At 62.4% G+C, this 66,431-nt stretch overlaps 4 protein-coding genes across 5 annotated transcripts; 2 read left to right on the top strand and 2 right to left on the bottom strand.

The window, feature by feature from the left end:
* The first annotated feature begins 312 nt into the window (after nt 1–312).
* ADCY1 (adenylate cyclase 1) lies at nt 313–32,359 on the top strand. Of its 2 annotated transcripts, XM_081146490.1 has the most exons (20): nt 313–802; nt 5,124–5,273; nt 10,167–10,285; nt 10,499–10,610; nt 14,303–14,430; nt 15,713–15,871; nt 16,638–16,779; nt 17,184–17,336; nt 19,189–19,383; nt 19,493–19,590; nt 19,996–20,080; nt 21,228–21,317; nt 21,650–21,906; nt 22,154–22,280; nt 26,857–26,973; nt 27,613–27,759; nt 28,647–28,745; nt 30,204–30,318; nt 31,365–31,489; nt 31,757–32,359. In XM_081146490.1, the coding sequence occupies exons 2-20, from the start codon at nt 5,160–5,162 to the stop codon at nt 32,093–32,095; spliced, it is 2,721 nt and encodes a 906-aa protein (XP_081002616.1). In that variant the 5' UTR covers nt 313–802; nt 5,124–5,159; the 3' UTR covers nt 32,096–32,359. The 2 variants fall into 2 exon arrangements, with proteins under 2 accessions (XP_081002616.1, XP_081002615.1); XM_081146489.1 differs by lacking the exons at nt 26,857–26,973; nt 27,613–27,759; nt 28,647–28,745; ... (1 more) ...; nt 31,365–31,489; nt 31,757–32,359 and having other exon boundaries at nt 737–802; nt 19,194–19,383; nt 22,154–23,584.
* Nucleotides 32,360–39,056: 6,697 nt separating this feature from the next.
* Nucleotides 39,057–44,801, bottom strand: CCDC201 (coiled-coil domain containing 201). Its single transcript, XM_081146514.1, has 3 exons — nt 44,644–44,801; nt 40,836–41,297; nt 39,057–39,356 (listed from the first exon to the last, which is right to left on the bottom strand). Exons 1-3 carry the CDS (start codon nt 44,722–44,724, stop codon nt 39,270–39,272), a joined length of 630 nt encoding a protein of 209 aa, XP_081002640.1. The 5' UTR covers nt 44,725–44,801; the 3' UTR covers nt 39,057–39,269.
* Nucleotides 44,802–51,358: 6,557 nt separating this feature from the next.
* IGFBP1 (insulin like growth factor binding protein 1) lies at nt 51,359–55,000 on the top strand. The gene is made up of 4 exons (XM_081146513.1): nt 51,359–51,727; nt 52,815–52,918; nt 53,825–53,956; nt 54,738–55,000. The coding sequence occupies exons 1-4, from the start codon at nt 51,373–51,375 to the stop codon at nt 54,864–54,866; spliced, it is 720 nt and encodes a 239-aa protein (XP_081002639.1). The 5' UTR covers nt 51,359–51,372; the 3' UTR covers nt 54,867–55,000.
* A 2,621-nt stretch (nt 55,001–57,621) lies between these two features.
* On the bottom strand, nt 57,622–64,939 carry IGFBP3 (insulin like growth factor binding protein 3). Its single transcript, XM_081146512.1, has 5 exons — nt 64,386–64,939; nt 61,289–61,515; nt 60,712–60,831; nt 59,520–59,654; nt 57,622–58,857 (listed from the first exon to the last, which is right to left on the bottom strand). The coding sequence occupies exons 1-4, from the start codon at nt 64,786–64,788 to the stop codon at nt 59,529–59,531; spliced, it is 876 nt and encodes a 291-aa protein (XP_081002638.1). The 5' UTR covers nt 64,789–64,939; the 3' UTR covers nt 57,622–58,857; nt 59,520–59,528.
* Nucleotides 64,940–66,431: the final 1,492 nt, after the last annotated feature.

Raw genomic sequence — 66,431 nt, 5'->3', positions numbered from 1 at the left:
GCGGCGCCAGTGCGCAGGCGCGCCGGGGAGGGGACGCGCTCGGGGCGCGCGCGCGGGGCAGCCGGCGCCCCAAGTCGGCCCGCCCGCCCGGCGCCTCGCCGCCCGCCCGCCCCGGCGCCCCGGCCGGCGAGGGGCGCGCCCGCTGCATGGCGCTGGGATGGCGGGGGCGCCGCGCGGCCGAGGCGGAGGCGGAGGCGGAGGCGGAGGCGGAGGCGGAGGCGGCGGCGCGGGCGAGCCCGGGGGCGCGGAGCGGGCGGCGGAGCCGGGCGGCCGGCGCGGGCCGCGGTCGTGCGCCCAGGAGTTCGCGTGCCCCGAGCTGGAGGCGCTGTTCCGCGGCTACACGCTGCGGCTGGAGCAGGCGGCCGCGCTGAAGGCGCTGTCGGTGCTCAGCCTGCTGGCGGGCGCGCTGGCGCTGGCCGAGCTGCTGGGCGCGCCGGGGCCCGGGTCCGGCCTGGCGCGCGGCTCGCTCCCCGTGCACTTCGTGCTGTTCCTGGCGCTGCTCGTGGTCACCAACGTCCGCGCGCTGCGGGTGCGGCAGCTGCAGCAGGTCGGGCGGCTGGCGCTGCTCCTCAGCTTCACCTTCGCGCTGCTCTGCTGCCCCTTCGCGCCCGGCGGCGCCGGCTTCCCCGCGGCGGCCGCGGACCAGGGCGTCTGGCAGCTCCTGCTGGTCACCTTCGTGTCCTACGCCCTGCTGCCGGTGCGCAGCCCGCTGGCCGTCGGCTTCGGGGTCGCGGTGGCCGCCTCGCACCTGCTGGTCACGGCCACCTTGGTCCCCGCCAAGCGCCCACGTCTCTGGAGGACGGTAGGTGCCCGGCGCGGAACGCACCTGCCCGGGCGGGGCCGAGGCGCGGCTGCCTCCTGGGCGGGCGGGGAAACTGAGGCCTCGACTGTGGGGAGCGTTCAAGGTCACTCAGCAAGCCGGGGGCGAGTGGGCTGGCCCCCCGGGGCTGGGCGCTCTTCGGGGGCACAGTCCAGGGCGCGCCTCCGGGCGTGGAGTGTGGAGACCGGAGACCGCGTGGCGAAGGCAAGGGTTGCGCCAAGGTCAGGCAGCTGGTGACGGTCGGCGGGGCTCTGGATGCGCCCATCCCGCGGGAGGACGGGGAGTGGGCTGGGAGCTGCCCGGGGCAGGGTTCCTCCCGCGGCGCGCAGCCTGGGGCTCCTCTCCTGTGTGCACCTGGGCGCCGGAGGCTGACAGCGTCCCCTCCCAGCCCGAGCCCCCGCCCAGCGTGCAGGGGGAAGGACTTTTGCCCCTTCTGGTCGCCCTGGTGCCCGGGGTGGACCCCTCTCTGGTCCAGGAGGACTGGGTTTGCCAAGGTCGCCCAGAGCTCTGGTCCCACCGCCCCTGGTCCTCCAGGGCTCCGACCTCAATCATGAGACCGAACTTTGTCTGTCTGGGCCCGGCCGGGAGATGGTGGCGAGGACCAGGACCCGCAAGCCCTTCCCGGGGGCTCCTCCTTTGCCAAGAGGAGCTTCCGGAGCTTCTCTGGCTTTTCCGCGGGTGCAGCCCATCCCCCCTCTGCCTTGGGCTGCATTTTGGCCAGAGGGTGGTGGGAGCCAGAGGGGTCAGGGAGAGAAGGGAGCAGAGGGAGGAGATGGGGGAAGGGGCGAGGGGGAAGCTGGATGGACCAGACAACTGGCGGGGGATGGGAGTCAGGCAGCTGGGAGGGGGAGGAGAGAGCGAGGCACCCCCAGACTTCATGCCTGGACTCATGTGGTCGGAGGAACCACAGGACCCACTGGAGGGACAATTCTGGACCTCACCTCGGGGCCGGAAAGGGGGCGGGGCTGGGAGGGCAGGAGGAGGGAGTACCTGGCGGGATTGGGGGCCAGGAGAGGAAGAGAAATAGGGGTGAAGGCAGAGAGAAGGGAAGGGGGAAGGTCTGCTAGCCCCAGGGAGGGGGACGGGAGGGAAGGGGGAAGATGGGGGCAGGCAGGGTTAGGGTTCGGCTCAGAGGCCCTGTTCCCCAACAGGCCTCCTGCTTGCCTCCTGTGGGCTGCACCCGGCCTCGCTTGATCTTCTGGGGGGGGTTACTCCTAGAGCCCTCCCCCCACAACCCTCCCATCTATTGTGCGTTTGGCCCCCACAGCCAGCTCTCCCCAGCCCCCCGCCAGGTCAGCCTCCCCAGGAGATGAGAAGGGAGCCCAGAGCCCAGGCAGCAGCCGCGGGCGAGGAGGGGCTGCAGGGAGTGCTGGTGGGTCAAGGGTATAGCTGCTTCTGTGACGGGCAAGCTGTCAGCTGCCCCTTTTCCCGTAAAGAATGTTCTGTACAGACTCCGGTCATGTCTTTTGAAGAATTAAAAGGTTAAAGGAGAGAGGAAGCAGTGTGTCAGGGAGCCTTGGGCACAGAGCCCTGCCCTGCCCCCAGGAGGAGGGAGCCCTGGGCTCTAGGGGGACGGACCCCACACTGGGAGCGGGTGCCTGGGGACTACCTGCCTGGGGGTCGCTGCTCCTGGCTGTGCCCTTCCCTCACTGAGCCTCGGTTTCCCCGCCTGTATGAAGGGCATCACAGCTGCTGCTTTAGAATGCGTTCAGGTTCGCAGTGGATGCGGGCGCTGGCGACAGTGACGGGTCGGTGGGGGTGGGTGCTGAGCGGCACCGTGAGGGGACTGGATGGCTGTCCTGAGGTGAGAGGTGAAGACAGCACCTGCTTTTACAAAGCAGGTCCCCTGCTTCTCCTGCCCCAGTGCGACCTGCCATACGCACTGCACTCACCTGCCGACAGCGCCCCTCCTGGGGCTGGGGGCCCCCCAGCCTGTTTTGCTGCCAGTGACCCAGCACCTCGTCTTCGCCACACCTGCTGGCAGGTGACCTCGTCTGGGCTCGCTTCCCTTGGCTCGGTCACTGTCATCCCTGTTGAGGCCCCTGATGGCGGAGGTGTGTGAGTGAAGGAGGCGGGAAAACAGGTTGGGAGGTCAGCCAGGTGCCCGGTGGCCACCAGGTGGGGCCTCCTCGTGGCCGGAGTAGAGGGAAGGTGTAAAGAAGGTGGGCGTGGAGGTGTGACAAGGTAGGGCTCCGGGTGACCTGTCCCCTACTCTACTAGCGATTTGCCCCTTGGCCAAACTGTCCTGCCTCCCCTGGCCCTTGTGCCCCCACCCGGCCTGTCTCTCAGCCCCTCTGTCCCACCCTTACCTCAGTGGGGACACCTGCCTTCCCCCATCCCTGCTCCCCGGCCAGCTGAGGTCTTGCTCTCTGGAAAAGCCACGTCTGCCTGGCCCATGGGCAGACCTTTGGCCTCCTGAACCCCTGCGCTGGGCTGACCTGGGCCCCTTTTCCTCCACCAACTGTGCCCATCCTGAAGGAGATGACAGCTGAGGGCTCCATCGCAGGGGCCCTTGGAGACTGGGGTGCTGTTGGCGACGGCACCTTGGGAGGGGTCGCTGCTGTCTCCTGGGAGGATGGATGTCCCATGTGTCATATGTTCTGCATGTTTAAGACATTAAATTGAGGCTGGGAGCCAAAATGATTATGCGTCTCCTGGGAAGATGTGCTTTGTGCAGTGCACGTGCCCCTACTGTGCCCGTGGGCATGTTAAACATGCTCAGTGCAGTTTAAATATTGACTCTACAAAAATGCACTTTATTGTTTCGTATTTACTGGTCTTCCAACTGCTTCCAGTGCCTTTGTAAACAGACTGGCACGAGCATATGCCCAAATACAACAGATGGTCTGTTAGAGGACAGAAAACCTCCCTGGTCGCTGGGACCCAGCCCAAGCCCCCGGGCACAGCCACCCAACCTGGCAGGAAGCACCAGACACGGGCCGCACAGAAACAAACTTGCCCCTGGTTCCAAACCTACACCTGGTTCACGTCCAACTAGGAGACAGTCCCCAGGTTTAGAGGGACTAGAGATGTCCAAGGTCACAGGGAGGATGACCAGGGTCAGGCAGAGATGACCAGGGCCACATGGGGTTGTTCAGGGTCAAAGTGGGCACTGTTTTTAGAGGACTTGCAGCCATTCCTGTATGCCCGTCGCAGGGGAGAGCCGGCCCTCTCTCTGGCTGGCAGAGGGTGTTGTGCAGTGGTCTCCAGGGGGAGTGTTTCCCCTCGTGTCTGTCTGAGATGTGCAGGTGTGTGCACCTACCCTGGCAGGTGTACGTGAGACCGAGTTGGCCCTTCCAGCTTGCTGATGACTGTTAACCCCCCAAGTAACAGGCCTTTGAAAGTCAGAGGCAACAAGCATCCATTTGTGATCAATAAGAACAGCGATTCTGGAAACACTGATTCAGGCAGGAGCCCAAATAATGTTCTGATTAGGAGTCAAAGGTGATGGGTATTTAGGAGAAGTGGAAGGGAAACAGCTCCATCCACCGCAGGAGGCGTTGCTGTTGGTGCAGAGAATGCAACAGTGACTGATTCTAAACAATGTTTCTAATTTTCAGCCCGGGAGTCATCAGATCTGTTTCTTGTGATCCTTGCAAACAGTTCTTTAGGAAACAATGTTGCTTTAGGCCCGGTGCAGAGGTTACTTTGCCCCGTTTGAACATCCATGTTGAGGAATGAGACGAGCCAGGCAGTTCCTCTGGGATGGCAGCTCCGGATGCGTTCATATTGTTGGCACGAGTTCACTCTTGTTTTTTGGAGATGCCAGTTGGGTGCTGGGGTTTATAGACTCATGTCCCTCGGCCTGTCTCCCGTCACCTCCTGTGAACAGCCCTAACATCTCTAGATGGAAGTCACTGCCAGCTGCAGCCGTGTCTGTAAACCCCCTCGGGGGCATGTGTTTGAGGCTGTGACAGTCACCTGAAGGCTGCAGCCCTCCACGCCCGCTGTCTCCTCCCGCTGCTCCCCACCCCGCCCCCGGTCCCTGCCCAGGTGGACCCCGTCTCTCCTCTCCTTGTCTGCAGCTCATCCCGCGGCTGCCCTGCCCTCAATGCCTGGTCTCTGGCAGGAGCCCCACGACCACGGCCTGCGGCTCGCGGGCGGGCACTGTGCTTGTCTTGTCCTGCGTGATTGTGAGCCGCGGGCCGTCCTGTCTGGGGCATATTTCTGGTTAACCCAGGAGCAATGGCCCTGGCACCTGCCATTTCCACAGCGACCGGGACAGACGTGTGGAGCAGAGGCCGGGCTGTGGCTCTTTCCCGGGACCCGGGGCCCCTCCCACCGGCTGTCCTCTCCCTTTCAGCTCTGCGCCAACGCCCTGCTCTTCCTGAGCGTGAACATGTACGGCGTGTTCGTGAGGGTCCTGGCCGAGCGCTCCCAGCGGAGGGCCTTCCTGCAGGCGCGGACCTGCATCGAGGACCGGCTGCGGCTCGAGGACGAAAATGAGAAGCAGGTGGGTGGCTGGCCGAGGGCCGTCCCTCCGGCTTTGCTTCTCCCTGGGTGACAGTGTTTCATGTTTCCAAACCTGTGGCTCGTTTTCCTCGGTGGTCTGCCCTGTGGCTTCACAGCGGCACCGTTCGGGAAGGAGATGGGGTGCATGGGCCGGTCGTTTCCCCCGATGTCACAGCCCATCCTGAGCGAGGGCCATTGGCGTCGGGACCTGCCGGACTCCCCCACTGACGGAGGGGCAGCCTGCGGGTCAGCCACGGGGACAGCTGCTTCCCTGGGCAGCCTTGTCCCTTGTCGCCGGCACTCAGGTCCCCCCCTTGCCTCGCGGGCCCAGGGAGCCCTGTCTCTCTGGGATGGTGGAGGGGGGCACTCAGGCTTGGATGGGGCTGGGCTGCCTCTCGGGCTCTTAGGCACCGGCAGGCACGGCTGAGGCTCCCCGGGGGCCACCTGGAAGGTCCAGGGTAGCCTGGAGGTGGCCGAGGCAGCTCTGTACAGCCCTGCACCGTCAGTGTGAAAACCGCAGTCCCTGAGTTACAGGTGAGGGGTGCTCTGACCGTGTGGGGGTCGTCAGGATCTGTCTTCATGTTTCAGCTCATTCACAGAGCAGTTCGATCAGTAGCCCCTGTTGGAGTCTTTTCCAGCCTGACCCAGTGAGGGCACCCCAGTCCTGGGTGATGGGAGGGGTCCTGGGGACACACCCAGTTCTGGGAGAGGTGCTGGGTAGGGGTGCCCCCGTAGCAGGAGGTGCTGGGCTGGGGCTGTGGGGCTGGGAATGGGGTCCTTGCTCAGTGGAGCTGGGGGAGCAGGAGCGGGAGCAGGAGCTGGGGTGCCTGGGGGGGGGTGCGTGTGGTGAAGTGGAGGCCGTTGACTTGTTGTGGCCCCCGTGGAAGGAGCAGGAGAAGTTGAGAGTGAGTCGGGGCCTCGCACCGTGGGAGGGGTCAGCACAGGGTGAGGTCAGCGTGGAGGTGAGGACTCGCAGGCCGAATTTGCAGGCAGGCAGGTGGACTGGCAGATGCACTAGGAGAGGCCGATGGCCGGTGTGTTGTGTCTACCCGGAGGCGTGGAGGTCAGAGGCTTTGGTGCACGAAGCAGGGGTTTTGCAGGACAGGTCTGTGCTTGTGCCACCAGGGTCTGTGGGAGGGGAAATGAGGGACCCGCTCTGACATGCAGACACCCAGCGTCGAACCCTGCGTCTGTCCCAGCTGCAGGGACAGGATTCAGCGTCCTTGCCAGGGTCATCCTGAGTGTCTGGGCCGGTCCTGGCTGAGTCTGTGGCGACCCTGGGAGGAAGGTGACATTTGCTGCGATGCCAGGAGCACCGCCCCCTCCCCTTTATGGTTTGGATCTAAGAGCCCTGCCGAGGGAGGTCATTTTAAAAGAAAGTTCGAACGCTTTGATGCAAAATCTGAGTTTTGAGTGGCCTGCTGCCCTGCTCCCTTTGGGCGCAGCCAGGCATGGCCTCCCTGAGTCTCAGACAGCAAGGCCTCCCCACAGGTGGGAACGTTGGAATAGCTGTGTCCTCGGGGTGGCCCACGGACCCAGAGGGGCCGGGGAAGGACGGTCGGGGGCTTGTTGCTCACTGGACACTTTACCTCCAGAAGGTTCTCCGTCTCAGTCGTCAGTGTCCCGAGGCCGACCCCCTGAGAGGGCCTTGGAGATGCTGAGGTGACCCCTCTTCCTGGCTGTCAGGCTGCAGGACAGGGTCCGGGCAGGACAGAAGGTGTCCGCCTGGGTTCTGGGCTCTGAGCTGACCCAGGCCTGTGCTTCACCCCCGAGTGTGGAGGAACCGGGTTCTGTCCTGTGATCTGAAAAGAGGGCCTGGCTGGGGAGTTTTACTGACCTGGGAAGGAGAGTGGAGCGAGTGACAAAGTGGCCGGTGGCAGAGGGGGACCGGGAGGCCGGAGCCCAGGTCCCACAGGCCAGGACTCCTCCCCCTAAAAGGCTCATGCCGGGTTCTGGGTTGAAGGACACCCCGGGGAAGTGTTGCAAAGGCTGTGGAGGCCACTCGCAGTGTCTGAGCCGGATGCCACGACCGGCTCTTTGACATAGAAAAGCCTTGGCGCCCTGGATCAAGAAGGAAGAGCCGGCAGATCAAAGCGTCCCGGGGACGGGCGAGGGAGGCCACAGGTAAAGGCGGGTTAAAAATAGATCACAGGGAGATACTGGGAGGGATCCGCTGCCAGCGTGTTGGAGAGCTCGGCACAGTGGACCGGTTCCCAGAGCCGTGTCACTCTCCCCACCGATGCGAGAGGGGAGGAAGGCCTGGCACAGCCTGCGGCGGTTAAAACGCCGCCTGGGCCCCGGGAAGCTGGCGGGGAAGGGAGCCCCGGGTCCGGGCCGCACACGATGGGCCGCCAGGGGAAACGGCCTCGCGCCGGGACCTGCCGGGGCAGAATCGCACAGGATGCAGAGTTTTTTTTTTTTTTGGTTAAGCCTCACCTGAGGGTATTTTTTCCATTGATTTTTAGAGAGACTGGGAGGGAGAGACAGAGAGAGAGAAACATTGACGTGAGAGAGACGTTGACCGGTTGCCTCCTGCACCCAGGCTGACGGAGGTGAGGGACTGAACCCGCCACCCAGCTTTGTGCCCTGATTGGGAATTAAACCTTTGGCCCTTCTGTCCGCGGTCCGTGTGGTGGTCAGCCGGGCCGCCCTCTGCCAACCCCTCGCCCACTGAAGGACCTGGGTGGGCTCCGCCCTGGGCCCATCGCCACGAAGTCGCCGTGAGCGTTCAGGAGCAGCGTCTGTGCGAACTCGAGTCTTCGTTCCGGGCGTGCGCGTCCGGGCGGGAGCGGGGCTGGGGCTCGTCGAGAAGCTGTGGCCGTTTCCAGGGTGACTCACGTTTCTCATCCCAGCAGATCCCGCCCGTCGGCGTCCGCGTCAGCGTGAGGCAGCCTCGCTGTCTTTGGTTGTAACAGTTCCGACAGGTGTGTGGGGACGTGTCGCTGTGGTTTTAATTTCGTTTCCTCTCCGTTTCTCTTCCGCACGGAGGGGACCTCCCAGGGGCCTGTGGCCTGGGTGCAGAAGGGTTAGTGGTCCCCTCTGGAAGCACCTTATCCGGACGAAATTCCCCTCTCCTCCTAATTTCCCGAGGCTTCATCACAAATGGATGTTGAATTTCACCATTAAAAAAAAAAAAAAAAAATCTTTGTTGATTTCAGAGAGAGGAAGGGAGAGGGGGGGAGAGAGAAACATCAGTGATGAGAGTCACTGACCGGCCGCCTCCTGCAGGCCCCGTGGGGATGGCGCCCGAAACCCTGCGTGGGCCCTGACGGGAATCGAACCTGCATCTCCTGGATCCTGGTTTGACGCTCAGCCACTGAGCCCCGCCGGCCGGGCTTTACCAATTTTTATTTTTTGTTAATCATCATCCGAGGATATTTTCCCGTTGGTTTTTAGAGAGAGTGGGAGTTAGGGGGAGAGAGGCATCGATGGGCTGCCTCCTGCACGGGCCCCGACCGGGGCCGGGGTCGAGCCTGAAGCCGAGGTGTGTGCCCTTGGCCGGAATCGAACCCGGTCACTTCGGTCCTCGGCTGACGCTCCGACCACTGAGCAGCACCAGGCAGGGCGGCCGGTGCTTTTCTGTGTCAGTTGCTACGTGATTCTCGTTGCCGTCCCCCCGACGTGTGTGACATCGGCCGGCGTCTCGGTGCCGAGCTGGCTGTGGCCCGGCCGGGCGCCCCCGAGCCGGGTCTTCCTGTGTTGCTGAAACGTGAATCGTGTCAGAGGATTTTACACCTGTGTCCTTCAGGGACGTTGGTCTGGCGTTTTCTCTATTTGCCTGCGTATGATTTTGGTGTCAGATAATGTCGACGTTGTACGGAGAGTTGGGAGGGGTTCCCTGGCCGTTTATGGAAGATTCAGTGTGGAATTAGTGTTAGATCTTTAAGTGCGTGGTACCCACGCCCAGTGAAACACCCGGCTCGGGACGTCTTTCTTACGGGTTTTAGAATTAAGAATGTCATTTCCCTAATGGATACAGAGCTGCGCGAGTGTTTTACTCAGTGTTTATTTCATATTCGGTGAGTTGTGCTTTGTGTTTTTCGAGGAACTGGTGTTTTTCTTCTAAACTGTCAAGTTCGTGTCTGAAGAGCTACCACGAGCCCGGCGGGTGTGGCTCAGGGGTTGGGGGTCGGCCCGTGAACCAGGGGGTCAGGCTTCTTCGCCCCCCGGCCCGGATGCACCCCCCTCAGTAGGATGACCCCCAGATTCCACATGGGATCTAAACTCCGTTCTTTGGTTTTCTTCCCAAAGCAGGCGGAGGGGGGTGGGAGAGGCCGGGGAGCAGTGGGCCCCAGGCTGTGCGGTCGGGGCGGCAGGGCGGGGTTGGGGGGCCCTGGGAGGGGGAGGGGCGCGGCCTGGGTGAGGAAGCTGAGGCCCAGGAGGGCAGCGGGGTCCCCAGGGTGGTGCTTCCGTGGAGGAGCCCAGTCGTCTGTCCTGTCCCCTTGGGGGAAGAATGTCTGTCTGATCCCCAGAGACCAGGGAGAAACGGCCACGTTGTCGCCAGAGCCGCTTATCTCGCGAGAACAGGGGCCCCGTCTGTCTCGGGGACAGGGACCCCCTGGCCCAGCTCGAGGGCCCTCAGTGTCGGCAGTGAGACAGGAACCGGGCGGGGTGGCCGGGGCCCTTCCTGCGACCGCTGCCTGGAGAAGCCGGGTGCACGGCGGGGGTGCCGGGGACAGGTGGGGGCGCTGTGAGCGGCCGGATGTCGTGGAGGCACCTGCCCCGTGCCCTGGGACCGAGCGACCTGCGCAGTGGCCGTCCAGGCCTGGGCACCGCCCGCCGGGGCTCTGGGCCGGGCGGCAGCCGCGAGCGAGGAGGGTGCGCAGCCCCTCGCCCGGGCGGAGGCCTCGGGGACGCACGGGGCCCGTAGCCCAGCGCCTGTCTCCCCCCCCAGGAGCGGCTGCTCATGAGCCTCCTGCCCCGGAACGTGGCCATGGAGATGAAGGAGGACTTCCTGAAGCCCCCAGAGAGGATCTTCCACAAGATTTACATCCAGCGGCATGACAACGTGAGGTGGGGGCCGGGCCTGGCGGCCGAGGGGCCGCGATGGCCGGGGAGGGGCGACGGGGGGGAGAGGCCCTGGCTGCGGGGGGCAGAGGCCCCACCTCGAAGGCGGGGGGGGGGGGGGGCAGGTGCGGGGCAGCACCCGGGAGGCAGGTCCCACGGGGGGGATTGCGAGCGGCAGGGCTGGGCCCCCTGAGGCAGCGAGCGCCCCGTGTCTTGCAGCATCCTCTTTGCGGACATCGTGGGCTTCACGGGCCTGGCGTCACAGTGCACGGCCCAGGAGCTGGTGAAGCTGCTCAACGAGCTCTTCGGCAAGTTTGACGAGCTGGCCACGGTAAGCGCGGCCCGGCCGACGCCGCTGGTCAGGGTCGGGGCCCCCGGGGCTGCGGCCGGGACAGACAGACCCTGGGCCCACGGGGGACTGCGGCCCGGACAGACAGACTCTGGGCCCACGGGGGACTGCGGCCCGGACAGACAGACTCTGGGGCCCCACCCGGGGCTGCGGCCTGGACAGACAGACTCTGGGCCCCACGGGGGGCTGCGGCCTGGACAGACAGACTCTGGGCCCACGGGGGACTGCGGCCTGGACAGACAGACTCTGGGCCCCCGGGGGCTGCGGCCCGGACAGACAGACTCTGGGCCCCACCCGGGGCTGCGGCCGGGACAGACAGACTCTGGGCCCACGGGGGACTGCGGCCTGGACAGACAGACCCTGGGCCCACGGGGGCTGCGGCCCGGACAGACAGACTCTGGGCCCACGGGGGCTGCGGCCTGGACAGACAGACTCGGGGCCCCACAAGGGGCTGCGGCCTGGACAGACAGACGTGGGCTAGCCCGGTCCCCCCGCCGGTGCGCTGTTCTCTGGCTGGTTTCCCGGGGCCGAGTGCTGGGTTTGCAGACGAGGAACCTCCTGTGCCGGCCCAGCCGGTGCGGTGGGGCCTCGGGAACCCATCTGGCTGTCGGACGCCCGCCGCAGACGTCAGCGGTCCTCACGGCCCCTGGTGGCGCCGGCCGGGGCGGAGCCGGCCCTTCTGTCCCGTCATGATCTCCGCTGGAGAGCGTCAGTCCTCACTCGGCGTGACCTCAGCGCCCCCGTGTTTTGGATACTTTTTAACAAGTTGAGGACGTTTCCTTTTATTCCGGTTTTGCGGCGTTTCTGTCGGAAACGGATGTTGGCTCTTGTCCAGCGTTTGGTTGCGTCTGTTGGGACGGTCGCGAGGTTTTTCCGTTTTAGGCGGCGCTGCTGCGAGTTGCCTGACGTCGGAAGGGTGTGAGGACGACCTCGCTTCCCCGGACGGCCCGGCGCGGCGGGTGTGGGTCGCGTTGATGCATCGTTGGCTTTGATTCGCTGAGATTTTATTTAGGATTTTCTCGTCTGTGCCCGAGGGACGCTGTTCCCGGGCTTCCTGTGTGTCTGTGATGTCGGGGTAACTGCTGCTCGTCCCACAGAGGAGCTCGGGGGTGTTTCCTCTGCGCGGTTTTCTGGGGGAGTCTGCGCAGAACTGGTGTCGTTTCCCTCTCGCGTGTGTCATCGAGCGTAGGGGGTGCACCTGGGCAAGGGGCTCTGTTTGTGGACGTTTTTAACTACAAATTAACTACGTATTTAACTTCAAATAGGACCCCTCGGGTTACCTGCGTTTTTTTCTTTCCTGAAGAAGCTTTGATTTGTTGTTATTTTATTTTCCAAGGAACCTATTTATTTGCTTAAAAAAAATAAATATACTGATGTTAGAGAAAGAGGAGGGAGAGGAAGAGGGCTGGGAACGCGGTCGGCGGCCTCCTGCCCGCCCCTGCTGGGGTCCCCGGGGTCGTCCTGACCTGGGACCGAGCCAGAGGCCTGTAGGGTCAGGGCCGAAGCTCAGCCGCGGAGCCGCACCGGCCGGGCCGGGACCTGCCCCTTTCATCTGAGTTGTTGTCAAAGTCCCTACGGTCGAGTTGTTCGCAGTGTCTCCCGCCACCCTAAGTGCTCCGTCGAGTCCGTGGAGATGCCTCCCCTCCCGTTTCTGATTTTGGAAATTTGTCTCCCATCCTGGGCGAAGGTGGGTCAATGTTACTGATTTTCTTTAAAGGAGTTGCTTTGGTTTCATTGATTTCTCTGTTCTCCCGTTTGGGTAAATTCCTGTCCGATGTGTATTATTTTGTTTCTTTGGCTTGTCTTGGTTTTAAGCTGCTCTTCTTAATGTCGTTTCTTAAGGTAGAAACTGAGGCTGCTGATTTGAGATTTTTTTTTCTCTTGTGATCTAAACATTCAGCCGCGAACTTCCCCCGACGCCCGGCTTTCGCAGCCCCCCCCGCGGTGCTGGGCTATGTCTTTATTTTTATTCTGTTCAGAATATTTTTATGCCCCTTCCTGCTCCTTCAGGGACACCGGGGGCCCCACAGCTCAGCTGGTCCTTGTGGCCTTTTGGACCCTTTTTGTTTCTGTTTCACTTGGACAGTTTCTGCTGCTGGGCCCTGAGCCCCCCCCCCCCCGTCTTCTCTCCTGCGAGCCCCTCGCCCCCCGTCTGTGCGACGTCCACGCACACACTGCAGCCTCCCCTCCACCAGTTCAATTCAGATCTTTTTTAAAAAAATGTTTTTAAAAACTTGGTGTGAGAGAGGGGGGAAGGGAGAGGGGGAGAGAGAAACATCGATGGGCTGCCTCCTGCACGGCCCCGGCTGGGGGCCGAGCCCACAGCTCAGGCAGGTGCCCTGCCTGGGAATCGAACCAGAGACCTTTGGGTGCACTGGCGACACCCAGCTGGCTGAGCCACACGGGCCGGGGCTGCGTTGGGTCGTCCCCCGTGTCGAGGTCATTGCGAGGAAGCCCCAGCGAAAGCGCCTCCTTCCCTTGCTAACTGCTCCTCCCTTCGCTCCTTTGTGCCTGGATGGTGTCGTGTGTATTTTAAATACGTCTCGAATCCTGAGCGAGGGGCGCGTGGGGCGTGTTTTCCTCGCCGTGCTGTGTGGTCCCCGTGCCCGGTGTGCAGGACGTGGGGCATCACGCGTGTGCGCTTGGAAAAGTACACACAGCTGCGGGCGGGCGCGGCTGCTCCCGAGGCCCGCGGCCCTTAGACAAACAGGGAGCGTGTTTGCCTGGTGTCCAGGGCGGCGGGCGGTGTTTGTCCCGTATCCGTGGCTGGCGGCTGCCGGTGTGCGCGGATCGCTGACCTTTCCCCCACTTGGCTCCGTTTTAGATCCGCGTTTGCCGTGACGTCCGCCTACGGGGTGTCCCCCCAAAATGTACACACGCTTTGAATAATTATTAATTCCAATGGGTTAAATCAGAACAGAAAGGAACGTCAATTGAGCTACCAGCTGTTAAGTGTCCACACGTTTTTTGGGGGACACCGTATGTGTTTTGGAAGCTGGTCATGTCCCTTTGAATTGATGGGACAACGCCCGTCTGGGGCTCGATCGTGCTCCACCACCTGGAGCCGGGCCAGGCTGGGTGCCAGTTTTTTAAGCGGGAAATGAACTAGCTGGACAGGGCGGATGTCTCGTCACCAGTCCAGGAGGCCATGGAGCGGCGTGGAGAGTGCTCTGTGTGCCGGCCTCGGAGACGGCCCCGGCTTGGCCTCTGTCAACGGGCCTCCTGGACGGGTCCCGGCCCAGCTACTCAGGGTGACAGGCAGTAGGAACCCGTCCTTGGCTCTGGTCATAACCTCACCCTTCAGGGCTGTTTCCAGCGAGAGCCTGTCGCTCTGTTGTACGTTCCCGGCCCCACCTCGGGAGAGGAGCTGGCTCCCGGCCTTGGGCAGGGTCTGTGGGGTTGGCTGGTGGGCTGAGGGGCGGGCAGATGGGCCCCTGCCTGGAGGAGGCCTGGGTGCAGGTGTGCGTGGAGCGTGGGTGCTCCAGGGCGATCCTGATCACAGCCACGGGGGCCGCCCCCCTTCCTGAGGCCGTCCTGCCCGCGGGGAGTTCCCTGGGAGGGGGCTGGGGCCCTCGTGCGAGTCGTGCCCCACGGCCTGCGGCCTCCAGCACCTGGTGGTCTGGAAGGGGCAGGTGCCGGCCCCAGCGCGTCACCAACATGCCGCTTTCCCAAAGGAGAACCACTGCCGTCGCATCAAGATCCTGGGGGACTGTTACTACTGCGTGTCCGGCCTCACCCAGCCCAAGACCGACCACGCCCACTGCTGCGTGGAGATGGGCCTGGACATGATCGACACCATCACGTGAGTGCCCCCGGGGACCCGGTCGCATCAGCTCGGACGCTGGGCCCCATGCTGCCCAGGAGCCCCTGCAGGCCTGTGCCGTCCTGGCCAGTCCGTCACCTGTGCCAGGGCTGCAGGGAGCCCACCCGCCGGGAGAGGGGCTGGGTGAGGGATCCCACCCGATCTGTGGCCTCCATGGCCTCCTGGGAACTTTGTCTGCGTTTCTTTGTCTGCGGTGGTCCCAGGCACGGCCAGGTGGGCTTTAGTTATATGGGAAGAAATGACCTCCAGAGCGTGGCTGGACGAGACGGGCAGGGAGACGACCGGCGAGAGTGGGTATAAACCCAGCCGAGTCCCCTCGAGGGGGAGCCACGTGCACCCGTGTCCTGGGGCAGGTGACGGGGCGCAGGTGCCCCCTGCGGGGCGTGCTCCTGAACCGTGGCCCTGGCCTGCTGTTTCTTGGCCAGGCTTGCTGGGTCCTGGTCCTTGCCAGCAACGGGACGGAGTTCAGAGCCTCCGTCTCGTTAGGGGAGGCCCGGCTCTGACACCTGGCTTCCCGTGCGGCTCTGGCCCTCCCGGTGCCGCCCGGTCCTGCCCTCCCGTTTCTGTCCTGCTCATCGGACTTCTGTGGATTCAGGACATGACCCTGGGGGAGGCCCATCCCTGCGCCTGCCCGGAACCCCTGACACTGTCCCAGCCTCTGTGGGTCGTCTCCCCCAGGACCTCACTGTCCCGTGTCCCTCAGCCTGGCTGGAGTTGAGTTTGGTTCGTCTGTCACTGGCTGGGAGGGGGCGAGGACGCCTGACCTTTTGATCTGATCTCGGTGTCCACACATTTAGTTGTTTTGTTTTTATCGGTGGACAGAGTCACAACTTAACATCCCGTAAAACCTGCCTGTAGTTTGATGCGGCCTGTGGAGGCCTGGGCCTCCCCACAGGTCACTCTGCAGCTGCCCCCCCCCCCGAATCACAGAGCTTGGGGTCAAACGGGACCGTTCTCGGGGCTCCTGGGCCGTGGACACTGTCAGGTGGTCCCACGGTCGTAGCGCTGGCCGCAGCCCCCGACCGGGTCGCAGGGCACAGAGCAGGGTCATTTCCCCCTGGGCCGCCCGGGCGTGAGGCTGTGTGACGTGGCGAGTGCCCAGGGAGCGGGGGACCGACCTGGGGCCGTGGCTCGGGGCTTGGGCTGAATAGCTTAGGGGCCCCTGTGCTCCTGCCAGCCCGGGCACCACACAGGCCCTGCAGCCGTGACATGCAAGGGCGGGACCCTGTGTTCACGGCTTCGGCCCGTGTCCGTGTTGCAGGTCTGTGGCCGAGGCCACCGAGGTCGACCTGAACATGCGCGTGGGGCTGCACACCGGCAGGGTCCTCTGTGGCGTCCTGGGCCTGCGCAAGTGGCAATATGACGTCTGGTCCAACGATGTGACTCTGGCCAACGTCATGGAGACTGCAGGCCTGCCCGGGTGCGTCCGGGCCCCGAGTGAGGGTGCCGCGGGGGCTGGGAGCCCGACCCCCAGCTGCCCCCAGTGTGGGAGGGGCCCCCGGTCGTCTCAGGTGGAGCCTCAGAAAGTGGACAGGGGCCCGGCCGGTGTGGCTCAGCGGATTGGGCGTCGTCCCTGCTCCGAGAGGCCGCCGGTTTCATTCCCAGTCGGGGCGCATGCCCGGGTTGTAGGCTCGACCCCCAGGGGTGTGTGTGAAGGAGGCGGACAGTCGATGCTTCTCTCACCCATGTTTCTTCCTCTCTCTCTAAAAAATCAGAAACATATTCAGAAGGAAAGTGGATGGGCCCCGGGCGGGGAAGGGCTGGCGGGAGGCCGGGAGGCTCGGCCCTGCCCCAGGTGCTGACTCTGGCTCCGTGTGATTCTTTCCTTCCCCGAGGAAGGTGCTGGGGTTGGAGCCCGGGTCGGGCCCCCTCTAGGCCGGGTCCCTCACGTCACACCCTCTCTAACGGCCGCCTGCCTTGGCCTAATGTGTTTCAAACCGTCCACAGGGCCAAGGCTCAGTGCCCCATAAAAACCCCCCCGAGAGCGGGGCGGGAGGGGCCCTCTCCTCGCGCGGCGGCCGGCTGCAGGGGTGCCGCGAGGCTCCGCCCGCTTCCCCCTGTGGGAGGGTGGCCGGGACGCCACCGGCTGTGGCGTCCGGGTGACAGCCAGGGAGACGCCCGCGCACGGCTGCTCCCCCCGAGGCTCCGCGGCGCCCTGAGCTGCGGGCGTCCACTCCTCTCCGCAGGAAGGTCCACATCACCAAGACGACCCTGACGTGCCTCAACGGCGACTACGAGGTGGAGCCCGGCCACGGGCAGGAGAGGAACAGCTTCCTGAGAGCTCACAACATCGAGACTTTCTTCATTGTGCCTTCCCACCGGCGCAAGGTGGGCCCGAGCCCCCGGCCCCGCTGCGTCTCCTCCCGGCACCCGGGGCCCCTCCGCACCCTGCCCGGGGCTGGCCTGGGCGTGGGTGGATCTGAGCCCCTCTGTAGGAGCCTCCGGAGGCGCAGGCGGGAGGTCGGCCAGGGGGGCCCCGGGGCCGTGGTGACACTGACCGGCCGCCTGCCGACCTTCCCCGGGCCCCACAGCCGTCCGCTCAGCCCGGGACCCCGGCTGTCGCCCTGGTTTGCAGCGGGTGCCGTCGGGAGCGAGTTTGCAACCACGTTGCCGGCCGGTCCCGGCACCTTCCCGAGGCCTGGGGCGCAGACGCCCCGGCCTGCGACAGCCACGCTGCGGCCTGGAGTCGGGGCGCGTCTGCTCACGTGCCTCTCGGCCGCGTGTCCCCCCAGATCTTCCCGGGGCTGATCCTCTCGGACATCAAGCCGGCCAAACGGATGAAGTTCAAGACGGTGTGCTACCTGCTGGTGCAGCTCATGCAGTGCCGCAAGATGTTCAAGGCGGAGATCCCCTTCTCCAGCGTCATGACCTGCCAGGACGACAAGGTGGGTGGCCGCCCGCCCGCACGCACGCCGCTCGGCGCTCGGCCGCGGGGCCCTGCCGCAGAGGCCTCAGCTGGCCGGCGCCGCTTCGCGGGCCGGCATCCCACACGGTGCTCGGCGAGCTCACGCCGCGAGCTCGGCTGCGGTTTCTCGATGTCCCGGGCAGTACATGCGTGTGCAGGCGTGTCCTGGGTCTCAGCCGGGTCTCAGGTGGACAAGCTTGTTCTAAATGTTAACGGAAAAGGAAAAGAGACTAGAATAGCTCGTTTTTCTTAAAAGGAATCAAGTGGAATCCAGTTGCCTGTTCCAGGAGTTTTGTTTTATTTTGTATGTTCCTTGGGGTTTTGTACGTAGACCTTCCTATCCTTTGCAAATAGGGACAGTTCCCCGTCTCCCTCCTTCCTTTCCTTTGTTTCTTTCTGTTTTTTTTTTAAATCTCACCTGAGGATGTTTTTTCCATTGCTTTTCAGAGAGAGTGGAAGGGAGAGAGAGACACACACACGGTGATTGGTTGCGTCCTGTACGCACCCCGACCACGGCAGGGGGTCGAGCCTGTAGCTGAGGTGCGTGCCCTTGGCCGGAATCAAACCCAGGACCCTTCAGTCTGGGGGCCGACACTCTAACCACTGAGCACACCGGCCAGGGCCGGCTTTCGTTCCTACCTGTTTGCCCCGTGTTTCCTTTTCTTGCCTTATTGCATTGGCCGGCGATTCTAGCACCCGGTGAATGGGAAGGGGAGGCGGCCCCTCCCTGCCTCACTGAGGACGGTGGGAGCAGGGAGTCCCTCCCCCGACTGTGATGTTAGCTGTAGGTGCCCTTCACCTCGTCGGGGAGGGTCCCCTCCATTCCCGGCTTTCTGACCAGTTATATCCCGAATGGGTGTCAAGTCCCATCGAAAGCTTTCTCTGCATCAGGGATGTGATCGTGGGAGTTTTCCTCTGTAACCTGTTAACCGGGTGGGTTGCGTTGACGTTGAAATGTTCAAACAGCCCCGCGTCTCTAGAGGTGGGCGTGGGGTCTGCTTCCAGGGAGTCTGCTGACTCCTGTTTGCTTGTATCGTGCTAAGAAGTTTTCATCTGTATCCGCGAGAGAATGCGGCCTGCAGGGGTCCTTCCCTTGTGCGGCCTTTGTCTGGGTCGCGTGGACGTGACGAAGCGCATTGGGAGCAGCTCCCCCCCTTCTGTTTTCTGGGTGAGCCTGTGGAGTCGGGGCTCATTCTGCCCTGGATGTTGGGTGGATTCTCCGGTGAAGCTGTCCCAGCCTGGAGGGCCCTTCTTCAGGATTTTGAAACTGTGACTTCAGCTTCCCCAGCAACTCCAGGGCTGCTCGGATGGCCCCGCACAGCGGGCGACTTGCAGACACTTATGTGTTTTGAGGGCGGGCTCGTGGGTCTGAGTTGTCAGATTTCCGTGTGCAGCCTTGTTCCTGGGTTTGCTCGGACCCCTCCGGATGCCTGTGGGGCCTGAGGCCACGTTTCCGTCTGGAGTTTGTTAGTGTCTTTTTCTTTGTCACACCAGCTGGCTGATTTGTCGATTTTATTGATATTTTCAAAGACCCAGCTTGTTTCGTTGCTCTGTGCTGGGCACTGTCCCCTCCTGCGCTCGCGGGGGGTCCCGTAACCTTCCTCGCGGGGCCGCCACGTAGTTGCCGCGTAACCCCACTTACAGACGCGGAACCCCCACCCCTGAGGACGAGGTAACCCCCCTGGGGCGTCACCGCCAGCAGGTGGTGCAGCCACGATCGCGTCTCGGGTCCCAGACCCACCAGCGGGCCGGCCGTGCGCCGGGGCAGGCGGGGTGAGCGCCTGCCTCCCGTTCGCGGAGATTTGACGACAGCCCTTTCTTTCCGGCCGCAGCGCAGGGCGCTGAGAACAGCCTCCGAAAAACTCAGAAACCGCTTGTCTTTCTCGACCAACGTCGTCTACACCACCCCAGGCACCCGCGTCAACCGGTACATCGGCCGCCTCCTGGAAGCCCGGCAGACGGAGCTGGAGCTGGCGGACCTGAACTTCGTCACCCTCAAGTACAAGCAGGCCGAGCGGGAGCGGAAGGTGGGTGCCGGGCCCGGGCGGGCGGCGGCCTTCTCGACGCCCCGTGGCTCCCGGCGGCCCCCGCGGGCCTCCCGGGGACGCCAGGCCTGACCGGGGGCTCCGTCCGCAGTACCACCAGCTGCAGGACGAACACTTCACCAGCGCCGTGGGGCTCGCCCTGGTCCTGGCCGCCCTGTTCGGCCTCGTCTACCTGCTGATAATCCCGCAGTGAGTGTGGCTCCCGCCTGGATACGTCTCTGAGTTTCCAGAAGGCCCGTGCGTGCTCCCCCCCCCCCCCCCCGCAAGCACTGTGAGCACATTGTGTCCCCTGGGCGGCCCCACCTGGGGCTCAGGCTTTCCTAGAAGAGCCAGCACCAGGCAGCCAAGTCCGCTCAGCTCCCCCTTCCTCATGGGGGGGGGCCTCTCGCAAACTCAGGACTTGGGAGATTCTGGGGGAGAGGTTGGGTCTCCCAGGGACCCTGTCCTGGAAGGGAACCAGCCTTTGCGAGTCCCCAGGGACTCCTGCTGCTTCCCGGGGGCAGGGGGACAGCTGGGGTTGGGGGGCAGATTCCCAGGCGCCTCTCGGGCACACCTCCCAGGCCCCCCCGAAGTGACCACATGGCTCTGTCCTAGGAGCGTGGCTCTCCTGCTCCTGCTGGTGTTTTGCATCTGTTTCCTGGTGGCCTGTGTCCTGTACCTGCATGTCACACGGGTCCAGGTATGTGTCCTGTACCTGCTTATTACACGGGTCCAGGTACGTGTCCTGTGTCTGGGCACCCGGACAGGTGCATTCTTGGTCTCCACCTGCCCTCCAGGCAGGACAGGTGGGTCGTGGAGACACTGGTCCACTCGTCCGCCCTCCTCGCAGGTAGAAAGTGTTGCCCGAGTAGCAGGAGCTGGGCGCTGCTCAGAGGTCGTGGCCCCGGGGGTGGGTGACCGCCAGCGACTGAATAAATGAGCACAGGGTTCGATGTTCTCCTGGAACGGAGAGTCCCTCGGGGACGGGCTTCGAGCGCTGGTTTGTCGTGCGTTTGGGGCGTAGACCCACGTCCGCACTGTGGCTCCATCTCTGTGGTGCTGAGTGAAGCAGGGAGGTGAGGGCGGGGGTCCCGCCGTGGGCTTCCTGCCCCCCCTGGAGCCGGCCGTGGCCTGTGCTTCTGGGGCCTAGAGCCTCACGGGGCAGAGGAGAAGCGGGGGCTCGGTGGCTGAGGGCCGGTGGCGGTCGGTTACTCCCCCCGTTCGCCTAAATTGTGCAAACCCTGCAGCCCGTGGTCGGGCACAGGGCTGTCACCCGGCAGAGCGTCGGCCACGTTAGGACCGACTGTCCACAGTGTGGTCTCTGTTTGCATTTTTATTTCTATTTCAAGAGCATGAGTCCAAAAAGAACTCTGACTTCTATGTATGAAATTGTTGAATATTAAAAAAATGTATTTAAAACAAATAGATTTAAAATAAAACGTCAATAACAAAAATTATACAAAACCCGTCTGAAGAAAATGATAAAACTTAAGCGTGAAGACCCCAGTACGTGGGAATTCTCACCGTTCGTGAGCCGGAGGGACGCGGCGTTACGAAGGTTAATCTGTTCAGTCGACTTCAGTGCCAGCGTCACAGTGCAGGGGGCGGGCGGGGGGGGGGGAGGTGTCGCTCTTTTTAATTGAAAGACACCAGGTTTTTTGGCAAGTTTTTCGCCTGGGACATTAAATATAAGAAAACGGCCAAGAGGTGGTTGTGGGAGATGAGCCGTGGGCGGGACTCCAGCCGCGCTGAGGTCACCGGACCGTCCCTGCTGTGAGGTGTTTACTGCGGACGTGAGTCCCTTTGGATTAAGACACGGTTTCTAAAAACGATCCTGTGTTGTTCAGTGTCTCCCGGGCTGCCTGACCATCCAGATTCGCACCATCCTGTGCATTTTCATCGTGGTCTTGATCTACTCCGTGGCCCAAGGATGTGTGGTGAGCATCTCTGACTCCCGGCAGCGCAGGGCGTGGGGAGCGGCGAGGTTCGGGGACGAGGGGGCCGATGGGGGGCGGGAGGGAGACGGGGGGCTCAGACAGGCCTGGGGGTGCCCGGGAAGCCAGGGCAGGGGCGCTTCATCCAGCAGAAGAAACGCAGGCTTCTCCTGGCTCAGCGAAACCGGCCCCTTTATGGTGAACAGAGGGCAGAGAAGTAGGACGGAGGTGGGAGGGAGGGGCAGGAACGAAGCTGGTGGCCCTCGAAGGCGCCGAGGTGGCAGCCGGCTCTGTCCTGAGCGAGCCCCTCCCGGCCGCGTGCCCGTCTCCCCCAGGTGGGCTGCCTGCCCTGGGCCTGGAGCTCCAGCCCCAACGGGTCCCTGGTGGTGCTGTCGCCCGGAGGCCAGAGCCCGGTGCCGCCCGCCCCGCCCTGCGAGTCCGCGCCCCACGCCCTGCTCTGCGGCCTCGTGGGCACCCTCCCCCTGGCCATCTTCCTGCGGGTCTCCTCCTTGCCCAAAATGATCCTGCTGTGCGTGCTCAGCACGTCCTACATCCTGGTCCTGGAGCTCAGCGGGTACACCAAGGCCGCGGGGTAGGTGCCCCCCGACGGGCCCGCTCGGTCGCGATGTCCGCCCGAGGCTGCGTGCGCTGGCCGCTGGTTGGGAAAGTCTTCGGTGGCTTCTCCACCCCCCCCAGGTTTGGGGGGGCCTCGGGCCCCGGGGACACGCGGCTGTGCCTGGTGCCGCTGGGGGTGTCGAGTCTTCGGGGTGCTCTTTGGCCACGGCTGCCGTTCGATGACCAAGCCCGGGCACTGACTGGGCTCCCTCCTCTTGCCGAAGGGCCGACGCCGCCTCCAGGCGCAGCTTCGAGCCGATCGTGGCGATCCTGCTGTTCTCGTGCACGCTGGCCCTGCACGCCCGGCAGGTGGACGTCAAGCTGCGGCTGGACTACCTCTGGGCCGCGCAGGCAAGATGAGCCCTTCCTGCTTCCTCGGGAGGGCGGCGGTGAGGGAGCCCCCGGGAGTGGGCGTCGGGTGGGCGGACCGGGCTGGACACCAGCCGGCGGTGAGGGAGGCCACTGCCCAGGGTGAGGAGGGGCCGGGGCCGGGGCCGGGGGGGCAGCACAGGGAGGCGAGAGGGACAGCTCCATGGGCCCGAGGGCCAGAGGGTGGTGGTTTTGTGAGTAGTGAGTTCCCCGTCCCCACAGGCATTCCAGCAACACTGGTCTACTGTCTGTCCCTGAAAACTTGCCTGTTTCATTGATTCTTCCACCTGTTCACTGTGTGTGGCTGGGGCCCTGAGCCAGGCCTTGTGGGGGGACCACTGACTCTCAGGGGGCTTTGGCCCAGCACCGTCTTCACCCTGGATGCAGGATTCCAGGTGGGCGGGGGCTGGATCCCAGAACCTGGGACAGGGCGGGCCACCAGGCAGCATTCACAGCCTTCGGCCGCAGGACACGGCCAGCCCGCAGTGACCGTGCCGGGAGTGACCGAGCCGGGCGGTCTCTTCCCTCACCCCCACGGCTCCTGCTGGCCGTGCCCGATAGGAAGCAGGTGGCGAGGGGACCCGTTGGTAGGTCCTGCGGGTGGGAGCAGACGCCGGCACACACCAGGCCCCAGACAGGCCTGGCCTCGGCAGGGGACGGCCGCGCTCGGGGGGCCGTGCTGCCAAGCGAGGCCTGGCTGGCTCTCCGTGGGGACCAGGCTGCTGGTCCCTGAGATGCGTCCGCCCCACCCTCAGCCAGCCCCTCTGCCTTCAGACCCTTTAGTTATGAAGCTACTCAGAGCTCGGGGTGAGCGGGGAGACCTGGCCTGGCCTGGGGGTGTGGCCTGGGATCCAGCTTGCGGACAGGCTTGCAGAGTGGACTGAGGCCCCGGCCGTGGCTCTCCCGGCCAGGGACACCCAGGGGGACACCAGGGCAGGAGTTTCTGTCACCTGGGTCGGCAGGGGCTTTTCCTGGTGTCAGTGTCCCTTTGAATGTCGTTCAATACGAGAGTCGACCAGCCCTGTTCCGGGCTCCCCGCCAGTGACGCCCTCGCCGCGCCGGCCCCGTGAGGTGAGCCCTCCCGGGGTTCTGTGCAGCAGAGCCCCTCGTGCGTCCCGGGGGCCCCCGCGGGGCACAGGGACGCTGGTTTCCAAGGGTACAGAACGAGAACTCCCCCCACTTTCCCGTAAACCCAGGGAACAAGGACACTTCTAGACTGCGCCTGTCCTTGGACATCCGAGCCTGTTACTGTGCAGATGTCGGAGTCCTCGAGCCTTTCCAAGTGGCCAGGCAAGGACCGGGGTTAATTATTTACTGAGACCAGCTGGCCGCCTGAACCCACGTAAACAGACAGGCTTTTCCCCCTGACGACTCCTCCACCCTCGCCGATGGCCATCGGACGCTCTTGCTCGAGTGCGACTTTCTCTCGGACCCAGGAGATGATCCCGGCGGCAGTGACGACCGATGATGGCAACTGGGCTCTCTACCCCGGACGCCTGTGCCGAGGCCCCGCCGGCCCGACGCGGAGCCGGGCGGTGTCCCCGTGCTAGCTGCGCCTCCGCCCCCCTCCCCGGCCTTCTCAAGCCTTGGTTCTCACACCAGCGACTCAGCCCAGGGTGGGGGACCTCACGCCACACAGGCCGCAACTCCATTTTCCTCCCCTTCTCGCTTGAGGAAGGAGCTCCTGGCTCCGCGCTGACGCATCCGAGTGCCGGCATCACCGCGCCCTCGCTCCGGAGCATCGTGGAGTAAAACCCGGGTGACCTGGACACGAGCGCTGCGACGCGGGGACGGTCGACCTGACACGGGAGATGCCGACTGAGTCGCTAGCGGGCTGGACGCCGGTCAGAGGGACAGTCACGTCCCGGGCGGATGGAGCGGGGCAGAGAGGGCTTCATCGCGCTCCCCAGGACGGCACCCAGTTTAAAACGTACGGACTGTGTTTGTGGAGTTTCCACTTAGTGTGTCGGGTGGTGGTCGACTTCGAGTAACTAAAACCCTGGACCTCGGATCAGCGGATCAAGGGGGTCGACATGCAGGTTCTCCTGCTGAATATCTACGGAGATGGACACACGACATTTCAACGGAAACTTTTGCATCTGTGGACGGATTAAAAAATGGATGGTGAGCCCGGCCGGCGTGGCCCGGGGGTTGAGCGTCCGTCCCACGAACCAGAGGCCGCTGTCCGATCCCCGGTCAGGGCGCCTGCCCAGTAGGGGCCTGAGGAGGCAGCCGATCAGTGTTGATATTTCTCTCTCTCCATCTCTCTTCCTCTCTCTCTAAAAATCAATAAAAACATATTTTAAAAATTGATGATCTAGGGAGACAGCTAATCTGATAGCTCATAAATCTAAATCGTGAATAAATAGAAATAAACGGAACTTAGAACCAAAGCGGCTCATCCCGAGGAGACAGACCGAGGTTTTTTAAAAAGCTGAAGCACCTTCAGCTGTGTTGCTTTCATTAAAATATTATCAACGTCAATGATGGTATTTTGGAGAGAGCAAAACTTTTGTGCCGTTAATAAAGCGAAGTGTTATTTTAAAAATGTTACTTCCTCTTTCTCTCACCCTTAAAACACGTTCTCCTGTGCGTTGGTGACACCCGCGAGCAGGTGGCGAGTTGTAATGTCCTCGGAGGGGTCGGGTCCCTGCCGGGCCTGCTCCGTCCACGCGGCCGATCCCCTCCGGCCGCACGGCCTGCCCCGAGCTGGATCCTCCTCCTCGCCTCGCCTGCTGCCTGTCACCTGCTTTAAGGAGCAAGAGGAGACGTGTCGTCAGCTGCGTGACAACTAAGGGCTCCGGGGAACCTCACGCGTCTGCTCTCCCAGGAAATGCCCAGAAGGAGGCCCAGGGGCTCCGGGCTCGGCTCGTCCTGGCCTCTCTGCCCCCTGTGGTCAGAGGCTCCCGCGCCCGAGGCCTCCCCGTGGCTGCCGCCGGGGATCACCACGCTTCTCACCGCAGAATCACGACACGGGACGTGGCAGCGTGTGACCGACCGGCTCAACCGTGCTGATGGTGACGCCTCGGAGGTGCCGGCCAGGCGTTCTGGGCAGCTCGTGCCCTCCGACTAACCGAGTGACAGGCGGGACGCTGTCTTTGAAAACGGGGTTCTACACCCAGTGGTCGAACGAAGAGGAAATGAGCACGTTGCCTGGCCAGGTGACTCCAGCCAAGGCGTGTGGCCTTCAAGCCTCAGCTCTTGATGGCCAGGCCACGGGCCACCAGGGCACGGCCACTGAGGCGTCACGCCCGGTGACTGCCACAGTCGGGAGCGTGGTGCCCGAGGCGCTGCTGCGCACCTGGAGGGTTCCCGGTTGGGCGCTGTGCCCGGCGGGGCGCTGGGGCGAGTGACCTGCGGGATCCTGGCAGCTTCCGTTGCCGTGGCTGGAGCCCCACCAGTGGCTGCCGCCGTCACGTGGCCAGCAGCGCCCCGGGAGGCCTCACCGGGCTGGGGGGTGGGGCCATCGCAGTGGGCTGCTTTCATCTCTGCGCTGGGGCCACCGGCTGGGACTCGGCAGGTCCCTCTCGTCGGACCTGCTCCAGGGAGTTGGCCCTGCTGAGCCGCCGGGGTGCTGGACCTGCCCGTCTGGGCCCGCAGCTCTCTGCGTGTCTCAGCCGGGGGGACGGGCGTTCTGGTGGAGCTGGAGAGAGTCCCGAGGAAGCAGGAGCTTGGGAAGGAGGCGCAGGCGTTCCCGGCGAGCGAGGCCCCGGGGGCGGCCTGAACGGGACGTGGGCTTGTGCTGTGGGGAGGCCTGTGCGACACCTGGCCCTCCGAGGGCAGCGACGGAGCCTGGACGTGGGGCGAAGCTCCCCCTTGTCCTGTGAAAGCTCCAGCAGACCAGGCGGTGGCTTTCCCAGGGGTCGTGGGTCCTCGGCCGGGTGGGGGCTGGGCCAGGCCTGCCGGGGCCCCGGGGCCCTTGGAGTTGTTTGGACGAGACAGACCCGTGCGTTCGGGACGTCAGTAAAGGTTCGCGATTCTCGTTAACGGTGGCAAGGGGACGGCGTTCAGGGCGGATGCGACGGTGTGGGGGCCACTGCGGCGGAGGGGGATGGGGCCCAGCCCCACACACAGGATGAGGGGTTCAGCCCAGGGGCAGGTGGGGCAGCCAGAGGGAAAAGGGGGAGACATCGGCCCTGGCCAGGGTTGCTCAGTGGTTAGAGCGTCCACTGGAACGTCAGAGGGTCTCAGGTTCAATTCCCGGTCAAGGGCACGTGCCTGGGTTGCAGGTTCGATCCCCAGCCCCAGTCGGGGTGCATTCAGGGGGCAACCAGTCGATGCGTCTCCCTCACATCGGTTTCTCCCCCCACCTCCCTCCCTTCCGCTCTCTGGAAAAATCACCCTCAGGCAAGAATCAGCAGCAAAAGCGGAGCCGTCAGGGCAGGGGGGGGACACTCCAGGGGTCTGAGGTCAGCGGGTGGTGGGGACGCCTGGCGGTCGGGCGTCAAGGACGGGGGCTGCTCGACACTGGGCAGGGACGCCCCACGCCCTGGCCCAGGTGGGGAGAGGGTCAGGGCCTGGGCGCCGGGTGCTGAGTGAGGTCCGGCGTCCGCCGCAGGCCGAGGAGGAGCGTGCCGACATGGAGAGAGTGAAGCTGGACAACAGGAGGATCCTCTTCAACCTGCTCCCGGCCCATGTGGCCCAGCACTTCCTCATGTCCAACCCCCGGAACATGGTGAGCGGGGGGCCCAGCACCCGCTTACCGGCTCTGAGACCCCCTGAGACCCACTGGGGCCGGCCGGGCGGGGCTGGTGCGGGGGGGGGGGGTGTCCCAGGTCCCAGGCTGAGGCCCGACCCAGTGGCCCTCCCGTTACTTGTCTGCTTAGAGTCTCTTGGGGGGGGGGTCCCCTCTGCCGCCCCCAGGGCAGGGAGGGCCTGGGCTGTCGGGAGGCTTCTGGGACAGGACGGAGGACCAGGCGCCTCGGCCAGTGTCTCCCTTTGATCCTGGGAGAGGTCGGGGCCGTGGTCCCCGCGAGGGGGGAAGCGGCTTCAGCAGCCCGTCTGGCCTGGTCAGAACTTCCCGCGGCGGCCGGAGCCTCAGAGCAGGGCTGACTCACGAGGGAAGAGGCCGGGCCAGCTGTTTAGCTCCGAAGGCACAAGGCCCGAGGGTCAGCTTGACCGGCTTGGCCCGGAATAGCTCCCAGGGGTCCGAGGGCCGGCAGAGCCCTCTTGCCGCCCCCCCCCCAAGCCAGCAGGCTCTGCGCCGGCCGTGAGCTGACCAGTGGAGGGGGACCCGGCGCCCTCGGGCCCCCCGGCTGCAGCACAGCCCCCCGCCCGGCCCCGGCCCCAGGCTGACCCGGCCTTCGACCCCCAGGACCTGTACTACCAGTCGTACTCCCAGGTGGGTGTCATGTTCGCCTCCATCCCCAACTTCAACGACTTCTACATCGAGCTGGACGGCAACAACATGGGGGTGGAGTGCCTGCGGCTGCTCAACGAGATCATCGCCGACTTCGACGAGGTGAGGGCGCCGGGCGGCGACGGGACCCCTCCCACAGCGGGCACGTGCCCCGAGGGCCTGGATGGGGGAGCACGGGTCGGTCTCCTCCGGTCCGGACAGGACGGGGCGGGGAGGGGCGGCTGGGTGGGCACCGGCTGCGCTGAGTCTGCCCCTGGCTTGTAAGCGCCGGGCCCGGGCTGGGGCCTCATCTGTAGGTTCGGCCGCAGGTGACTTGTGTCAGCCAGGCCTGCGTCCCACCCCGGGGTCCCTGTTCCCATCTGGGTGGCCCTGAGCTGAGCCATGGGTCCCTGTCCCCCCCACGCCCCTCTTTCTTTCTTTCTTTCTTTCTTTCTTTCTTTCTTTCTTTCTTTCCTTCCTTCCTTCCTTCCTTCCTTCCTTCCTTCCTTCCTTCCTTCCTTCCTTCCTTCCTTCCTTCCTTCCTTCCTTCCTTCCTTCCTTCCTTCCTTCCTTCCTTCCTTCCTTCCTGTTAATCTTTACCCCAGGATATTTTCCCGTTGACTTTAGAGAGAGTGGACGGGAGGGAGGTGGGGGGGGAGAGAGAGGGAGACACACCGATTAGCTGCTCCCACAGGTCGGGAGCGAACCTGCAAGCCAGGTACGTGCCCTTGATGGGAATCGAACCCGTGAGCCTTTGGTACTTGGGCTGATGCTCCACCCCTGAGCCACACCGGCCAGCCCCCCGCCCCCCGCTTCCCTAAGGCCTTTTCGGGAGCCCCCGGGCCTGTGTGTCTCAGCTCAGCCAGACCTTGCCTGGTCCCGGAGCAGAGGAGACACCGTGCTTCTTCCAGACGCGCTCGCCGGCTCAGCGCTGGCTCCTGGCGTCGATCGTCACGGTGACTTGTCTAAGACGTAATGTAACGTTTAACAGTTCTGTGTTTCCAACAAAGCTCATGGACAAAGACTTTTACAAGGACCTGGAGAAGATCAAGACCATCGGGAGCACCTACATGGCGGCCGTGGGGCTGGCGCCCACGGCCGGGGCCAAGGTGAGTGCTGTCCAGGGAGCCCCCGGGCCTGTCCCAGCCCTGCCCCAGCCGCCCGGGGCCCCGGACGGGCTCCCCGCTCGGGACCTCGGTCTGCCCTCTGCACGGGGTCAGGGCAGCGGCCTGCGCGGTGACCTCGTCAGTGACCGGCCCTCTCCGGACACAGTCTCCTGCTGAGAGTCGGCCCTGGGGGCCAGTCCCAGGGTTTCCTCCAGCCGCAGCCGTCCGCCCTTTCCCGCCAGCCCAGCGCCACTGAGTGTCCCCTTTCCCGACACAGACTTGAGAATAAAGCAGCAGGTTGTCCCTAAGAAAAAACACACACAAAACAAAACAGAAAAGAAATTATGTGAAAATTCAGTGAGTGGGAAGCAGACACGAGCCCAGCTGCCTCAGTGTCGCTTTAAACGGCGCCGATGGGAAGACAGACCCACAGGCCCCCCAGCTGTTCCACAGGAAACGCGCTTCGAATGTAAGTGACGCGCAGACACTCGGCGCCGGCAGAATGGAAACCGCTCTCGCAGCCGCCTTAGCTTCAGACAGCGAACCTCAGGCCAGGGAAAGTCCTCAGACAGCAGTGAAGGGCCGTTGCCTGATGATAGCGGGGTCACTTCCCCAGGACCTAACGAGCTTTTTTTTTTTAGATTCTCCCCGGACGATATTTTTTCCATTGCTTTTCAGAGAGAGTGGGGGGGGGGGGAGAGAAACATCGACGAGAGAGACACACCGATCGGTCGCCTCCTGCTCACACCCACAACCCAGGTTTGTGCCCTTGAGCGGGAATCGAACCCACGACCCTTGGTGCTCAGGCCAACACTCTGAGCCACACCGGCCAGGGAAAGTCGCAACAATCTTTAGCGTGTTCGCACTTCACGGAGAGTCAGAACACGGAGGAACAACCGGAAGACGTGCCCGGAGAAGCCGCTGAACCCACCGTGTGGGTGGTGGTCGGCGCTGGGCAGGGCCGGGGGCTGAGAAGCAGCTGCAGCCAGGCTGCAGGACATGAGGTTGATACACGAAAGCCAGCAGCTGTCCTGTCTGCCGGGAATGAACACGTGGAATTTGAAATTAAAAACACAGTATGGCCCGGCCGGCGTGGCTCCGTGGTTAGAGCGCCGGCCCTTGGACTGAAGGGTCCCGGGTTCAATTCCCGCCAAGGGCACGTATCTCGGTTGCAGACTCGACCCCGGTTGGGGCTCGAGCGGGAGGCAACCAGTCAACACGTCTCTCTCTCTCCCTTCCACTCTCTCTGAAAAGCAGTGGAAAAAATATCCTCCAGTGAAGATTCAAACAAACAAACAAAACCACAATATGGCCGGCACTTGGGGGGCCGCCTTGTTCACGTCTGTCCCTGGTGCCACCAGGGCTACGGGCTGGGCCCACCCCCAGCAACTGGTCTGCCGGGCATCCCTGCCCCTCGGCCCTTGTTCCCCCCCCCATGACGCCCGTGTCTGCTCCCGTCAGGCGAGGAAGTCCATCTCCTCCCACCTCAGCACCCTGGCGGACTTTGCCATCGAGATGTTTGACGTCCTGGACGAGATCAACTACCAGTCCTACAATGACTTCGTGCTCCGCGTGGGTAGGTGGCGCTCCGCCTCCCCGCACCGGCGCCAGGGGCTGGGGCCAGGCCCTCCCTCTGGGAGCGGGGTCCGCTGGCAAGGCCCCGTCTCGAAGGTGGAAGGGACACGACCAGAGGGGCAGCTTGGGACGGAGTCCGGGTGAACTTGGATCTACCCGTCTCTGCTTCCCTGCCCGTGGGCCCTGGGGGCCTCCCCGCGGCGTCCAGGTCTCGTCTCCTGGGAGGTGCTCTGACTAATCCAGGTGGTGACAGGAAACGGATCTGAGGGTCCGTCCGGGAAATTCCGTTACTTTCTCTCCCACAGGGACCCACGAACAAGCCCGATGGCCGGTCACAGGCGGGGGGGGGGGGGCCTGACTCAGTCTCGTCCACATGGACCAGGGCATCCGGTTGGCGGTGGGGGTTCTCTGTGTCCCCCCAGCCATGTATGAAGTGGTCACCTTGGGGCTCCTCTCAGGCTCCCACATCCACCTGTCTGTGGTGGAGCTCACACCACTGAGTTCTGCACCCCCACCTTCCCCTGCCCCTCGCCAGCACCCCAACCCCACTGCCCAGGCTCTGGGGCACTGACCAGCCCAGTGTCCAAAACGTTACTGACGCCCTTGGTTAAGCAGAGAAGGGAACAGGGAGATGGTCGCAGGGGCATTGGCACCTCGTGTCTCTCCCGGGCAGTGGACCTGAGCCCCATAAAGAGAAGGGGCCTCCATTCCCCCTCGGAGCGTCCTGAGAGGCTGTGGCCAGTTCTGGGCCTGCACCCAAAACAGCCCTGGGGTCCCACCCAGGGAAATGCAGGAGCCCCTGTTCTTTCTGGGAAGGGGGCTCCCGGGGCACATGGTGATCCCACAGGTGGAGAGTGTGGCCCCCTCCTGGCAGGACTCAGCAAGGGATGCTGTTCTGGGGGTCGGGATGGCGCCGGCCCGTAGGCCGGTGGGTCCTGTCTTAGGGGCGTTGCACTAGGACACCCCGGGGACTCTCCACCGGGAAGGGGCAGCACTGTCCCTGGAAGCGTCCCCACGAGCCCCACATGGCGGTTGGCTGTCTTCCAGGCATAAACGTTGGCCCCGTGGTGGCCGGGGTGATCGGGGCTCGCCGGCCGCAGTACGACATTTGGGGGAACACGGTCAACGTGGCCAGTCGGATGGACAGCACTGGGGTTCCGGGCAGAATCCAGGTCAGTTCAGTCCCAAGTCTCCCAGCCACCGGTGGCCTCCTGCGGGCGGAGGCACCGGCCAGGAGGCTGGGCCGGCCGGGCGGCAGGGCCTCACTGACCAGCGCCACAGGAATTCCAGGAACAGCGGGGCCCTTCCCCTTTCTGTGGTGGGGCACGCGGTCAGCACCCAGATGCTCACGTCGGGCCCGTCCCCGGAGCCACGCAGGCCCTGACGTGCGGCAGTTACTTTAGTTTCCGCGAGAGTCACGCCCACTCTGCCCCCTGCAGGTGACCGAGGAGGTGCAGCGGCTGCTGAGGCCGGGCGGGTACCACTTCCTGTGCCGGGGCAAGGTCAGCGTCAAGGGCAAGGGCGAGATGCTGACCTACTTCCTGGAAGGCAGGGCCAACGGAACTGGCTCGCACCCCAGGTCCCTGAACTCGGAGCGGAAAATGTGTCCTTACAGGAGGGCTGGCCTCCAGGCCAGACTGGCCACGGGCCACCCCCCAGTTTCCCCCATGGCCGGCCTCCCGGCAGGAGCCGGGCAGGGGGCTCCGCAGGGCTCAGGGCTCGCCCCCAGGCCCCCCGACCCGCCCCCGCCCGCAGGAGCAGCTGGGAAGGAGGCTTAACGGAGCCCGTGCTGGCCGCTGGGGGCACAGGGCAGAATGCTCAGCGCTTCGGTCACTCCGTCAGGACCAGCCCGGCCAGCAGAGCAGGGCTGGGCCGTCGGCTGGGCTGGGGAAGGGGCGCTGTCCAGGCAGGACCCGAAGCAGCCGGGCAGTGACTGGGGAGGGGTGAACCCGCCGACAGGGACATGCAGTTTCCTGGCAGCTGTGACTGCTCCATCCTGGCCTCGGTGGCGGAGGGGCTGCCCGGGCTGGCGGCCAGGTCAGCATGGGTGTTAGGACCTTCGGAACACCCACAGGGCCGCAGGCTCGCAGCAGCGCCAGGTCTGGCTGGCTGGTCAGGAGCAGGCCTGCCGGGGCCAGATTAGCAGTCGGGCCTTGTTATAGGGCCGCGGGTGAGGGCTGGGACCAGAGCCCTGGACGGACAGTTTGGGGAGAACTGAGGAGCTGGAGGGCGGTGGCCCGGAAGCCAGGTCTCCGCATTGTGACCAATGAGTTCGCTCCTGCGCGGGCTCCCGGCCCATCGGAAACCCGGGCGTCCTGCTCCGTCCCAGCCGTCGGTCTGTGTGTGGGTCGGCGCGGCCCTTCCTTCCCGAGTGGCCCCTTGGATTTCGGCGCCCTGGGCGGCAGCCCCAGGCTTCGCTGACTTTGAAGACGAGCGGTGCTCACAGCCACGAGAAGCTTCCTGGGCCGAAGGCAGTTTGTTTCCCTGGCGGGACCTCCCTGGATGTGTGTTTTGGAGTTTTACGGTCTTGGATCCAGGGGTCCCCACTGCGGTTGGCAGGGACGGTGACTGCAGGTGGGTCTGCAGGCGTGAGATGTGGCCTCCCGCTCGGGGGCCCTGCGTGACCCCGTCCAGCACGATGGAGCCAGGCCCGGTGGGTGGGCGGCGAGCAGGACCGGACGGCCTCTCCCCGATGAGCTGTGCCTCCCTCCTGAGGACCCCTCTGTGTCGGGCCGGCCAGGCCATCGCTCTGTTCAGAGGCGGGTGGGGGGCAGGACCGGGCCCCAGTGGTGGATACGCCATCGCACAACGCAGGGAGTTACGGGCGCGGTGTAAGCCGGGGGCTCGTGTGACCTCGTGTCCCCTAGAAGTGAAGGAGGGGCAGGATTGCCAGGGTGATCCAGAGATGAGTGGCTGCAGCCCGTGGGGGTGAGGGTGCCCCATCCACCCTGATCGAGGGCGCCGCGGTCACCCCACAGCCTCAGGCGCTGAAGTTGGCATCTGCTCCTGTGGGGGGGCAGGTGGACCCAGGGGACAGTCCACCTGGACACACCAGGTGCCCCTGAGGCTCTCACCCGTCACCTCGCAGGGCAGGACCTCTGTCCACAGAACCAGTGCCCAGCCGCAGTGGTTGGTTCGGGCGACTGCTCCGCACCCCGAGGTCCCCCCGGAGCTGCGCCTCAGCCGCCGGCAGTTCCGAACGCGCCTGCTCCCCGGGACCCAGGAGCCGCAGCCATATGTCCCCTGGGGTGGGGAACGCACTTCCTCCCCGTTTGTGATAAGACTGTTGTGTTGCCTTATTTATTTTTTAACTTGTACAATTTTCATGCACAAACGTTAGGGCCTTTGAGTGGGATTCCCTGATTTCGGAAGCTCTGTAAATAGCATGCCGGGTGCTTGCGGCACCCGCCCCTCCCTCCAACAAGGACGGCCATCCCGACGGGTGGGGCTTCTGACGCATCACACCCCTGCTTGTCCCACGTGACCTGTGTGTCCCTGCATGACCCTCGCATGCCCGTGCCCGACCCCAGTAGCGCAGACCACAGCCGAACTTCCAGATGCTTCCACGGGCCACCAGCCTCGCTGGCCCGCTCCCCGGCGTCTTCACCCTGCGGGGTACACGCCCCTGCAGACCCAGCCACCTGGACCGACTGTGTCCATGTCTCCAAAGCCACCGGGGCTTCCAGATACCTGGTGAACCGGAAGCAATAACTAACCAAATGCAGGGACACGTCTGGTCCTGGGCCGGTTGCTGAGTCAGAGACACGCCACGTGCATGTGTTTGCCCGAACTTAGGGCGCCGTGGAGCTGACACCCCAGCCGCACAGCCCTGCCTGCAGACCCAGCTTGACAGCCCCCTGGTGGGGCTGGCTGTCCGCTGAGGCTCGGAGCGGAGGCCCAGCGTGGACCCCTGTCAGCTTGTCCTCTGGGCTGTCCCTCCGGCCGGGACGCCCGTCTCCCGTGGGAAACAGGCTGCCGTGGGCTCTGGGCTGGGCTGGGGCACTGCCAGCCTCCAGACACCACGTGTGTGCCCCCCTGATAGGAATACGGTGCTGCCACCTGGAAACAGCATCTAGGCCCTGCTTTTATGGTCACTCTGGAAGGAAGGTTGGGTCAGCCCATCCGCTCTTCTGCACCGCGTGTCCCCGTGACCCCCGAGCCGCGGGGTCCTGCGGGTCCGTGCCATGTGTCAGGCCCTGCCCGAGGCGCCCGCAGCTCGCGAAGCAGGAGTGCGTGTGCTGCTGCGGGCGCCTGTCGCAGGGACGAGCTCACACCTGCGCCGTCACCGAGCGGACGGGGCCCAGAGCCTCTTTGGTACTTTTAAAAAATATATGTTTTTATTGATTTCAGAGAGAGGAAGGGAGCGGGGGAGAGAGAGAAACATCAGTGATGAGAGAGTCACTGATCGGCTGCCTCCTGCACGTGTGTCCTGACCAGGAATCGAACCGTGACCGCCTGGCTCACAGGTCGATGCTCAGCCAGAGCCACACCAGCCGGGCCGCTTTGGTACTTTTGGTTCTGAAAACATGCAGACCCGTAGGCTCTCTATATACAGTGGCCCCCAGAAACGGACTCCCCCTGTTTTGTGATGGCTTCAGTTTAAAAAAACAAAAGAAAATCAACCTTCCTAGAGGCAGTTGGTTTGAAAATATCTGTTTGCTGTAGACAAGGAGCCGGCTGTGGGGCTGGCAGCTGGCGGTCAGTGGCTTCGGGGGGTCACGCTGATCCTCAGCCAGTGGCCCCCCAATTTTATTTAAAACTGCGGGTTCTGCAGCAGGTGGGTGACGGGAGGTGTGACGCTTCCTCACGGGGCTTCTGGGTCTTTCGGCTGAGCGAGGACCCAAGGTGTGCGGGCGTGTGGCTGCCAGGCCGGAGCTCGGCGGGCGGCGGGCGGCTGTGATTCTGGCGAGCTGGTGGCAGGGCTGGAGGTGGCTGAGACAGTGTGGGCCCCATGTGGGGGGACGGGTGTTGGGCGCGAGGGGCACCTGGAGCAGGCTGGACGGGCTGGTGTGGCCAGCAGGGCAGCTGCTCAGGCCGGCCATGGCCCAGCCCAGCAGCCCCGACCCGACTTAGGTTTTCCCTCTGAGAGTGTCAGGACCTCGAGGGCACAGCCCCAGCCAGCCACCCACAGAGGGAAGCTTCGGGCTCATCTGCGCACAGGTGCCCATGTGGCGGGGGGTCCCCAGCGGTGGGTTTGTCCCCATGGCCCACCCTGGGTGTTCCCAGGCAGGAATCATCTCACCCAGACCCCGCGTTGAGATGAGGTCGGCTGTGTCCTCTGGGCTGAGCCCTGTCTCTCCTTTAGCGACTGATCCCTCAGGACATAAACTGTTCCGCCTGGGAAACCCTACTGTGCCTGGTCCCACCTTCTGTCCTGAACTACATCTCGAGGCACAACCTGTCCCCCCTAAGGAAGCAGACTGTCCTTCTGCAAGGAGGGCGACTGCCCTGTCCCTGTCTGTAAGGCCCCTTTGGCATTGGATACAGCAGAAGGGGGACCCCAGGCACCCCCAAACCACACACACCTCTCCAGTTACCTGGACCCTGCCCAGCTCCCAACTCCTGGTCAGAGCCACCCAGTGTCCCTGTCAGCCTGCTGGCCTGGGGTAGGTGGTCAGTGTCCCTTCCTGGGGATCAGCGGACGTCCAACAACAGACTCATGGGGGTTACGGCGGGTGGTGAGGAACCGGGGACACTGAGTACAGCACCTGAGTCCCACGGCGCTGGTAGCTCAGGCTTCAGTGTTTTGGTTTCCAAACAGGCGCTTATTGAGAGACGGTGTTTAAACGGAGGGGGTGACTTGGACTCACCTCCAGGAGATCCGCCCGGCCTCTAGGGCTTAATAGCCGTGGGTGTGCTCTGCGGTCACAGCCCCTCGGGCGCTGTCTGGGCTCCTGCGTGAGCACCGGGCCCCTGGCCTGCCGGCAGCCGGAGCTTGTCTCTCGCCTCCCACCAGCAACCCCCACGCAGCCCAGCACGAAGCACACGTCTCAGGGCACCGTCCCCTCGTGTCCCGGGAGCCCCGAGGGAGCCCCGCCGCCCCCGCCACCCAGCAGGAGCCACACTCCCAGCTCCGCCCTGCAGAGGGGAGCGGTTTTGCCTTCATCCCTGTAAACACCGTGGACACCCAAGCCATTCGCACGCGGGGTCGCATGCGTGAAGTCCCTGACCGTGTGGATGTAGTCTGAGTCTGGAGTCACGCAGCATGCACAGCGAGGGGGCAGCCCGCCTCGGGCCATCTGCCGGCTGGCCGCAGAGCGTCCCCGACGGTGTCCCCGACAGGGCGGGCCCCGGAGCCCGAGCCCTGGCTCCCGCACCCGCCCGCCTGCCCCACTCACACGGACCGCGCAGCGGAGATACGGAATGTAACCTCTTAGCGGTAGACCCCACTCCCATTTAGGTAGAGCCCCGCCCGCCGCGGGCTGGCTGTCCTCCGGGGGAACGTGTGCAGAGGCCCGTGCCCGCCTGTGCCCCCGCGGTAGGGCTGTCCCCGCAGGGGACGCAGGGGCACGGGGCAGGGTCTCCCACCGGGACAGCTCGGTGAGCATGCTTCATCCAGCGTGGGCACAGACCGACACCTCGACGTCCCCTTCTCATGACAGATTTGTATGGTCAACACGGGTCTATTTTTACGCCAACTGGACACTGTAGAGACCTCCCAGTCTTTTCCAAGATTGTTACACCGAGACGAGTCATTGAATAATCTGTCCTATTTTTATTTGAAAAAAAAACCAGTGAACGGACAGACGTTAGATGTGAATGTACGTTTCTTAATCGCAACTTTTCTACCGAGTGTTTGCACTACACTTTCTGGAATCTTACTTAACAGAAGTAAAGGAAGACATTGCTTGACTAAACCTGTGGTGGTTTTTATTTAAGTAAAATAGGTTTTTATTGATTTGAGAGAGAGAGGAAGGGCGAGGGAAAGAGAAACACGGGTGGGCTGCCTCCTGCACGCCCCTCCTGGGGACCGAGCTCACGACCCGGGCGTGTGCCCTGACCGGGAATCGACTGTGACCTCCTGGTCCCTGGAACGATGCTCAACCTCTGAGCCACGCCGACCAGGGCTGTGGCCATTTTCATGGGAAAACAAGTGCATGTTGCTAAGACACTGCCGCCTGAGACACTGTGATCTCCTCAAATCCCCCCCCCTTCTCGGACCCTGGCTGGCTCTGCCCTCCTGTGACGACAAAGCCCGTGTGTGGCGGGTGGAGCTGTGGGTGAGACGCTGGGGCCATAAGGAAAGTGTGGAGACTCAGCAGAGTGAGGTCGGAGGGACAGGGACTTGGACATCGCGGAGGGTGCTGAGGAACTAGACCAGCTGCTGGGGGCGGGGGGCCCTCCATCAGCAGGCTTAGCGGGATTGTTGGCGAGAACCGGACTCCGCAGGCCAAGGTCGGGCCAAGGTCCGGCCTAGCGGGGGAGAGGCCCTAAGGAGCCTGGCCGGAGTGAGTGGTGGGGGGAGGGTTTGCCACTGGCTGTGGTGACCGGGACACAGCGAATGCTTGTCCTATCCCTGCGTCAGGATCAAGAGCAGCAGGGTTGACGCCGGGACCCCAGCATCCTGGAGCTGGTGGGCGGGGAAGGAAGGGGTCTGAGGGGGCGGCTGGGGCCTCACCCAGGGGACCACGAGAGCACGGTTGGGGTGTGAGCACGTTTCTGGGTTTTTCCGAGTATGGAGCCGAGGAAGAGATAGAGGCCAGAGTGTGCATCCCACAGACTGCGGCCACGGTTTCACGAGAAACTTTACTTTTAATCACGACGACGGGAAGGACTTACTTTCACCAAGGTATTTAGTTCCCGCTTCTTTCCACTTTCATGTCTTATTTGAAAAATTAATAAACGTCGTTTTATAATCTGATAATCGTTATAACAAAGGAAAAAGTGAACCAGCTGAAGAGTTGGCTTATAAAGGAGGAACTAGCTCAGGAAACACACATTGAAACACCACTCAGGGGATGCGATCTCACCACACTCGCGGGGCGTCTGCGATGACAGCCAATGACCATCCCCTCCTGGGAGGACTGTCATCGCTCCTTCCGTGTTGGGGACCTTGAAAGGGATGTGGCACTTCCAGGGAGACCAGGTTTGCCATCTGCCCCCCCGAAGCTCAGGTACATCCCTGCCCTCAGAAACCCTGGCCTTGCTCGCCCGTGGCACCTACGTGTCCCACCCTCTCCACCCAGCCTTAGAGTCTGTTTGGGGTGCCCCATTTCAGGGTTCCTCATATTGGGGTTCCCTGTCAGGGAGTCTTATTTTAGGATGCCTCATGTTCCCCGTGTTGGGGTGCCCCATTTTAGGGTGCCTCACGTTGGGGTTTGAGCCGGGTTTCTGTGAGACAAGCTCAGGGGCTCCCTTTCTTCCCCACAGCGTGAGGGTCAGCAACGGCCCCTCCGCCTGGCCCGTAGAGCTCAGTGCTGGGGGCATGGGCAGGAGGGCAACTTCCTCTGCCCACCACTGAACGGAAGAAACTCCGCAGGTCCCAGAGGCCCTCAGGTTGAGAGCCCGTGTTCCAGGCTTCTCCTGGGGTGACCCTCTGAGCCCACAATGTCAGATGCCCCTGCCTTCCCCCGGCCGGCGGGTCCCAGAGGTCCCTGGTCTTTACCTGTAAAATGTCACTGACCCTACACCAAGTCATCCTGGACTCGGGGAAGCAGGGTCTGGGGCACCCCCTCCCCGCCTCCCCTGCCCCCCCACCTGCTCCCTCATCTCAGGTGGCCCCTCAAGACCACACTTGGATCTGAGTAACAAGAAGTTTATCCACAGGCCCCACCCGAGTGGCACAGTGTATGGGGGGGCAGGGTGTCAAGGGTGGACCTGCAAGTCCTGAGGAGGGCGTGGGGCTTACAGGCAGCTGGCTGGAGGGATGGACAGACGAGCAGGACAGGCGGACAGATGGATGAGAGTCAGACCAAGGCAGGCTCTGAGCCCCTGCTCCCTGGTCCCGCGAGGTCACTCATCCTGCACCGTGAGGTCGTGCTGGGTGGCCTCCTCGATGCTCCGGAGCTGGCGGGCCTCCCACTGCCGGACCCGCTCCATCTGTGGGAGCAACGGGCTCTCTGAGGGGTGACTGTGGGACCCTGGCTTTTGCTGGTAGGAAAAGCAATGCGCACCCACCCTGCAGACAGCCCACCAGTCAGCGCTGGGCACCATCTGGGCCGTGAGCCAGAGGGGCTTGGCCAGCCTGCACCGTCCCCACTCAGGCCGCACCCCACCCCTGGAGAGGGCTGAGGACGGCTGTGGGACAGGCAGGGTCAGGGCCCACGGAGCTGGGCCTGACTAGGGCACAGAGATGGCTGGGGAGGGGGCGGGACAGAGGGGCCAGCGGGTGTGGTCACCTGCAGACCCAGCGTCTGGGTGTAGACAGCCTGTTCCCCCTGCTTCCCACACGCCCGCTTCCTGGAGCCGCAGCAGGAGAGAGGCTCCAGGACAGTGTGGGGATGACACGGCAGGCCGGCCCCTGCTGCCAAGCGAGACAGGCTCAGCCCGACCCCAGCGAGTGTGCCCGGCTGGACTGCAGGGAGCGGGCTTGGGGGAGGAAGGGGGAAGGGGACCCCTGCAGGTCAGGGTCCAAGTACCCTGAAGTGTGAAAACTGGGGGGGGGGCACAAAATAGGAGCAGGAAAAGCTGACACCAGCTGGGACGTGGACAGTGGGTCAGGCAGAGCGGGGAGGGGTCGAGCAGCTGCGATGGGGGCCTCGGGCAAAGTGACAGCGCCCTGCAGTCACCTGGGGAGGCAGAAGCCAACCACCCTCAGAGGCGGAGTAGGAAGCACCAGAGAGGTCAGAACAGGATGGAAAGAGAGGCCACCAGGTGTGGGGCACCCCGCTGCCCAGGACTTGAGAGGACAGGGCAGAGCAGGGCTCAGAGGCTGCCGAGGAGCCGGTCAAGGTTTCCTAGGGCTGTCGGGGTGAGGGCATCCAGAGCCCCGGGACCCCAGGGCTGGGGACCCTGAGGGGTCTCAGCTGCTGACCTGCGGGAGGGGGGAGCAGTCTCCCCAGCAGCCCCTTCTCAGGAACCTCTGCACCAGGAGGTCAGAGGGACACTGAGGGGCTGCAAGCAGAGCTCAGAGCACGACAGGGGCCCGGGGCCCTCCCACCGACTGGTGAGGACATTGGGACCCTCGGTGCCAGCCAGAGTGGGAGCAGAGGGGGTGGCCACAGGGGACACAGGACAGTGAGCGGCTTCCCAGGGCTCCTATGTCATCCTGCCTTGTCCCCAGAGCACGGGAAGGTCTACAGCAGTGTGCCGAGGAGTCTGGGGAACGGGGGGATGCTGGGGCACATATTTTAATGGCACAAGCGAAGGTCCTTCCCCTGGAGGCAGGGGAACCCCCAAAGAGGGGCCTGGACGTTAAAAAGGCCAGTCCCCCAGCCTCCCCAGCCTGTGACCTCGCCGTGCCTGGGCCAAGGTTCCTTTAGTGAGGAACAGCTGTGCTCTTGCTCCCAAATCACAGGCCACCTCCTGGGGGACCCAGAGCTCCCAGGGGACAGGGACAGGGCTGGGGTCAGGACCTACCACAGCCGCGAACTTCTTCAGGTCCCGGTGCCTCCGCCCGGCAGTGTTTGAGATCCCAGGGAGCCCCTTGTTTCCCATCCAGCTCCCCGGGGACTCTCCCTGCTGGGCCTTTCGCTGTCGCCGTTGCCGTGGCTGCTTCCGGGTGACCTCGGCTGGCACGGGCGGCTCTTCCTCGGGAGCCCAGGGGTCCACCTCAGGCTCTAACTGCACACTGGACTCCTCAGAGGCCCAGCTGGTAGAAAGCTGCCTCTCTCGGATGGGGGACAGCAGGTCCCGGGAGAAGCGCGCAGGCAGCGGGGACCCATCAGCAGGGCCCCCTCCCCGGCGGTAGGAGACACGGCCCAGCGGGCTCCTGCTGCGGTGAAGAAAGCCTTCTGCAGGGGTGCTGTGCTTTGGGACGGTCCCCGAGGATCTCCGCACGGAAGGTGGGCCCTTGTCCTCAGAGAAGCTCCACCCAGAAACCTGTCAAAAACAGAGCACAGGTGAGCTAAGGGACGGTCACTGAACCCCTAAGGACAGGATCGGAAAACAGGCTGTGTTGTTGTAAAAATAATTTTTTTTTTGGAAAAAAGTACAAACGTAACATCAATGAAATCAGCTTAATATTTAACCTCAACGTAAAAAAGCAAAACCGTTGACACACACTACAGGTGTTTGCACACAAGTGAAGTCACGTGGGCGGGTCGAGTGTCCTGCAGGTGATAGCCCAGGGCATCGTGGAGGCCGAAGGTCTGGGACCTGCCTTCAGAAGTCACACACGTGAACTAAGACCGATGATCACATGTTGGTAATTTGACATATAGCGTGTCCCCCAAAAATGTATACACACACACTTTGAATAATTATAAAGGCAGTGTTTATTAAAATACATTTTCAAAGTTGAGACATCAGCTGTTACAGTGTGGATACATTGTTGGGGACGCCCTCCCTCTATTATTTGACAGAATTATATTGTAACACACTGAGCACTCACAGGTAAAGCAGTTTAGTGTTTTTACAAATACAGCCTCAGAACAGAGGACCCAGGCACAGGCTGGGAGCATCTCCCGGGAGAGACGGTTTCACACCAGCAGGGAAGCGGTTTTTTCTCATTTCGTGCTGTTCTGGCTGGTTGGTCATTTGGAAAAAACCCAGAACCACCAGGTCCCCACCTCATGCCTCGCCCTAACGTACGTGACAAGGGGTTGCAACTGTGCTCTTTAAAAAGTCATTAGATTACTCAGAAAAAAGGAATTTACAAAATCTTACGTCAATCGTTTTCCAAGAAAATTCCGAATGGATGTAAGATTCAAATGTAAAAAACAAAGGCATAAAAGTGTTGGAAGGAAATACAGGTGAGTCCTGTGTAAACTGTCAGGAGCCGGCTTTCTGATGATTACTCAACACAGAGGCCAGGAAAGCAAAGGCTGAGCTACATATAATTTTAAAACCTTCTGTGAAGCAAAAATTAAAATAAATAAAAAATAAAAAAGAAAAAAGAAAGGGTGCCACGTACTAAGAGACAGGATAAACCAGGAAAAAGCCACCACCTGACGGATACACGCGCAGAGGCCTTAACAGTTTCCTATCTGCGAAAGTTTTAAAAATATATGCGGATAAGAAAAGAGCTCCACGTTTTGGGTGGAGTTTTTATGTGAAAACCGAGGAAAGATAAGAGTCTGGAGAAGTTCTAGAAGCAGCTAAACAACAACATGTCTCCTTGCGGTGGGGGCGGGCGGAGGGCCGGGGTCAGGGGTCAGGGCCTGCGGCTCACCTGCCGCTCACCTGGTCACAGGTGAGAGGAGACAAGAGCCCCTGGGCCCGGTGGGGGGACCGGCGCGGGTGGCTGAGGGTCCCTCCAGCGGGGCCTCTGCGGCCGAAGCGCGGGGTTAGAGGTCAGGCGTGACCGTCCCCTGGGGCCTCCCAGGAGAGGCCCAGCCCCGGACAGCGACCAGCCGCAGGAGGGGGTGGGGGTGCTGCCCCTGGGCCCCGGCCGGCCCCCCGGAAGGTGCTGAGCCGGCCCCCCGGGGTTGGGGCCCAGGCACCCGGGGGGAGGTGGGGGCGGCCCAGGGGGGTGGGCAGGGGTCTCGGGACGGGGTCGGGTAGCGACTCGGGGGGACCCAGAGACCCGGTGCCAGCTCGGGGGGCCCCCGACCCGAGCCCAGGCAGGTCGGCCTCCCCCAGCGCGCCCCCCGCCCCCGCCGGGCGCACCTGCTCCCCGGGCTCCATCCGCTCCGAGGCCCCCGCGGCGCACAGCCGGCAGGTGGGCAGGTGGGCAGGTGCTCACCTGGGCGCGGCTTTCACCTGCCGACGCCGTGGCCGCGCAGGCGCAGGAGGCGCGGGCGGCGCCGCGAGCCCCGAGGGTCTGCACCTGGCGCCCCCTCTTACCCGCAGGTGCGCCCCGAGTCCCGGGGTCAGGGGCCTGCGGACTGGCTGCAGCCGGGCACCGCCGCCCCACTGTGCACCCCGTAGTCCAGGCACCATCCGACCCCCAAGGACTGGGGGGCCGTCGCCCCAGCTCAGTCTCCAAGGCAACCGAGGCCGCGACGTTCCACGTGGCAGCGTCAGAGGAGGGGCAGCGCTGACCCTGCGGCCGGGTCCTTCTTTGTCCTTCAGGGGCCCCCGCGCCGGCTGACGGACCTGCGGGTCGCGCTGGGGACCCCTAACTGGCATCTCAGTGCCGCCCGGGGGGGTCCCCCTGCAGCGCCGGGGGGGGGGGACTGCGGCGAGAGGCCCGCGGCGGCGGCGTCCGTCTGTGAATCGCTCTCACGCGTCCTCTCCCCTCCGCCAACGGCGGCTCTTGTACCCATTTCAGCGAGGGGAAGACTGAGCCCAGGGGTGGGGTGGGGGGCTGCTCAAGGCCGTTGGCGGTTCCTGGCCAACCAGGCTGAGCAGGGGGACTGTCTGACCCCACGGTCCGTGCTCCTGGCCCCAGCCCCTCTCTAGTGCTGGAAAAAGCAACCTGATGCCAGCACTTGGCCACAGCGAGCTTTGGGGGGCAGAGGGATTTTGGCACCTTTTCTCCCCTTTCTCTGTAAACTCAGGTGAGATCTGAGGCACGATCCCAATCCTTTGAGATCCCTGAACCCGGGTGCTGGTGAAGGCTTGGGAGTGTGGAAGGTGGTCATCAGAGGCAGGGGCTCTCCACAGACCATCCTGTCCAGTTAGCACAGCCCATCCCAGCCCAACTGGCCTGGAGCAGGGGCAAGGCGCCTCCTCTCCCTGCTGCTGGGGCCCCGGGGGACACAGCCCTCCTGACTGCAAGTCATGGGGGGCAAACGTTTGAGGCAGGAGGGGGTCCCACTCACAGGAATATCAGGAGGTGACCAGCCCAGCCGTCTCTCTCTTCCTGTCTCGGCTGTCAGGGAGGGGGCACCGTCTTTAAGAGCCCTCTAGGGACAGTGTGCAGAGCCAGGACAAGCACGTGGGTTCAATAAATTAGGCCCATCCAAGGGCAGGAACACTCTGCAGCCAGGAAGCTGTGTGTGAGCCCTGCGTGTGTGTGTGTGTGCTTGCATGTACATGTATGTGAGCATGGGCATGCAGGTGCACACCTACAGGCAGATGTCCATGGCATGTAACATGAGAAAGGCTATGCAACTGACAGTGTGATGCCATTTCAAAAATCACACACACGTACATACAGCACACACATGTCACACACCACACATGTGCGCACACAGCCAGAAAGAGACCAGAAGGAAATGGTAACATTGGTAATATCTAGGCGGTGGGATTATAGGCGAATTTTAACATCACTTAAATCCATTTCACTTTTTCTGAAAAGAACGTGTAGTTAGTAAAGAGTAATTAAGAAAATGGAGCTCACCTGGCACAGTCCCTCATTTTCCAGGTGGGGAAACTGTGGGCCGCAGAGGGGCAGTTTGTCCAAAGTCCCAGGGCCCGCCATGTGGGGGCTGCTGGACACCGTCCCGGTGTCCTGTTTTCTCACTGCACCAGGCCACCCCAGGGTGCCCTGACCTCCTGGCACACAAGCACCCTGCTTTTAGGACAGTGAGGCTCTTTGTGTTTGTGTTTGTGAATGAAAACATTGTGAAACGTACAGTGTGTGTCTCGCGTCACATCTGCCTGTCACACAGAGTCACCTGTAACCAGGGCCCTTCCCCACTGCATTGGGCAGCCCTCTGGGGAGAAGGTCAGGGTCTGGACGCAGGCCCTGCAGGGGCTCCAGGCTTGGCCTGTGGCAGAAGCTGGCCCCACACCCTACTGAACATTTAAGGAAGAAATTATACCAATTCTCTTAATCTTCCAGAACATAGAAGCAGAGGGAACACTTCCTAACTCACTCTATGAGGCCAGCATGACCCTAATACCCAAGCCAAATGAAGACATTACAAAAATGAAAAACCACACACCGATGTCTCTCACTAGCATAGATGCAAAAACCTTCAACAAAAATATTAGCAAATCGAATCTAAGAAGGTGTGAAAAGAATTATACACCACGACTAAGTGGGACTTACAGCAGGTGTCCAAGGCTGGTTCCACACTCAATTAATGTGATCCATCACATCAAAAGGCTAAGGAAATATCACATGATCACATCGATAGATGCAGAACAAGCATTAAAAAAATCCAATATCCACTTATGATCAAAACTCTCAGAAAACTAGGAATATAGGGTAAGTTCCTCAAAAGCTTGATAAAGAACATCTACAAGAAACCTACAGTTAAGTCATACTCAACGGTGGGAAGCTGGACGCTTTCCCGCTAAGATCGGGAATGAGGCAGGGCTGACCCTGCTACACCCCTTTTCAACATTGTATGGCAAGTCCTAGCTGATGCCGTGAGACACGAAAAGGAAATAAAAGGTATACGGATTGGGAAGAGAGAATTAAAATTCTGTTTCTTTGCGGATAACATGACAGTCTATGTAAAAAGTCTGGAAGAATTGGAAAAAAACCACACAAACCCTCCTGGAACTGAGCTATTACAGCGAGTTTGCAGGATGCAAGATTAATACACAAAAGTCAACCCCTTTGAATATACCAGCAATGAGCAAGTGGAACTTGACATAAGAACATAAGACCATCGCCCTAGCTGGCTCGGCTCGGTGGTCAGAGTGTCAACCTGCAGACTGAAGGGTCCTGGGTTGGATTCAGGCCAAGGGCATGGACCTCAGTTGCAGGCTCGATCCCGGGCCCTGGTTGGGGCACGTGCGGGAGGCAACCAATGAGTGTGTCTCTCTCACACTGACGCTTCTCCCCCCCACACACTTCCATTCTCTCTGAAAAGCAATGGAAAAAATATCCTCAGGGAAGGATTAAAAAAACAAAAACAAAAACAAAAAAGCCCGAAGACCATTGACACCAGCACTCCCCAAAATGAAATGCTTGTGTATAAATATAACAAGGAATCCCACAACCTGACTGATACACGAGCGAAGGCCTGAACAGACACATCCCCAGAGAAGCACAGACGGCAAACAGCGCTTGGGAAGAGCTTCGCATCGCGTGCCGTCGGGGAAGCGCGAGTGAAAACAGAGATGCGAGTAACGCTGGGAACCGCCCACCTGCAGCCTCCAACTCAAACCCTGCAGGCAGGGCCAAGGGACTCTCCTGCCTTCGTGGCGGCTGCACCCCACAAATGCACACTGATGTGGGCAAGACCCCCCACCAAGGACTAGAGACTGTAACACAGGAGGCTGTCCCCTTAATGTAGGAGGCTGTCCCCCCTTAATGTAGGAGGCTGTCCCCCCTTAATGTAGGAGACAGTCCCCCCTTAATGTAGGAGGCTGTCCCCCTTTAATGTAGGAGGCTGTCCCCCCTTAATGTAGGAGACAGTCCCCCCTTAATGTAGGAGACAGTCCTCCTTTAATGTAAGAGGCTGTCCCCCCTTAATGTAGGAGAGAGTCCCCCCTTAATGTAGGAGGCTGTCCCCCCTTAATGTAGGAGGCTGTCCTCCCTTTTTGTGCCAGGACCTTGCTCTTTGCCCAGGTCAGCACCTGCCGCCTGTGGGTGGGAGGGGTCCCGCTGCCAGGGCTCGTGGCGAGGGGCTTGATGTTGGAGGGGCTGCTGGGCCGGTGGACAGGTCAGGGGTCTGGGCTGTGCTGACGGGACAGGAGAGAGGTGCGCAGGTGGGCGGGCCGTCAGTTTGGGGAGCGGCGCCCTTCCGGCCTTGGCTGGAATTGACATCATTCCCCCGTCAATCCATCGGCCCGGGAGCACAGCAAAACACTTTTGTTTTTCCCCAGGTTAAAAACAACTTCCCTTTGAGGGTCCCCTGGGTCGCGGCGTCCCCTCCCTTTGAGAGTTCGGCTTTGCCCTTGACCCCGCATTGTTTTTCAGAGCAGGGACACCGATTGCTCAATTTTCTGCTGCCGGTGAGTAAGCAGCGGGCTGTGCGGAGGCAGAGCTGGAAACTGGGTGACTGATGAAAGGCCCCTGCTCGGTTTCATCACCCAGCGAGCCCCCCACCTCTGCTGAGAGCCGCGGGAGCTCACACGCGCTCAGGGCTGACTGTGCCAGGACCGCCCCACCCCCACGCCGCAGGCGAGGAAACTGAGGCCGGGGAGGTTTAATAATGGGCCAGGGTGTGGAAACCCAGGTGACAGCCCAGGTGGTGTTGCTGGGTGGGGGTCACGGTCCACTGTTTCCGGGGACCCACCCCTGGGACTCGCATTCTGGAGCCAGCTCCTCGCTCAGGGGGAGACCCTGTACCCCACAGGTGCCACCACCCAGGGCAGGCATGCTGGGAAGTGTCCTGAAAGGACTGGCTGACACTAAGTGGGGCCCCAAATACCTCTCAACCCTGCCCCCAGGGCACCCTGACCCCACCTCAGATGCACGTGGGCTTGGATTTGGAAAGGGCTGGTGTGCTCGCCTGCCTCCAGAGAGGGAGCCTGGGATCCCCTGGGTCCCCTGCCCCCGCCACCCCTGCTCTCCACCCCTGGGTCCAGGGCACCCGGCTCTTGGATTCCAGTGGCCGGTCACATGGGCAGGGTGCTCACCAGTGTCCTGGGCACGGTGCTGGGCAGGGGAAACTGCGAGTCCACCCAGCCTGGCAAGAGACACAGGACAACACAGGCTTATGCGGCTCTTCAGTGCGGCTCTAACCCAGGCTATCACAGGCTTCGGGGACACGGAGGGACTCAGTCTACCTGGGAGCCAGCGGGAAGGCTTCTCAGAGGAGAGGATGGGTCCTGAGGGGTCAGAGGGGCAGAAGAGAGCCCTGAGTATCCCGAAGGCGTGAGGATGTGGCGGAGCCTCAGGAAGGAGCCTGTAGGGACAGGGCCCTGCAGGAGGCCCCTGGTCCTGGGTTCTCTGTGGGTCCCAGGCCACCTCTGAGATGCTCTGCGGCCCCTCTCTCCACTCCAGCTGTGCCTGGACCTCCACCAACCTCTGCTGGCCCTGCCCCTGCCCCTGTCCCTGCCCCCCCTTCCTCCGCAGGTATCACAAGTCGCCTTCCCTCCCTAAAGCACTTGCTCCTAGTTTTTCTTGTCCTGGATCTTTGCGGGCAGGTGACTCTGCTCTGGGCCGTGTCTGATGTCTGGACAAGGTCAGTGCCTGGCCTGAGGGTCATCGGAGTGCAGGGTCTTCTAACTGGTCTCCGGCCTCCAAGGTTGCCCAGGAATCTTTTTGGGGCTCCCTCCTGGCTGCTGACTCTCAGCCCAGCCTGCACCCCTCCAGTGGCGACTGGCTGCCTACGTGATGAGCCCAAACCCCTCCGCCTACACCTGGGCCCTTTCCTCCAGCTTCCCGGCAGGAACTCCTGGTCATTCCCCGAACACACCACCCTCTTCCCAGCCCCTGCCTTCCCGCGGCCGTCTGCCCCGCACACGGGGCCCCGTCCCCTGCCGTCTGCCCCGCACACTGGGCCCCGTCTGCGGCTTCCTTGGTTGCAAATTCCCTGGGAAGCGCCAGGCAGGGCTGGTGCCTGGTTCCTGCTGGTCCCGGCCGCACCCTAAACCCTCTCCTGAAGCGCTTCCCATAAGGACCAGCTTATAACGAGCCCCGGATGGAGCGTGTTCCCCGACACGGCGCTGTGACCAGTTTGGGCATCGCCGGACCCCCCATACCCCCCACACCTAGCTCTGCACCTGCACCAACCTGAGGGGCCCGCTTGGTCCCTCTGCCTGTCCTCTGATGGGGGGAGGACGGTGCAGACAGAGCCCGGCCCTGCACGGTGCTGGGGCTGGGGCCCTTGGCTCCGAGGGGGGACATGGGAAGGGGACCGGGATGGAGCCTTATAAGAATGAGAACAGAGGTGATGGAGAGATGTGGGTGACAGGGAGACGTGGGTGACAGGTGTAGGTGACAGGCTGATGTACGTAGTGGGGTGATGAGAATCGGAACATGGGGGACAGTGAGGAGAAAGTCATGGAGAAGTGACAACTTTTTTCTGGGATGGAGAGGGGACCCTAAGGCCGGACGTTGAGCAGAGTCAGAAGGGCTGGGATGAGGGGAGGAGGGTGACCCCAGGGAGCGCCCCTCCCCCTATCGGGCGGCTGGGAGTCAGACCCCCAGGGGCCAAGGGGTCCGGGTTCGGGATGCTCCCAGAAATGACCACAAGCACAGCCATCTCCCTGTGACTTGGCCTGTGGCCACTTGCTCCCCAGGACAGGTGGACAGGTGGCCCGCAGCCTCTGGGGTGAGAGGAGAGGACAGCAGGGTCGGGTTTGGGGGCCTTTTGCTTTGCTGCTGTTTGAGGCAAGTGGTGGAGACGTTGGGACATCGACCCCTGGACAAGAACGTCCACTACGTGAGGGGACAGGCGAGACCTCAGGGAGGGGGCAACGTCCCGGGCAAGGACACAGACTGTGGGCACGCGGTGGGCGGGCCCAGGTTCTTCCTGATGATGATCTTTCCTTGTCGTTAAGAAAACATTCCTGGGGATGCACTGAGGAATTAACGGGGGGGGGCCTCAGAGCACACATGCTTCTGGGCATGAAATCATGAAGGATTTCATCAAAACAACATCAAACTCGTGTTGACCGGGGGGGACGCATCCGTTTGCTCCTAAACCGACACTGAACTTTGTCCTGGAAAAATAATGACAAACGTGACCCTGAACTTCCTTTTCATGACCTTATTTTGATGGTTGCTGGGGCGAGACCGTGGCCCACAGTGGACGTGCCCGAGGCCCCGAAGGCAAGGGCCAGAAGGGGGGTCAGCACGTCCGTCAGCTTTAATCGTGCTGTTCTTGCGACGGGTCGTGTGGGTCCCTGAGTGTAGGGACGGAGGAGGGACCGGGCGCCGTGAACCAGGAGAGGCCTGCGCAGGGGACGCCGGGGGCTCCCCCAGTCTCCTGACCCCCCCCCCGCAGGCCCTGGTATCAGCTTCCTACAAGTTCTTCTTAAGAGTTTAATCCATCAGAGCGAGAGGGACCCGGCTACTCACACGGCTCACTGCACACACGCAAGGGCACATGTTTCTATATTTTAAATGGGCCTCTGACTTCAGAGGGAGGAAGGGAGAGAGAGAAACGTCACTGACGAGAGTCACAGGTCGGCTGCCTCCTGCACACCCCCCGATGGGGATCCAGCCCACAACCCGGGCCTGCGCCCTGACCGGGAATCGAGCCCTGACCGCCTGGTTCATGGGCCGACCCTCAACCGCCGAGCCACACGGGCTGGGCCAAGGGCACATCTGATTCCTTCTCATTCTGGCTTCACTCGGAAATTTTACTTAACCTGCATCCTTGTCTTGTCTTGGAGGCTTTTCTCCATCAGTGAACACGAGCTGCCGGGTGCCGGGGACCAGGCTCCGGGGGGAACACCTGCGGCTCCTGCAGGACCGAGGGGCCCTTTCTCACGGTCGCTGAAGGCACGGTCACATTTTTCTTGCAACCCAGGAGAATATGCACGAAGTAGGAATTTTAATAAAGAGGTGGCCTTGGTATATGATTCTTGATAAACATTCGGTCTGAGCCAGAAGGTCAGAGGCGGCCTGGGGTCTGGGGGCCGCCCTGCAGCCCTGCGCCCCCAGCCCTCTCCTCTTTGGAGGCGCATTAACAAGGCGGGTCTCTGGCTTGTGGTGAGACTGGGAGGCCTCCCCTGGGACAGACCCCCGTCCGTCAGTCCCTCCCTCAGTCCCTCGGGGGGGGGGGGCCCATCCTGCGCTTCTGGGCTTGGCCGCTGTGAAGCAGCCAGGCCCCGGACGCCTGGGTCCTGAGCGGCGCCCCCTCCTCCCCCGAGTCTCGGCTCCCCCTTGGAAACGCGGGGGGCTGGCCGTGCCCGCCGACCTCTCGGGGCCTCCTTGGCTCGGCCGGGGCTGCGCTTGGACCAAACCAGCCGCGCGCCCAGGTGAGACCTGCCCCCGGGGGGGGGGGGCGGCGGCCGAGCCGGGCGGTCACTCTCCGGCCACTCTCCCTCCGCCCTCACTTGGCGCGGGGCCGAGCGCAGGAGAAAAACAAACTTTGAACGCGGGCGGCGGGCGCGCAGCTCGCCAATCGCTGGCCTCGGAGGGCGCGTGGCCCGGCCCCCGCGCCCTTCAAAAGGGCCGCGCGGCGCCCAGCGGGCACCCTCCGCCCGGTCCCCCGGTCACCGCCCGAGGATGCCCGCGGTCCCCGCCGCCCGGTCCCCCGGCCCCCGCCCGAGGATGCCCGCGGTGCCCGCCGCCTGGCCGCTGCTCCTGCTGCTGGCCGCCCAGCTCGGCCGCGCCGCCGCGGGCCCCCAGCTGTGGCAGTGCGCGCCCTGCTCCCCCGAGAAGCTTGCGCGGTGCCCGCCGGTGCCCGCCTCGTGCCAGGAGCAGGCGCGGCCCTACGGCTGCGGCTGCTGCTCCGTGTGCACCCTGCCCGAGGGCGCCAACTGCGGGCTGACCTCTGCGCGCTGCGCCCAGGGGCTCAAGTGCCAGGCGCTGCCCGGGGAGGCGCGGCCGCTGCAGGCCCTGTCCCGCGGCAAGGGCGCCTGCCTGCCCGAGGTCGCCCGCGCCGAGCCCAGCGCCGAGGCCGTAGGTACAGCCCCCCCACCCCCGGGCCCCCGCGGCGGGCAGGGCCGGGGCTCGCTAAGGCCTATAGCTAGTGGGGTGCAAACCCGCCCAAGACCAGGGTTTGGGGCGGAAGGCAGTAAGGAGCCCCGTCCTTGCAGGGCCCCCAGGGCGGTGCCCGTGGGCAGGGAGGAGCGATGGAGGGAGCCCAGGACCTGCAGGCCCCAGTGGTGGGGGCTGAGGCTGTCCCGCCGCCACCCCAGCCCCTGGCCCTCCTCGCAGCGGGTTGGCAGCCAGGTGCCTGGAGCCCCCGAGGCCTGGGATGGGGACCCCGGCCCCCAGGGTCCGGAATATCGTCCTGTGGAGACGGTATGTGCCTCCCAGACGCTGACAACCTAATGTGAGCGTTTAGGCTAAAAACTCCACTTGGGTGTTTCACTTGCCTGCTGCCCCCTCAGGACCTGACCTTCGGGCTCTTTCCTGAACTTAGTGGTGATTTATCTTTAGGAGGAAAGAGAGGAACCCCCCCCATTCCTGACCTGACTCCCTGGCTCCACGGGGAACTGCGGGAACACCTGGCTCTCCATGGAGGGTCCAGGGCTCTCCTGCTGATTCTGTGCCCCCCAGGCAACAAGACAGGGTCATGGGGTAGTCGCCATGGTCCTTAAAGGCGAGGGCTCCCTGGGGCTCCCCTAAGGAGGGCCAGTTCTGGGAGATTCTGTTGGGCACCCATTCCAAACCCTCAGACGATCTTCGAGATATCTGCTGACCCTCCTGCTTGCCTGGGGCTTTTGGAGAAGTCGGTGGGGAGGCCGTGCCCCCCGGGTGGAAGGGCACAGCACCGGCTCCCGTGGGATTCCTACGTATGGATGGGGGAGCCGAGGGTGGGGTCAGGGTTCAACTGTCACCTGTGACTTCTTCAGGGCTCTTCCCAGCCTAAGGGAGAGGCACGTGTCCCCCTCTCCCACTACTGAGGCAGGGACACAGGCACCCCTGCCAGGGGGTGGGGGGCACAGCATCTTCCCAGAAGCCTTCGGTCAGGGGAAGGGAAGCGACTTAGGAGGGCAGGTGCGGACCCGCCTGGAGGGCTCACCGGTCCCGGCTGCCCCTTTTAGATGCCGAGGAGGAGAGCACGGAGCAGCTACCCCCGCTGTGGAGCGCCCTCAGTAACTACGAGAGCATCGCCGCGCTGGGCATCAGCAACATCAAGAACTGGAAGGTGAGGCCGGGAGGGGCAGTGCCACTGGCTGGGACCTGCTGGGCCGCGCAGGCCTGTCGGCCTCTCCAGGCGCCAAGCCCTGGACACAAACACCCTGTTCCCAAAGCCCAGCAGACACTTCTCAGCTGAGCTTTGCCAAGTCTGAAGTCTCTTCAGACAGGACTTTCAGCAAAGGTCCCACGGATGGAAAGAAAAGGCAACTCCCGCTGTGCGGCTTAGATGCCACACTTCACCCCCCGAGCTCATCTCTAAAGAAGGGCAGCCGGTGGGACACTAAGAGCCCTGGGTTTGCCATTCTGAAGCTTAGCTCGGGACTCACCCTCTCCCCATCACGTCCTCGCACCCCTTTAAAAATCGTAGTGAAACACACATAGCGCAACGCTGAGCACTTTCACCATGTTAAAGCGTAACGTGCCGCAGCGTTAGGTGCACTCACAATACTCTGCGACCACCACCGTCCCTCTCAGAACTTGACCTTCCCAAAGAACTGCCCCTGGAGCCACCCCCTGGGCATCTCCAGTGCTGTCGGTTTTTAATTCTACCGCTTGAGGGCGACAAAGGACCAAAGGTGACAGCTGGGTTGTTAACGGCTGGGAATCTCCGTGGCTGTCCTCACGGCGGAGGCTGGGGCCAGACTTGCCCATGGGGGCAGCAGGAGGGGGAGAGAGCGGGAGAGCCTCTCAGCTCCCATGAGTGTTTAGGGGTGATGGGTGTGGGGGGCCCAGGGCCCCAACCTTCATCTTAACAACCCAAGGCAGAGCCGAGCCCCCCTCCTGCGACGGGTGAGAGCTGGAGGCTCGGAGAAGGCGGGTCCGGCCTCCCCCAGGCCGCACGACACCTTTTCAGTCATCCGTTGGGGGTTCATGTTCTCTCCTCACTGACTCCCGCGTCCGACGCCTCTTCCAGGACCCCTGCCAGCGAGAACTCTACGACGTGCTGAACAAACTGGCGCAGGAGCAGCAGGCGGCAGCGGGAGACAGACTCCACAAGTTCTACCTGCCCAACTGCCACAAGAATGGGATGTACCACAGCAAACAGGTGCGTGTCCCTGGGGCGGCCCCCCAGCCCTGCAAAGCCCTGCCTTCCTCCAACGTGCTCCAGTTCCAGAGATGCCCCGAGACGGGTTCTAGGAAGCGAGGTCCGGCCCTCAGGCTCTAGGAGCCCGCAGCCCCTCGGGGACACCACCCTCGCCCACGGGGCCCTGGGCTGGGCTTGTCATTTAACTGCCCCCGCAGGTGGGGCTTCACAGGCCCCTCCCTTCCTAGACTTGAGTGTCTCACTTGCCTCGGGAGGGGAGGAAACAGCTCTGTTTAGCATCTATTTGAGCGTCTCTTACTTTTCCCGTCATGAAGGGGAAGGGACTCTATGATGAAACACAATAGCATTTTAAACGAGATCAAACAAACCCAGACTCCACCCGAGGAGCCCTTCGGGACTCAGTGAAGCGCAGGGTCTGGGGTGTTCCTGGGGAACCTGAAGACTAGGCCGAGCTTCAGAGCAGACCCAGACTTTGTGGGGGGATTGGAGAGGCCGTGTGGCCCTGCCGACGCCAGGACCCCCGGGGCAGACAGCTGTGCACACACCGCTCCGTTCTGCACACGTGTGGAATCCTTAACTCACCGGACACTTGACCTTAGTCCCCATTTTACGAGGGGAACCAGGAGGGCATTGGGTTGCCTTTGGCCGTGGTCACGGCTGGCGGGTGGTGCCCGTGACCCGAGCTCCCAGCCTCGTGCCCCCGGGGTGGTGCCGGGCAGCAGGGAACGCCGGCTCCCCCGGCTTCTGCCAGCCGCTCTGACCTCGAATCTCTTCTCTGCAGTGTGAGACGTCCCTGACGGGAGAGATCGGGTTCTGCTGGTGTGTGTACCCCTGGAACGGGCAGAGGATCCCAGGGTCTGTGAAGGTCCAAGGGGACCCCAACTGCCATCAGTATTTTCAGAGAACGTGAGCAGCATGACCTCTTCCCGCAATGAAATATTTAAGTACCTAGTGTATTCGTGCTCCAGGACACGCACCTATCAGGATACGTGTGTGTATCTATAGGAGCCACGTGCATACTCCACATACTACTTGCTGTGTGAAGCTGTAGTTTATTTATTCACCGTAAGTTTATTTTTTTCTACATAGTAACTTGTGCTACATTAACTTATATATGATGAAACACTTCTCACCATGTTGTATGTAGATCCCGTGTTTTAGCTGTTGGTGAAGAACACGGGGTGATCCTGCCTAGCAATGCAAAATCAAGGGTGTGGCTGTGATTTTTTCCGGGTGACGCAGTGACTAACTTTGTATGTTCCAAGGGTTTGGTGTCAGTTTGCGGGGAAAGTTAAAGGTTGATTCTGTGATCCCGGGAGGCCTTGGCGACGTTGTTACATTGTTACATGTGAAGGAACGCATTGGATACATTGTTAAACACACTCGCACGATGTCAACAAATAAACATCCTGCTCAGAACCTGTTACTGCTGTGGACATTTGTCCCCCCCTCCCCCGCAGCTCCCGTCCCAGCTGCCAGGGGGACTGCGCCACTGAGGTCCCCAAGGCCCCCAGGCTGGGTCCCCCTCCCACCTCCTGCTGCCCTAACTTCTCCGTTCACCCCAATCCCTTCCACTTGTAAATAGGCTGAGGTTTCTCCCATCTGGCACACAAGGCAGAGGCACTTCTCAGTTAGCCTCTCCTCTCGGCCCCCCTCACCCTCTCCTCTCGGCCCCTCACCCTCTCCTCTCGGCCCCCCACCCTCTCCTCTCGGCCCCCTCAGCCTCTCCTCTCGGCCCCCTCAGCCTCTCCTCTCGGCCCCCCTCACCCTCTCCTCTCGGCCCCCCTCAGCCTCTGTCCCCTGCAGGCTCCAGTGGCCTCCTCCAGGTGAGCCCTGAGTGCAGGGTCCTCTCTGCTCCTTGGATCCTTTCTTCCTTAAGTGGTCACCCACTTCTTTTTCCTGACTCTGCCCCCCACCCTTGGCTGTGTGTGTAGGGGGGAGCCGAAGACTTTCGTCACCCAGGTCCCCTCTCTGCTGTCACAGCCCCCGGCCCCTCCGACTCCATGGTGCCAGCTGCCCTCAGCCCAATCCCCAGGACTGATCTGTGAACTCAGTGTCCAACGTCATAATATCTGAGGAGCATAGACACAAAATCTTGACAAAAATGGTAGCAGACGGGCTCCAGCCACACATGAAAATAACAGTTCACCTTCCTGAACTTGAAGGTGGAGTCCAGGTTCCCCACAGGAACGGCTGAAGTTGTACAGAAGTAGCTGGGCCGGTGACTCCGTGGTTGGGTGTCCGCCCATTGGCACCAGGAGGTTGCCGGTTCGATTTTCGTTCAGGGCACATGCGTGGGTTTTGGGCTTAACCCCCGGCAGAGGGCCTGCAGGAGGCAGCCGATCGATGTTGATGCTTCTCTCTCATCAATGTTTCTACTTCTGTCTTCTTCTCCCTGCCTCTCTCTCTAAAAAATATATATATTCATTATAATTATAAAAAAATTGTAAAGAAATAGAAATAAAATAGGACATTCTCTGCATTCACATAACCGGGGCAACACTGCAGGCTGCTTCCTTCCAAGCGTGTGTGTGTGTGTGTGTGTGTGTGTCGTGGACACAGGACAATTGCATCCTGCTCATTTTTGCCCCCCCCCGAGAATTTCCCCATATTATTAACATCAGTGATATTGAGCGGTGGCCTGGCGTTACGTTCAGTCCGAATGTCCTGTGCTCTGCGCACCTGGACTGCCTCCCAGATGCCAGGGATCCGACAGAAGGAGAGAGCATCTCTCTGGACACGTTGTCACCAGGGAAGCCCGTGTCAGGACACCCTTGCTGGGGCCATGATGGTTATTTTTCATGGGTGTCCATTTGCTAGTGGAACCCTGGAAGGCTGTGCCGTGGCACCTGCGTGGCCTCGACCCCGTGGGTGGAGCCGCCGCATACTCTCCACGGTGCGTGTCTGGGGACAGTGCCTGGGGACACAGCGTGGGGTGGGTGAGAGCTGGATCCTGGGAGGGCAGATCAGGAGAGGAGAGCCAGGTGCAAAGGTCACGTGTTCACCAGATGTGACAGGAGGACACTCAGGAGACGAGTGACCAAGGTGTGAATGTGGTGAGGTTGGGGTGAAGGAGGCATGTGATGGGTGCCCAGAAAGTCTAGCCTGGGGGGCTCACAGCTCCTGCCCGGGGTTCCCACACTGGCGGGCGCCCAGGCCCCATCCGAGCACCCCGTGGCCCACTGGCTCCTGCTCCCCCTGCTGGCCATGCCCCTCCCTCTGGCCTCAGGACTTGGCAGGCACCCCAGCCCTGGACCCCCCCTCCTTCCTGGTTCCCATGTCACCTCCCCAGGAGCCCCCACCCCAGGTCTCTGGAGAGTTATTAAGGGTTCAGGAATGACCACGTGTGATTCCTCGAAATGGAGTGTGCCCTTCAATGCCCCAGTCACAGGATCAGAGCCCCAGCCCCTGCCTCCCTCCTTTCCAAGCAGAGACCATGGGGAAAGGCCGCCAGGCCGCACATGTCCCCTTGTGCCTGTCCAAGTGGTGACAGGCAGGACATTGGGGTCACAACCTAACTGCAGCAAGGGCCTCAGAGATGCACCTGCTGATGTGCCCCGACCCGAACGTGACCGGCGGAGGCTCGGGCCACCTGAGTTCACTGTAAACCTCCAACTAGAAGGACATCAGGCCCTCCAAACCCGAGCCAGTCACTGACACAGGGAGAGGGTTTCTTCACGGTAAAAACTTTATTAACCAATATAAATACATGGTGAGACAAATTTCTCAAAAATACTTTTTTTTTGTTTTTGAAAACTTGATTAAAAAAATAAAGAAAAGCTAATAGGCAGGATGCCTGGAGTCCCCTGTGTGGGTGGCCACAGGGCCTCCTCTGGGGGCACCAGCGCTTCCTTGGCGTGGCTGTGGCCTGGTCTCTAACGTGGCTGACGTCTCATCTAAGACTACCTAGTGCAAGTCCTATTATATTTGGACTATGAAGCATACAATGGTGACCGTTCACGAAGGCATTTCTGACTATGTGTGAACCAGAAGGGAGCGTGGGGCGATTCTGCGCTCCCAAGGCCTCCGCTGTCTCCTGATTAGATACAATTACTACTAGTATTTGTTACATTGTGTCAAAGAGGACGGAAGGTGAGGGATGAACGTAAACCTCCTTTGCCTTTAAGGAGCTTATCCTCAAAAACAACCTTGGTCTTAAATTTTGGAGTGGGAAAAACACCCTTTTCTGCCGTCATCCGAAGCATCACCGTGCTGCTGTTTGGGACACCTCTGAGAAGGGAGGTATGGGGCTGGTCCCCCGTCCCCCGTTCCCCGTCCCCCGCCCAGCAAAGGGCGCGTCCTCAGGAATCTGCTCAACGTAACCACCTCTCCAGGTGCACAGGTTTCTGAGCACGCTCTTGGTCATTAAAAAAAAAAAGACCCCACCTCATTGTCTCCACGTGTCCCCAAGCAGGACAGGTCACCGGAAAACAGGAGCTCTCTTCTGGGTGGAGGGGTCCGGCCTTGGCTCCCGGCAGGTGCGCCAGATGTGCGGACGCCCGGGGGCAGGGGGTGCTGCCGTTGGGAGGCCTGCGCTCCCGGCACAGGGGGGACACGGCGAGTGTCTGCCGCAGTCTTGGGGGTGCTAAGGTGGGAAGTTGCGGGTTGGCCACGTCAGCCGACGCGGGGTCCAGGGCAGTGTGCGCTTGAGTTTATAAGCGGGTTCGAAAGAAGCAACGAGAAAAATCACACTGTTTCACTGGCTACTTGAAAGCAGAAAGCCGCTCAGGTTCACCGTCTAGAACCTCAGGCCTTTCAAACACCTATCTTTTCCTAAACTCTGATTTAAAAAAGAAACCGATTCACCACAAAAAGAAATAGAAAATCGAGGCTGAGCCAGCTGCTGATAGTGTCCTTGGCAGTCTTTTGTGCAAAATAGGCGTATTTGAGCTCCACGTGTGCTGAAACAAACAGATAAAGGAATATGTTGAAGTAACTCCCCCTGACATCGGAAGGGATCCACTCCGGCCCAGGGGCATCAGACAGGACATCCAGGCCCACACTTTTCACAAAGCAAAGAGCCTGCAAGATGCTTGCCATAGTTGCCCTAAATTTAGAATTACTTTTTCCAACTTGCAAGGAAAGAAAACATAACTAAAAATGAAATTTCCTTCTGTTGACTTAAATTTGTCTTGGGGAGATGAAAGGAAACATATTTATCTATTTTCCCCCCACCAATTACTCTCAGTTATTCAAAGAGAACACTGACTATGAGAGCATTCTTCAAACGATGCTATAATGTTTCGTTTGTATTAGATTTAAAAAATGTTATTAAAATTCTATTAGCCACAGATGATCAGAACATCCATAATGTATATTATGTAATATAGGGACCATGGGCTTGCAGGGAAGTCTTCACTCAGAGTCTTAGCGGAGCGTGTGGGAACGCCCGCGTCCCGTTCTTCGTAATGAAGAGCCCGGTCTCCCAGACACGTGGGCACAGGCCCCCTACCTGCTCCTGCTCGTTGGGTCCGGGCCCCTCACCTTCCCCAGGGGTGTGTCCTTTGGGTCCTCAGCCCCCCCCCCCCAGGGCTGAGGGGGAGCCGCCCGGCCCCAGGCTCACCTGGCCACGTCACTTGCTCTCCACGCTGTCACAGTGGACGTCCCCTCTGCCCTTCGGGTCGTAGCCCGGGAGGGGCTGTCCATACTTGTCCACACACCAGCAGAAGCCGCGCCTCCTGCCTTTGGATGGGCGGCACTGTGGACGGAGCAGAGAATGTGGTGTGAGCCCCGGGAGGCCCACAGTGGGGTCCTGGTTGGGGGGGGGTCAGAGGTTTCCCAGCAAGGCCTGCCCTGCCCAGGGAAAGCGCCCCAAGAGGCGGCCAAGCCCGTGTGTGCGCAGCGAGGGTCTGCCTGCGGGTGTGCGGGGACAGGTGGGCGGTTCGGTGTCCCTCGCGGTCGTGGGTAGACATGACCCCTCGGCCTGCAGGCTTGTGTGAAGGATGGGACGGCATCCCGTGTGCCCTGTGTCCGCCATGCCTGGCTTTCAGAGCACAGCCCACGCCTCAGACACTCAGGGCTCCCAGCGACTTTGCTGAATAGTGAAGGAGAGGAAACAGGTGTGGCAGGAGGTCAAGGGAGTGGTGGCCACTGGAGAAGAGGGGCCTCTGATGGGCCACTGTGGTGACAGGCTGTTCTGTGGCTCATTCTGCAGATGCCTGGATGGACTTGTCCAATCAGAAAGCTGGACAGTTGTCATTGTGGTCTGTGGAGGCCACTGACTGTGGCTTAAAATACCTCCACCTTGCCCTGGCTGGTGTGGCTCGGTTGGGTGTCATCTGGTGCACCAGGAGGTTGCTGGTTCGATTCCCAATCAGGGCACATGCCCAGGTTGCAGGTTTTGGCTCGATCCCCAGTAGGGGGTGTGCGGGAGGCACCCGATTGATGTTTTGCTCTCACATCAATGTTTCTCTCCCTCCCTCTCCCTTCTCTCTCTTAAAAAAAAAAAATCAATTAAAAACACACACACCTCCACCTCCACCATGTATGACCCTGACAGCTGGTCAGTCAGCAGTGGGAGGGCCTGGGGGAGATGTCTCCAGGCAGCTCTGTCACATGCCCGCATGTCACCTCGTGAAATTTCTCTGCAACAGTTAACGTCCCTCCATGACTCATGTGCTCAGGAAGGTGCTAGGGTGTCTGTGTCCCTTCATGGTTATAAAGGGGAACGTGGCACTGCTGGGGGGGGGCTGCGGCCAGGACTCAGGTGGCTTCCCTTCCCCTCTGTGGGAGGGACGGGACCCCAGGACACGCACCTGCTTCTTCTTGTAGAAGCCCTTCCTGTCGCAGTTGGGGATGTGGATGCCCTTGGGGCTCAGCGTGTTCAGGAACTTGAGCTGGTTCATCGTATCTTCCATCTCCCGGCGGCAGGGCCCCTAGTGGGGTGGGGACCGTGGTCACTCGGGAGCTCTGCTGCCTTATCAAGTCCCCTCCGCCCCGAGCCTCTCTGGGGGACCCGCAAGTGTCTGCAGCCTGACTCAGTGGTGACGGCTCCCGTGGAGTCACCAATCGTGGCCCCATCTCTCGAGTGTCCCTAGACAAGGCTTGGAGCCGGGGATGGTCACTTAGGCCAGGACACTCGGAGGCCAGGGGAACGGAACCAAGCAGGGTTATGGGGACACTTCTCTTTAGCACAGAGGCCTGTGGGCCCAGTATGCACTTTACCAATGGCATTTACCCGGGGCCCCCGAGACCTCCCTTAGGGCAGGGTCACTGTCTGGTCACTGTCCTGGGTGTTAGGTGGGGCTACAGCCGCCCCTGCACCAGGACGGGGTGTACCCAGGGGTGCCAGGCCCTCCCGCCAGCACCGGGAGGGCAGAGGCCGGCTCTCACATATTCTGTGTCCTGCTTGGACTCGGAGGAGAAGTTCTGGGTGACGGTGCTCTGGGCCTCGTAGTCGACCTTGTAGCGCTGGCTGTCCTTGGCCTGCCCCTTCCTGATTACGTCGATCTTGGTGTGCCCGGGGTGGAACTTGGAGTCGGGGGCCCGGTGTGTGCCGGAGATCGCCGGGCTCCTCGCAGTCACTGTGCTGGGCTCTTCCTCAGGTTCACTGCCGTTTCCTGGAAAGACACGGGGACAAAACCTAACGATGAAGCCAAGTCACATCTCAGTGGAAATGTCATTCAACAATCCCAGGTACATGCAAGAAAACACCTTGACAAGTTGTCGCGCTCATACTAGTAGCCTGGCCCCGAGAAGCATCTTTTAAAATGAAATCTCAGGTGAGAACTGAGGAGGCAGCGTCTCCTCCACCAGCAGGGGGCAGAGCTGAGCCCCGACGGGCGCTCCCCGCCCTTCCCCGCGCCGAGTCAGAGGTGCTGGGCGCGCAGCCCCGCAGGAATCCTACCCCAGGGGGGCCAAGGTGCCCCAGGCAAAGGGCTGGGTGAGGCGCTTTGCTCCAAATCTGGACTCCGGGGCGTGTTGGCTGGTGTCCAAGGCCCCCTGCACGTCTCTAGCTCTCGGTCCAGCAGGGCCCCGACACCCAGCGGAGCTCTCAGGCCCTGCGCCCTGGGGCACCTTCCTGGGCGTGTTCTTCCTCCGGGTGGGTGCGTTAGTAACGGGACACGGCTCGGGCACGGCTCACAGTCCCGAGCGCCACCTCCCGCAGGTCCCCTCTGTAATCAACGCGGCGAATGAAGAAAACCTGAGCTGACAGCCGTGCTGGCGTGTCCCAGGTGCAGGGTTTTAACTACGCTGAGCACGTGCGTGGCTGGTGTGGAGCCAGGACCCTCGCTGTTCCTTTCCCAGGATGACCTGGGGGCAGCTGTGGGACAGGGGCTGGCGGGTGGGGTCCCTTCTCGCCTGGTCCGCGTAACAAGGTAGCGGCCATGTGGTCACTTCATGCGGACAAGCTGCGTCCCCCATGCCTCCCAGGCCCTCTGGTCCTGAATCTGCTCCACCTGGGTGCCCAGCGCCCGGCTCCCGCTGAACTGTTCTCGGGAACGCGCCCCGCGGCCTCTGGAGGGGGGCCCCGGGGGCAGCACGGCGCACGCGCACGGGGAGCGCTCCCCGGGGCCGACCGGGGGTGGGGGCGCCGCGCGCTCCAGCTGCAGACGCTGCGCTGAGCCCTGGGAGCCCCGAGCGCGGGGTGCGCTCACGGGGGACACCCGGGCCTGGGGAAGCCCCTCCTCTCCGAGCCTCTAAGTCTCCACCCGCGAGGGGGAGGAGCTGCACGGTTCCCGGGGGGCCCCGGGGCGGGGGAGGCCCCGAGGCCCCGCCCGGCGCCCACCGAGTAGGCTCTAAACGGGTGGGATTTGGTTTCAGTTTCCTTTCATCTCCGATTCCTTTTCTTTTTCAGGGAAGTTCTGGAGCGAAGGAGCCAAGACTATGTAAACGAGCATATTTGCATTTCTTTTCCAAGAACTCTGAGTAATTTCTTAAACTTCCCGGTTGCTTTCTAATGCTTGACGGCCTGGGTGTGAAGAGGAAACCGTCCCTGGGAAGCAACCGATAATTTTAACTTTTGACTGCCACTTATAGTGACCCCCCCCAAAGGACTTTAGAAGTCACTTTATATCTCTTTACACTGTTGTGATAAACCACACCCGCTCGCACTGGTAATTAATATGCCCAACGAGGCAACTAAAGAAGACTGTTTGTAAGGGCTCCTTTTTGAAAGTGTCCAAAACCGCACGGGAGCCAAGAGGCGCGCACACAGCCAATGGCACCACTTGGCCCTGAGATACAAGCGCTTCTCGTGGTTGCAACAATCTTACTGCTATGAAACAGTCACGTCTCAGGCAACTGGGACTTTATCTTCCCTCAGTCCGGGAACAGCGGTTTCTCTGGGAGAAACAGCCCGCGCCGCCCAGCCAGGACACGCCCCTCCCCTGTGGGAATCGTGGCCGCGGGAAAGATAAAGGGACACCCCTCCTCGCGCCCCAGCCGCGCCTGCCCCGGGCGCTCTGCCCGGCCGCCGGGGGGTGGGGGCAGAGTTCTCCCAGCCTTCGGGGCGTGGGGACTCCGCTCACGTCACTAAGCGAGGCTGGCTAAGCCCGCTTGAAATGTGGAGGGTCAGATGCCAACTCCATTTAACGTGTATGTAACCTAAGGGCCCGATGCGAGGTGCTGCGCCCAGCTGCGGGCGGATTCCTCCTCCGGCTCCCTTAACTGGGCGCATTCCTTCCACTTCAGATTAAGGCAGCAAACAGACCGGGGCTTAATCCAACCCCCTTCCTGTCACCTAAATCCGTGGGCCCACACTGGCCGCGGCCCCAGCTCCTGGCGTTTGCCTGAGGGTCACACAGGCGGGGGAGGTGGGGTGGACCAGGGGAAGGATGCGGATGGTGGCGGCCGGGGTTCAGCCCTCACCCTCCTCCCTGCCTTGGAGAGTCGCTTTTTCCCGAAGGTGAGGCTGTCCAACTGCAAAAGACATTAATGCCCGATTCCACCTGGCTGGTTTTAGGACACACTGGGAGGTGACCCTGCTTTGCAAACTGTAAGTCTGTGCAAATTCTGCTATTTTTAGGACAACCTGCTTGCCCACCTTCTGAGTCCAAACCCGCCCCCGCCGCCTCCCTGCGCCCCTGCGCGCTCGCTCCTAGTTCTCGGGAACCGAAGCCGCGTTCCGGAGCCACGCCCACGTCCCGCGCAGCCACGGGCTCACCGGGCCCGGAGACCCTTTGTCCAGGATCTTCCCACGGACCGCCAACTTCGGTAACCGCTCCCTCTCTCCTCACAAAATCTTTGACCCATTTTCGACAAAAGCGCTTTGCAATTTACAAACACTCGGCGCTCGGAGAACCGAGCGAGCGGCTGTGGAGGGTCCCTCCCGCGAGCGCCCTCGCGCCACGGGACCGGTCTCCCCAAGTACGACCCTTGGAGCAGGGAGAGCAACGAAGTCTCCGCAGCCGCAACGCCCATCCCCAACCTCCGGCCGCGGGTGCCGCCCCTGGGCGCTGCGGCGACGCCCCCGGCGCGGGCGGCTCACCTGGCGCGGACGGCGCGGGCTGCGGGGGGGCGCGCTGGTGGCCCTCGGCGCTGGTGTTGGCGCAGAGCCCGCGGCCCTCCAGCAGCGCCTGCAGCGGGCGCGACTCGCCAGGCTGCGGGTGGCAGCGGAGGCCGGCGCCGCAGCGCTCGGTGTAGATGCCGCACCGCTGGCCCTCGCGCCGCGCGCACGTCAAGCAGCAGCCGCAGCCCGGCTCGCGCACCAGCTCGGCGCACGTGGCGGGCGGGGGCGCGCACTGGGCCAGCGCCAGCTCGTCGCAAGGTTCGCAGCGCACCACGGGGCCCAAGGCCGCCGCGCCCGCATTGGCCCGCGCTGCGGGCAGCTTTCCGAGCAGCGCCAGCGCGGTCAGCGTGGCGACCAAGAGCACCGGGTTTGTCCGCTGCATGGTGCCCACTGCGGGGGTCCGCCACTCAGCCGGTCGGGGCGCGAGGGGACGGGGTGATGGCGTGCAGAGCGCGGCGCGAAGCTGCGAGAGGGGAGCAGGGAGCGGAGTAAGCGGCGGTCAGACCTCAACGTCGCACCGCCAGGCTCGCATCTGGGCGTCCCGGGCACGCCAGCCGCTATATAGAAGTCGGAGCGGCCGAGGACACGCCCCGGAACCGCGCGCCGGGGGTGGGGGGAGTCGAGGGCGGGAAGGCGCAGACGAGGCTCCGGGGTCCTGTATATCGCCCGGGGTGCGCTGCGCACGGCCGCCCGAGCACCTGCTCCACGCATGCACGCCCGGCGCCCCGCCACCACGCGGTCCCCAGAAACCCAGCGCTCCCGTCACCCACCAACCCTGGTGCCTCCGGTCACCCTAGCGTCCCCGCCCATCCCCGGCCAACCTGGAGTCTCCGCACGCAGCCCTTCCCAGTGAGGGAAACTGGCGTGCGCCGCTCCTTACCCTGTGTACTTTGCAAAACTTTCCAAAATTCAAGTCCTGGGGTGGGGGAATTCGTGGGACATTTCTGAACGAGCATACTCGATCCCCGTCGGGTCTCGGGGAGCCGAAGTCGGGGTTTTATTTGCACCCACTGGGCCACTCGCACCGCCCCCCCCCCACATCTGGCCCCACAAATGTGCATCTGCAGGCGCGCACGTGGCCTTTGCCCTTTCCAGGATCACTTTTCAAAGCGGCAAAGGCTCACACTTCTCTCTCCCCTCAAGTCCCTAGTGGGCAAAGTCGGCCAGCGTGGAACGGGTCCTGACAGGGCTTGTCAAAGATCTGACCTGTTTTAGGTATTTTCCCTGACGTTTTCAGGCAGAGCTTCTGTCCACAACAAAAGAATAAAAAAAGCAACGCGGCTCTGGTGCAATGTGGTTAATAGCAAATGGTCCTTAAAGTGGCGATTTTCACTCTCATTTTCCGTGGCCACCGGTATCTCTGCACTGAGTTCTCCCAGTGCACTGAAGGGGAGACTTTCGGGTTCTCCAATTCCGTGCAACCTAAACCCTGCACTAGGGTGCAAGTCCCGGGCGCTCGCCCCTGAGACCCGGTGACTCTCTGCCTGCTCCTTGCGGCTCTTTTCAGTGCTGTCTGCTCGCCCCTTCTCCAGGTGACCGACAGGGGACGCTGGTGGTCCAGGGTCAAATGGGGAATTACATTTTCCAAGGCTCTTACTAAGAGCTTGTGGATCAGCCCCGGGAACCCGCGAGACCCCAGGGAACAGACTCCCCCGCATGCTGTTGAAATTGGACACTTGCCCTGGAGGGTGCATAGGCGTCTTGGAGGAGCCTTCTGCATTTTGCCGCAGAAGCAGCAAATCACGGCTCCCTGCCTTCCCCCCTCCACCCGGGGAGCCCGCTAGCAGCCTGGTGACGCTGACATTCATCCCCGTCGCTGCCTCTCCTCCGCGGGTATGTCTGCATACACCGCCCCTTTGTAGAACGGGAAGAACAGTGTTCTCCCAGCAAACAACGCGTAAAAGAGTCATAATCGAGGCTCCACAAAGGGGAAGGCACAGAAGACAGTGGGGGCCGCGCCCCAGCCAGCAGAGCGCAGCCCCTCTCCCCGCCCCCGCCCCCGCCCCCCAGCGCTGGCCAGACGCC

Source organism: Miniopterus schreibersii, assembly GCF_964146895.1.
Source record: "Miniopterus schreibersii genome assembly, chromosome: 9".
Classification (NCBI taxonomy): Eukaryota; Metazoa; Chordata; class Mammalia; order Chiroptera; family Miniopteridae; genus Miniopterus; species Miniopterus schreibersii.
The sequence above is the reverse complement of the archived record's forward strand: the minus strand, read 5'-3'. Positions and strand labels throughout refer to the sequence as shown.

What these genes read in the sequence shown, in the direction of transcription:
- ADCY1 (XM_081146490.1), top strand. Translation starts at nt 5,160, where the DNA reads ATGTACGGCGTGTTCGTGAGGGTCCTGGCCGAGCGCTCCCAGCGGAGG. An exon ending in AGGCCGAGCGGGAGCGGAAG is followed by an intron (nt 19,384 to 19,492) that starts GTGGGTGCCGGG and finishes CTCCGTCCGCAG; the next exon opens with TACCACCAGCTGCAGGACGA. An exon ending in TACCTGCTGATAATCCCGCA is followed by an intron (nt 19,591 to 19,995) that starts GTGAGTGTGGCT and finishes GCTCTGTCCTAG; the next exon opens with GAGCGTGGCTCTCCTGCTCC.
- IGFBP1 (XM_081146513.1), top strand. Translation starts at nt 51,373, where the DNA reads ATGCCCGCGGTGCCCGCCGCCTGGCCGCTGCTCCTGCTGCTGGCCGCC. An exon ending in GCCCAGCGCCGAGGCCGTAG is followed by an intron (nt 51,728 to 52,814) that starts GTACAGCCCCCC and finishes TGCCCCTTTTAG; the next exon opens with ATGCCGAGGAGGAGAGCACG. An exon ending in GGATGTACCACAGCAAACAG is followed by an intron (nt 53,957 to 54,737) that starts GTGCGTGTCCCT and finishes TCTTCTCTGCAG; the next exon opens with TGTGAGACGTCCCTGACGGG.
- IGFBP3 (XM_081146512.1), bottom strand. Translation starts at nt 64,788, where the DNA reads ATGCAGCGGACAAACCCGGTGCTCTTGGTCGCCACGCTGACCGCGCTG. An exon ending in GCCCGCGCCGTCCGCGCCAG is followed by an intron (nt 61,516 to 64,385) that starts GTGAGCCGCCCG and finishes GTGTCTTTCCAG; the next exon opens with GAAACGGCAGTGAACCTGAG. An exon ending in CCAAGCAGGACACAGAATAT is followed by an intron (nt 60,832 to 61,288) that starts GTGAGAGCCGGC and finishes CCACCCCACTAG; the next exon opens with GGGCCCTGCCGCCGGGAGAT.
- CCDC201 (XM_081146514.1), bottom strand. Translation starts at nt 44,724, where the DNA reads ATGGCGGGCCCTGGGACTTTGGACAAACTGCCCCTCTGCGGCCCACAG. An exon ending in AAAATGAGGGACTGTGCCAG is followed by an intron (nt 41,298 to 44,643) that starts GTGAGCTCCATT and finishes TGTTTTTGACAG; the next exon opens with GTTTCTGGGTGGAGCTTCTC. An exon ending in TGAAGAAGTTCGCGGCTGTG is followed by an intron (nt 39,357 to 40,835) that starts GTAGGTCCTGAC and finishes TTGCTCCCACAG; the next exon opens with ATGGAGCGGGTCCGGCAGTG.